This window comes from Rattus norvegicus, chromosome 1 (assembly GCF_021556685.1).
Source record: "Rattus norvegicus strain SHRSP/BbbUtx chromosome 1, alternate assembly SHRSP_T2T, whole genome shotgun sequence".
NCBI lineage: Eukaryota > Metazoa > Chordata > Mammalia > Rodentia > Muridae > Rattus > Rattus norvegicus.
In genome coordinates, this window is record NC_141534.1 from 123,952,366 (window position 1) to 124,024,454 (window position 72,089).

General features: G+C 36.8%; 1 long non-coding RNA gene across 1 annotated transcript; it reads right to left on the minus strand.

Moving 5' to 3' along the window:
* Positions 1 to 3,801: 3,801 nt before the first annotated feature.
* On the minus strand, positions 3,802 to 53,600 carry LOC148007682 (uncharacterized). The gene is made up of 3 exons (XR_015646561.1): positions 53,529 to 53,600; positions 4,971 to 5,194; positions 3,802 to 4,652 (listed from the first exon to the last, which is right to left on the minus strand). It is a non-coding gene; the product is annotated as an uncharacterized LOC148007682 (long non-coding RNA).
* Between the last annotated feature and the right edge of the window lie 18,489 nt (positions 53,601 to 72,089).

Genomic DNA, 72,089 nt, shown 5'->3' on the forward strand with positions numbered 1-72,089 from the left:
TCTCAGATGATATAAAGGGTGATGGTGAGAAGGATTGTGGGAGGAGTGAGCAGGAGGAGAGCAGTGAGAGGCATGTAAACTGAACAAGTAAAAAACAAAACCAAACAAAACTCCAAGATATGTCCTTTTGTCCCAGTGCATATTTCCAATCGTGTTGTATTTTTATGAAGAATCAAGAGAATAAAAGTTAAGGGATTGGAGAGAGAGTTTGATAGTTGAATACTGCTACTTTTACAGGGTTCCAAGGTATTCACAATTAACTGTAATGATTCAGAAATCAATTCTGTTATTTCTTATTATATTACTATTAATGGCAAAAAGTAATGGGATTGCATGACCTCATTACATTATTTTTTTCCTTAATCTTTTTTATTGGATATTTTCTGTATATACATTTCAAATTTTATCCCCTTTCCTTATTATCCCTCCAGACCCCTTAACCCATTCCTAACCCCCTGACTACACGAGGGTGCTTCCTCACCCACCTACTCACTCTCTCCTGCCCTGTCATTCTCCTACAGTGTGGCATCAAGCCTTCACAGGAATAAGGTCCTCAATTCCCATTGGTTCCCAACAAGCCCCATCTTCTGGTATATATGAGGCTGTAGACATAGTTTGCTCCATTTAGTTGGAGGTTTAGTCCCTGGGAGTCCCTCACCTACTTCAGTCCCTTTTCTGGCTTTTCTATTCTGGACCCTGTGCTCAATCCAATGTGAAGATCCACCTCTTAGTACTTAAAATTTCTTATAATTTTGTCACCTGAAGTTAAGTTTAAAATACATGTACTGCCAAAATTGAATTTTTTTAGGGTAAGATTCAAAATGAGTATCTTCTTATTAAGAAAATTAATTTTTCAATTTCTTCTTTGTAAGAAGTCCTTTTTTGATGGCAGTGAGTTCATTTGAATCATAAAATACATCAATAGATTACCTCAGCAAACCAGGAGTTCTTCTAGTTTTGTTTTTCTAGTTGTGTTATGTGTATGCAGTTGTTATGGTATTTGTGACCCCTGGGAAATGAATATAGATTCAGTCAAATTATCATAAAATATTTATTGATTAGTTCATAATAGTACGAATAATCCCCGAGTCGATTTGAGATTGTTTTAAAGGGAGGGTTTGGGAAAGGACATTTAAAGGAGAAATTCATACAAACACATTGAATACCTATGCAAGGAAGACAAATTTTCTGTTCTGTCAAGTGACTAAGGCAATCCAAAACATCTTTGGCTATCTGCATAAGAAAGTTGCCAAAGCAAAAAAATATCCAGTTAGTCACATCATACAACTAGGTGATTATGTGTGTACATTTTGGCGTGAGGCTCACTGAATCAAGGTTATTGGGAACTTTTCTTACAGGGAGTGACATGAGATAAAATTGGCTGGTGGAACCCCAGAGAGTTGCTTAACATAAAATGTGCCTTGCCATAACACTGTCACAATACAAACATGTTCAATGAAAGTTTATAATATCTCTTTTTCTAGATGTAAAGTCATGTGTCACCATGGTTAGCTAGATTTTAATAATTTTAGTCATGTGTGCATATTTTTCTCCGTCTCCATCTCTGCATCTATCAGTCTCTGTTCTCTCCTCTCTCTCTCTCTCTCTCTCTCTCTCTCTCTCTCTCTCTCTCTCTCGCTCTCGCTCTCGCTCTCGCTCTCGCTCTCGCTCTCGCTCTCGCTCTCGCTCTCGCTCTTGCTCTCGCTCTCTCTCATGCTCTCTCTCTGTTTCTGTCTCTTTCTCTCTCTCCCACATCTTCTTTGTGTGTGTGGGGGATTTGTGCTGGGCGGGAAATGCATAGAAGTATGTACGTGTCAAAGGCTGTCTATGGCTCCAGATCTGCAGTCCCATGTAGTTTTTAGAATCCTGACATGAGTTCTGGGATATCCTCTTACAGGGTAATACTTGATTTTACAAGTAGAAACATCACACAGTATCTTCTATGCACCTTTAAGCCTTGGTGATTTAGATGCATGCTTATTTTTCAAATGAAAGTACAAACCAAAAATATAGAAAGATTCTTGAATTTAAATGTTCATACACTGAATTATTTTCCAGTAAATGTAAATATGATATGGACTTAGCAATATCTTTTCCCGTGAATCAGAGTCCACACTGGAAAGAGAAATGCATTAGGAAATAGTAAATATGCTTTGAATTCACACAATGTGCAAAAATCTTCAAAAATAATAAGGTGGCTTTGAATGCATATGGAATTACTCTGCTTTCTATCCTATGGCAGAACCTTCGGAATCTATTCTTGTGTGGCTCAAGTTGCTTCAATGTAGGACTGAGCAGATAACTATTGTAATATATTAATTCAAGCCAAAATGAGAGATGGAGGTTACCACCCTGAAACAGGCTGTGCTATGACAGATCAGTCCCTAAGAATCTTCTACCAATGTTAGAGAAGTTTAAAGCTGGCTGAAAACATACTTCTGTCAATTTGAATTTTAAGGATTCCTTTCAAATATTGATTTTTATTAGGAACAATGTCACTGAAACGTCAGTGTTGTTTTGTTGTATTTGTTAATATTGTCATAGGATGACTGGCAGCGAGTATTCAGTAAAAAAGTTTGATTTATTATTTCAACATCTATATTTGTATCAGTAGCTTTCTCAGGCCAAGAAGTTGCATAGAATTGGTTGGCTTAATCATACAGATTTCCATGTATATCTGCCACCTAGGACTTTAAGGTTATGGTATCATATTGTAGTTCTCTCATCTTCCATATTTTATACAATAGCCACAAAAGGTAAGAATTATACAGGGTTACCCAAACAAGAAAACAAATATTTAATTCTTTAGATCTATCCATATACTGTGCAGCAAAGTAAGATTAGGTCACTGGAAATACCTAAAGAAATCCGTGTGTTTTAAAATATATTGTATTATTAATCATACAAGTAATGAATAATTGTGAATATGTACAATTATCAATTCCTTAATTTGAGTTTCATAGTCCTTTCTGGGACATAGAGAGCCAAATTTTTACTGAAGAGGCCAGTGCTAAGTCTCTTGAACCAGGTACTACCCAGGGGGACAGTTTTTCCTACCTGCATTAGCTAATTAAATTAAATGTGCACAAGGATGACAGAGAGTTTGCCTCTCGGGTGACTCTCGATCACATCAAATTTAAAGAGGGAATAACCATCTCAGTAGTATCTAAAAATAAAGGAATGTATGAGATGTGTGCAATAATCTATGCTATGATGTTCTACAGATGAAAACTATGCCTTCATAATCTCTGATTTGAGTATAATTTCTAGCATTGATATTGTTATTTGGGCAAATTACAAAAAGTTCTGTGTACTGATTACAAAATCTGTGTAACAAAGAGGAATTATACAGGCATAGTTAAATGGGCATTTAACATGGGCAGCTAGGAAAGTTGTAGTAGTGTGGTGGAATTAATAGATTTCTTAAATTAACCCAAAAGATACAGGGTTCACTATCTAGGAATATAAAGAATTGTGTAGGTAATGTTTTTGTAATTTTTCTGGACAAAAGTTTCATTTGTACATGCTAGATTTTTCCAAAACCCCTCCTTTCCATAGCATTGAATTCTAGTTTACATACGATGAACATTTTACTCATGTTTCTTGAGCTTTTCTTTACCTCTGCTTATTACAGTCCTCTCCTCTTCCTCCTTCTTCCACATCACTTAATTTCTTCATTTGTTTATTACTTTTTTTATATTTGAAAGTTGTGAGATAATGTCTCATGCCTGGGCTGTCTTTAAACTTTAATAATCCTTTTGCTTCCATCTCTAGGTTGACATGATGAAAGATGTGAGACAATTTACCAGGAATGTTTTTTATTTCATTTTAAAATGTATGTTTAATTTTTATTATTATTTACTTTTAAAAATAAATTTTTTGTGCAGAAAGTCCAGTCTATTTGGTATATGCCTTTAGATGTAATACCTGAGAGGCATAGACAGAGAGTCAGTATTGTGTTTAACTATAGCCAGGATTATGTTTTGGAATCCTTTAATAACAACAACAAAATATATTAATAATATTAAAATTGTAATAGGAAAGATTTTTTCTCAACTTTCTGTATCTTGGATGGCAAGCAGTAGGTTGCTGAAGTAGTAGTTCATATTTCAAAGAAGAAGAAAAGAGGGCTATTTGAAACATCATGGGATATTTGAATGATAGAATGCTATCTCCAGGGATATTTTTTGCACAGCAATGTTGTATCTCCTAATCTTCCCCAAACAGCCATAGACATGGACTCAGGTATTTGAAAATTTGAAAGTAATATTGTGCATCTCACTCAAACCACTGTGTTCTGAATCTTGTCATCACAGTCTTACCACCAAATCACAATACTATCATATATTGTACAATTTTAAAAGACCCTATCATCTTTCATAGAATGGAAATTGTTTAAAAGTTGAAAGTATTTTCTGGACCTCAACTCAATACATTTAATGTAACTGCTATAAAATGAAAAGCAATTAAATTCTTACAGCATACAACAGCACAGAACATATATCACCTTTCCTCTGATATGGATTCAGACTGTCCAGAGAAATCCATAGGATGGTCTTGAGATTCATATTTTTCTGCCTCTTTCTCCTGGGTGGTGTTGTTCCTTGTGTGTATAATCCAACCTGCATTTGTGATGAAGTTCAATCTTAAATCTGTTTAGTTAGGCAAGTACTTAACCAAATATTGAATATCAAACATGTCTGTCCTGGCACTTGCAGAGTCCCACAGCCTTGCCGTTTCAAACAGTTTACGTATGCAGTACCTTAAAGAATCCAGTAACTTTTTACAATCCACATTTTCTGTAAGAGTCCGAAGTCTCATTTGGAAAATATGGTCTTGTAAAATCAAAATAAAAGTTTTAAACTACTTTATTACTTCAAGAGAATAATCAAGCAACAATGTGAACAAAGCAAAAATGAAACTTCAATCACATTAATAACTCAATATCTTAATAATTGTGATCCACTTACTTTTTTCTGGCATCTGTTAAAGATCTCCATAACTTCTCTAGCTCTTCCTCTGTAGCACATATACAGTTGGACATTCGGGCTAGAGCTGTCTCCAATCCATTGGTGCTGCTGATCTTGTCTATTATCCTATGCTATTTGCACATGCCCCATACTGGGGAACCTTGCAGCCAATGAGTTGCACTTGAACCATTAGTCTCTTCTGTCATGTTTTCAGAAACCAATCCCTGCAACAAAGTGACAAGCCAGAGCTGTTGTCAATGACATCTCCATGCCTGCATAACTAGCGATATGGGTAGGTGATAGACTTATGACCTCATCATTTTGGAGCACAGTTTATGCACCTTCACCTTGAGGCATCACTTCTCAGAGACTTCACATCTGATTGAACGTTTAGACCAAAATGGTCAGCATTTATTATCCAGACACAAAAGCGTTTCCTTCTCTTTAGTAACTCTGGTATTGAAATTACTGAATGGTAATTTCTTCCAGTACATTTTGGAAGCAAGTTTTAGTTCATGAGGGAATAAAAATCCAAGGACACTAGATAAAATACTGAATGAAAAATAAATTGTAATTTTCTTGATCTTGGATTATATATTTAGTATAATAAAAAAATAAAGAGAGAAAGACAGAGAAAAAGAAGGTGGAGATAGTAGAGACAGATAGGTAGATAGATAGATAGATAGATAGATAGATAGATAGATAGATAGATAGATAGATAGATGATAGATAGATAGATGATAGATAGATAGATAGATAGATAGATAGATAGATAGATAGATAGATAGATTAAGCAAGATAAATCTGAAGAATCAGTGCATACCAAAAATGGTAGCCAATAGTGGAAATTGAGAAAATAGACTAACGGAGAAGACATTACTCAAAATGTCTACAAATATCTGGTGATTTGCCCTGCAGGTCACCAGTTTTCCCTTCTAGGTCCCAGTTTCCCAACTCCTACAAACCAGTAGTCTGCTCAGAGGAAGAATCCCTTATTTGTACAGATTTTGACAAGTACAAACTTTTGAAAAAGACCTCGAGTGTCTGAAGAAAAGAGAATATTGCAGAGGACAGTGAACATTATTGTTTCAAAACTAATGGTAAGGATGGATTGAGGAAATATTCTTGTAACAAAGGTACAGCAAAAGTAAGTTTTGCTCAAGAACTCTGGAAGGAAAATGGGATTCAAACTAAAAGTCCCAAAGCAAGAGGTATTACAAACATGGTTTCAGAGCAAAGTGCAGGGTACACAACAGCTTAAGCTGGGGCCTTGTCTGAGAAGTGTTCTTGTCGATTTAGGCAGATTTAATGTTCAAGATATCTAGTCACTAATGTAGTCTTGGCAAACTCAGTATGAAGGAAGGAGAGAAAGGAGGTGGTAAGATTGGTATAGAGAACAGAAATTAAATGAACAATGTGTATCTGATAATTAAATAGAAATATACTTTTGATAAAGTTCTTTCCTTGGGGAGAAAGGAATGGGAAAATGCTACAGTGGTACTAGACAGAACAATTTAAATCAGCTCCTAAGCCTATTCCTCAAATTTCAAAGCCTACCTTTATAACTGTTCCTTAGCCCTCTCTTAACAAGAATTAGGAAACACCAGTCATTTTTATAGAGAATAGTAAAAGTTTCTCATGAGTGAAAACTGAATACCTCTTACACACGAGGTTACAGGAAATTGCATCTTTTTTAGTATATAAACAAGGACTGTTTGTCAGGAAATATCACTTGGATCTTCTTCATTGCATTTTCTAGCATCTTAAGTGAACATCATTGGTTTTTTTCAAAGACCAACCAGGCTTAATTTCCTGAGACAAAATTAGAAAGACTGCTATACCAAGAGGTCATGGATAGTCATTAATTCTTTTGTTACATAATCTTAGTTTTAAAATCCTAGATAGATATATTTGTGATATTACCTAATGTCGGAATTTATGGTATAACAAGATGTCCGACTAGTCGTCAGATTTGCTGGCCAGAATTTTTCAAGTAGACCTGATTTCTTTTTAATTGTGCCAATTGCAAAGATAGATATTTAAATAGACTATTTTATTGGTTGGGACTTTGTATTAGTGTTTGAATATATGTCTAAGGAGCAAATGTCTGCAGGGATTGAAGAAGGAAGAAGAGTGAATCTTCAGCACCAGTGTGAGTGGCTTCACAGATCATAACAAGCAGACATATAGGAGATGGTAATTGAATAATTTCTCTGGAAGATTAGAGCATAGTTAAATTTTTTGTGAGATTTGTCTAAATTATTCAAAACATCAAAATACATTTTAAACTTTTACACCTTAATTAATTAATTAATTAATGGCCTCCTGTCAGCTGCTGTATGCTGTCTGGTGTTCTGGTATTTGAGAGATTTCAGGGGTCCAGGTTAAATGAGACTACTAGAACCTCTACAGGGTGGTCCTCCTCCTCCTCAGCTTTTTCCAGCTTTTCCCAAATTAAATGACAGGATTCATTAGCTTCTGTCCATTGGTTGGGTATAAGTACCTGCATCTGACTTTCTCAGCTGCTTGATGGGCCTTACAGAGGGCAGTCATGCTAGGCTCCTGTTTGTAAGCACACCCCAGCATCAGTACTAGTGTCAAGCCTTTAGGCTTCCCCTTGAACCGGATCCCACTTTGGGCCTCTTTCTCGATCTTTTTTTCCCTCAGGTTCCTCTCCATTTCCATCCCTGCAGTTCTTTTAGAATAAAATAATTATGGGTCAGAGTTTTGGCAGTGGGATAGGAACCCCATCCATCACTTGATGCCTTGTCTTTTTGCGTGAGGTGGTCTCTACCAGTTCCTATGTGCATTGTAGGGCATTTTGTTTAAGGTCCTTCCTTTTGAGTCTTGAGGGTTTCTTACATTTGAGGTCCTTGGTATATTCTGGATGATATCCCCAAACTTCGACCCCTTGTAATTGCCTGTTTCCTTTCTTTCTGTTGGACTTAGGGTTTCAGTCCTTTCTCCCACACAATACCAGATCATCTTCTCCTTTTCCTCGCCTGCCCCATGTCCCCTTTCCCTCCACGATCAATCTAACCTCCACCTTGTTATTGTTGTCTTCCCACTCCCAGATGGGAGTGATGTGTGCTCACTTGGGCCCTTTGGTTTGCTGAACTGTCTGAATTCTCTTAACTGGATCTTGATTATTACATATTTTTTTCTTTAACTAATATCAACCAATAAAGGAGAACATACCATGCATGTACTTTTGGGTCTGAGTTACCTCACTCAGGGATATATTTTTTTAGTTCCATCCTTTTGCCTGCAAAAATCAGGATGTCCTCATTCTTAATAGCTGAGTGGTATTCCATTGTGTAAAGGAACCACATTTACTGGACTCATTCTTCTTTCATGGGACACCTGTTCTGTTTTCCAGCTTCTAACTATCAAAACATGGCTCCTGTGAAAAATGTGGAACATGTGCCCCTGTAGCATGGTGCGGCCTCTTTTGGGTATATTCCAAAGAGTGGTATTGTTGCTTCTTCAGGTAGACCTATTTCCAATTTTTTTTGAGGAACGTCTGATTGATTACCAGTGTGGTTGTACCAGGTTCCAATACCAGCAGTTGGGAGTGTTCCTCCTTCTCCACATACTTGACAACATGCACTTTCTCCTGAGGCTTTTATCTTAGTCATTCTCATTGATGTAAAGTGGAAACTCATGGTCATTTTCATTGCATTTCTCAGATCACTAAGGACTTTGTACATTTCTTTAGGTGCTTCTCAATCATTCAAGATCCCTCTGTGGTGAATTCTCTTTTTACTTCTATAACCCACTCTTTGTTTGGATATTTTTCTTTATTTATTTTTTGGTTAGTTTCTTGAGATTTTTAATATATGTTTGATATGAGCCCTCTATCATATGTGGAGGTAGTGAAGATTCTGTCCTAATCTATAGGTTATTTCCCTAATTTCTTTCTCAGTCAATTTATCATTTGTATAAAGGAAGGCTACTGATTTATTTGAGTTAATTTTATATTTGTCACCTTTGCTGAACTTGTTTATCTGTTGGAGTAATTCTCTGGAAGAATGTTTGTGATTGAATAAATATACTATCATATCATATGCATATAATGATACCTTTATTTCTTCTTTGCAATTTTATATCTGCTTGATCTCTTTTTGTAGCCTTATTTTTCTAGCTAGCACTTTGAGTACTATATTTATTATATATCGGGAGAGTGAGCATCATTCTCTTGTCTCCCATTATAGTGTGATTACTTCAGGTGTCTCTCCATTTACTTGGTGTTGGCTGTTTGTTTGTAGTAAATTTTTTTTGTTTAGGTATGGCCTTGGATTCCTGATTTATCCAATACTTTAAACATGAGAGAGTGTTATATTTTGCCAAATGCTATTTCTGCATCTAAGGAGATGATCGTGTAATTTTCTTCTTTGAGTTTGTTTATATGGATTTATATGAGTTTTTAAAGTAAATTACTTAAACAGATTTTTATACATTGCACATTTCGAATATCCTCTCCCTTCCTTGGTTCTCCTAAAAGGCCCCTGCCTCTCAACCTCACGAGTCCTGTTTCCATGAACATGATTTTCCCATGCCCTCAACTCCAGACTCACTGCCCTAGCACTGAGCCTTCACAGGACCAAGGGCCTCCCCTCCCATTGATGCCGGATAATGCCATCCTATGCTACATAGGCAGCCTGAGCCAGGGGTCCCTCCATGTATATTCTTTGGTTGGTGGTTTAGTCCTTGAGAGCTCTGCTGTGTTTGGTCAATGATATTGTGGTTTTTCCGATGGGGTTTCAAAACCCTTTAGCTTCTTCAGGTCCTCCCCAACACTTCATTTGGGTCCCAGTGCTCAGTATGATGTTTGGCTGCAATTATCCACATCTGTATTGGTAAGGCTCTGACAGAGACTCTCAGCAGATAGTTATATCATGCTCCTCTCAGGAAGCACTTCTATGCCTCAGCAACAGTATCTGCATTTGGTATATGCCTACAGGGTAGCTCTCTAGGTGGGGCAATCAGTGGGTGACCTTTCCTTCAGTCTCTGCTCCACTTTTTATCTCTGCCTTTCCTTTAGACAGGTGTAATTTTAGGTTAATATTGGTGAGATCGGTTAGTGGCCCTATGCCTCAATTGCAGACTGTGCCTAATCTCCAGATATGGTCTCTACTGATTCTCTCTACTGTTTTTTAGGTATTTCAGCTAATGTCATCCCCACCGGGTCCTTGCTTTCCTGGTATCTGGGACTTTCTCGTGGCTATAACAGTTCACCATGCTACATTCCTAGAAACTTCTGCTCAATTTCCTGACCATCTGTACATCTATCCAGTCTCCTCCCATACCTGGATTCTGCCTCCCCCTTTTCCCTCCCACTCCTCTTTTTCTGCCAATTCCCTCTCACCCTCTACCTTTTATTATTATTTTATTTCCCCTTCTTAGAGGATGCGAAGCATCTACAAATTGGTCTTCCATCTTCTTGACTTTCTTATGGTCTTTCAGTTGTATTGTGGGTGTTCTGAAATTTTTTTGCTAATATCCATTTACTGGTGAGCACACACCATTTATGTTTATTTCTGACTGGGTTAGCTTACTCAGGATGATATTTACTAGTTCCATTCATTTGCCTAAGTATTTCATGAGGTTATTGTTTTTAAAGGCTGAATAGTATTCTTTGTATAAATGTACCACATTTTCTGCATACATTCCTCTCTTGAAGGACATCTGGGTTTCAGCTTCTGGCTATTATAAATAAGGCTGTTATGAACATAGTGGAGCATGTGTCCTTGTTATATGTTGGAGCATCATTTTAGTACGTGTCATGAATTGGTATAGCTGACTCCTCAGGTAATACTATGTCCAATTTTCTGAGTGATTTCTCTGAGTGACACACATCCTCACCAGCTTCTTCTGTCACCTGAGTTTCTGATCTAAGGCATTCTGACTTGTGTGAGGTGGAATCTCAGTGTCATTTTGATTCCTTTTCCCTGAATACTGAGAAATCCCTTGGGACAAAGGGAGGTTTTAATGATAATACAAAATATTAATATAAAACTTGGCTTCCTTAATATGTTAAACAAAATATTTTTTAAAGCTGCTGCCATCTTCAGAGGATATTTGAGACTAAGCAGTTGTGTCCACAGGTTGAGGATTGAATACAAGAGCTCACAGATATTTAACATTTCTACTTATGTAAGAGAAAGTCCTTGAATTCTCAGACATTATAGTCTAATTGTTGTAATATATTTATTCTCAGGTAATAGCTACAACTGCGTACAATAAATAGTTGGCTGCTGGAGGAAATTACAAAAAGCAAAAAGATTGACATAATGTTTAGACAGAAATGTTAGAGTAAATTACAGGCCATTTTCACACAATTTGCAGCACACCATGTTATGAAGACTGGGACATAATTCTTTCCTATGGTATCAAAATTTCCCTGGCTCTTAAGACTGGGTACAGATATCAGCAAACCTCCACATCTCTATCAGAAATTCCATGGAAAGTGAATTTTCAAGGAATTTGACTTTCAATTTTATTTTGTTATGATGATGTTGAGAATTAGAGTAAACATTAATTTAGGCAAGGTCCATATTTGATGGTAGAATTCTCCAAAACTATTACGGTTTTTTATTGGAAAGGAGAAATTTGATTAAAAAGGGAAGATCTTTTTGAAAAAAAAACTTTAATTATTGGAATGACACTGTTAAACACAGGTAGAGCATTGGACAAACACAAAGCTCTAGAGACAGATACCTGAACCTATAAGGGAAAACAGTTATAGCAGAAACGAGAAAAACAGCAACAACAAAATATTTAAATGTCCTAAAAATGACATTGTTTCCTTCCTCAATCAAATTTCATCCAGAATACAGAATCTTTTATTTAGGATATATGTATATTTCACATATAATTCTATTTTAATAAGAACCATGTTTGGATCCTGTAATAGTCTATCTGTTGTAATATATTTATTCTCAGATAATATTGAAACTGTCTCAGTTTCCTCACTTGATGTGGGCACATCTCATTGGTCTTTTGCTATTGGACTCAATGATAGACCACATCAACCCTTTTTATAAAAGATGGTTTTGTGACATAGTTTGCAAAGTACTACAGAGAGCTGCTTTAACCTTTGTTTTGCAAGAACCATATTTTTCTATAATCAAGAATCTACTTGTCTTCCTATCTGAGTATGTTTCTCATTCCTCCTGTTTTCAAGATGGTTTCTTATCACTCTGATCCTTTTTGAGCCAGCCTTCCTCAGTAGTTAGACATTTTTCATCCACTGGCCCTCTACTTGTTCTTTGGCTGTAAATTATTTGCTAAGATCCAATGCTAAACTCTGATATAACCAAAATGAGTTCACAAAAAGACTACATTGAAGTTTGTTTTGCTTTCTTAACAAACTGCTTTTCTGACAATATAAAAAGAGTAATAAATATTTTTTTAAAAAAGGACAAGTATTTGTTTAAAGTCACTGAGACGACTATCCATACACTGTAATTGGCATAATTCTTGAGGACAAATTATGTGGCACTGAAACAAGCATCTCTTATAAAATTTGTCTCTGCCTTCTGTGTTTAGATACATTTTGGCGGATATATTAAAGAACTGCAGAATTCAAAGTACGTCCTGTATTAGATATCCACATTCCATTTAAAGAATCACATCTAAATTTACGTTTAAAACAATAAAAACAGCTTACGAATCTGCTAAAAATTCCAAGAAAAAAATTTCATTTTAAAATTATGCGAAGTGGTTCGTGATTTCTGTGATCCCTCAATTAAAGCTGAACTCTTCACTTCCTTATTTAGAAAGCAAAACATAGTTTTCGGCGCATTTGTAAATTTACATTTGAAAAAAAACAAGACTACCGAAAAACAGGAGGACTTGTACTACTCGTATAATTACGAATTCATTCAAACGAAAATATCCTAAACATGAAAAGTGGAAAAGCAAACGACGGTTTTGTGTTCCTGCAAGCATATTAAGTTAATGTAAGCGGGTGTCACTTCTAAGCTTGGCTCCAGAGGAAGTTGAAAACCGAAAGGAATTTTGGTCCTTGTAGTTTCCTCAGGTTAATAGTCTTTCCCGAAGCCTGGAAGCTGGGGATGGTGGGGTGAGGGAGGGGTGAGACATTGCAGCCTGCAGCGCTTTTATGACTTACTTCGTGTAGCGGGTCTACTGATTGGAGCAGCACTCTGCAATTGGATCTTATTCATTGTTGATGGTAGTGAAAAGAAAAGGATTCCTCGGTATTTTCTAGAAAGCATCTTATTTTCTAATTAATGTAATACTAAAGGATTTTGTGTGTGTGTGTGTGATAGCTACTCTTGGCTGACACCTTATATAAAATCAGGAATTAGGCAAAAGTCCAGATTTGAGGACACTTTTGAATACGTTTTACTAGTTTTAAATTGGAATGACTACTTTCAATCTGGATCTTTGAGATGTGAAGATGCAACATTTAATTTATTATTTAAAATCTGACGTTAATATGGGTTGCATCTTCTACTGTAATCCTATGAAAGGGCAGGGTAGAGGGAATGTTTTTCTGTTTCCCTTCCTTGATTTTACCTCACTACCATATCCATTACTTAATTGTTCTTAAAGACTGCTTTCATCATAATCCTGTTGTATACCACAGAGCAGCTAAGACATGTAGCATGAACAACTACAAGGTTCTTGGATCATCTATTCATAGACAGCTATTATTCAGCTAGATTGACTTCGGCCTGTAAATCATTTGAAAGCATCTCAGGTAGGAAATTATATATTTATTTCATAATTTCTGTTACTCTAGAAATCCATGACTAATAAAAAGAGTGAACAGGAAATTATACTATTTTTACTGATATCAACATGTATAAGGTAGATGGGCGATTCCAGTTTCACTGGGCAAAATTGGGAAAAGAATGATTTAAAATGAAGAATCATGTTTCTATACAAAAACTGTTTTAATAACAAAGGAATCATCCAATTTTAATTAAAGGGGATCTCTATAACATAAAAGAGGTCTCTGTGAGTCTTAATAAGATGCAATGTTGCCATTAAATATCCTCTCCTCCTTAATCAACATGAAATATATTCTTACTTGAACTCTCAGTGGCAGTTAGCAATGTCACTGGGTGCATATCTTTTTTTGCAGGCTTGTAGTGATTCAGAGATTGGTTCTGAGGATTTTTCAGCAAGTGTCTCCATTCCTTTGAGAATAACTTCTCTTTATGCAATAAGGGGCTTTTGTTTAAAAACTGAGATTAGTATAGAAAAAATTGGAAAAATACAACACCTCATCATGTTAAAATTCTTGGAAAGATCAAAAATTTACAGAACGTACCTAAACATAATAAAAAATATACAGAAAACTAACAGCCACCATCAAATTTAATGGAGAGAAACTTGAAACAGTCCAATAGTAAATCAGTAACAAGACAAGGCTGATCATTGTTTCTCTTTTTATCCAATACGTTACTTGATGTTCTAGCCAGAACAATTAGAAAATCAAAAATGTCAAAGGGAAACAAATAGGAAAGGAAGAAGTTAAAATATCACTATTGGCAGATTAAATGACAGTATACTTAAGTGACCCCATAGTTCGACCAGAGAATAATTAAGCCTGATAAAAAAACTTGACCAAAGTGGCTGAATATAAAATTAGCTCAAATCAATAGCCTTCTTCTATGGAAAATGCAAAGGTACCAAGAAAGATAATAGGAAAACAACACCCTTTATAATAGCCACAAATAATATAAAATATATTGCTGTGACCCTAACTAGCAAGTGAAAGGTCTGTATGACAAGAATTTTAAATCTTTGAAGAAAGAAATAAAAAAAGACCACAGAAAATTGTAAGACTTCCCATGATCGTGGAGGAGTAGGATTAACATAGTAAATATGTTCATTTCTCAAAAGCAATCACACTTTCCATGAAATCCCGATCAAAATTCCAACTCAATTTTTCACAAATATAGGAAGACTAATTCTCAACCTTTCCTGGAATAATAAAAAACCCAGTATAGTGACAATTATATCCAACAATTAAGGAACTTCTGCGTGAATCACTATCCCTGAACTCAAGCTTTGCTACAAAGCAATAGTGATAAAAACTGAATGGTATTGGTACAGAGACAGCCAGGTAGATGAACACAATAGAACTGAAGACCCAGAAATGAAACCACACACGTATGTTCACCTGATCATTGACAAAGAAGTGAAAACAGTACAGTAAAAAGAAAGCATTTTCAACAAATGGTGCTGGTCTCACTGGAGATCTGCAAATAGAAAAATGGATATTGAACGGTTTTTATCTTCTTTTACAATTCTCAACTCCAAGTGGAACAAGGACCTGCACATGAAACCAGATACACTGAATCTGATAGAAGACAAAATGGGAAAGAGCCTTGATCATATTGTCACAGGGGAAAACATCCAAACAGAACTCCAATGGCTCAGGCTTTGAGATCAACAATTGATAAATGGGACCCCATTAAACTGAACATTTCTGTAAGGCAAAGGACACTGTTTAAAGGAAAAACAACAACAACAACGTAACAATCCTATATCTGATAGAGATGTAATATCCAAAATATACAAAGACGCAATAATTTAGAGTCCAGAGAATCAAGTAATCCAATTAAAAATGGCATATAGAGCTAAACAGAAAATTCTCAACTGAGGAATCTAGAATGACCATGAAGTACCTAAAAAATTGTTCAACATACTTCGTCTTCAGGCAAATTGTATCAAAACAACACTTGTACTCCAGTTCATACCCAACAGAAAGGGTAAGATCAAAACCTCAGTTGACAGTAGATGGTGTCAAGGATGTGGAGAAAGAGGAACACCCATCCATTGTTGATGGGATTGTAAGCTGGTACAACCACTCTGGAAGCAGACTAGAAGTTCCTCAGAAAATTGGAAATATATTTACCTGAAGACCACTATCATTCAAAAGATTCTCCAACATATAACAAGAACATGTGTTTGGTTATGTTCATGGCAGCCTTATTATAAGAGCCAGAAGCTGGGATCGACCCAGATGTCTCTCAACGGAAGAAGGGATACAGAAAACATGGTATGTTTACACAATAGAATACTACTTAGCTAGTAAAAATGAAGACTTCGCCAATATTGAAGGCAAATGGGTGGAACTTGAAAATATCATCATGAATATGATAACTCTGATCCAAAAGGACACTCCTAGTTTTGCCTCACTGATAACTAGATATTAGCCTCAAATCTCAGAACTCCCATGACTCACAGACCCTATGAAGCTTACCAAGTATGGATGCTTCCATCCCATTTAGAGGTGGGAAAAAATAATCATGGGAGGCAGAGGCAAAGAAGGACTTGGAATACGGGAGTCTGTTGTGGGGGGAAAAAGGGAGGAGAGGGTCAGTTGTGGGATGAGACTGGAGAGAAGTGCAGAATGACTGGATAATGAATACAAATATGATGCAGGCTTGAGGTATGGAGGGGGACTAGAAAGTCCTAGATGCCAGGGATGGAAGAGGCCCTCAGGACATAAGAGGGATTATGTTAGCTAAGATACACAAAAGAGTGGAGATACTACTTGAAGAAACCAACTTTCATAGATAGACATGGTCTCCAATTGAGGGATAGAGCCATCCACCCACCTCAAATTCTTTAACACAGAGATGTTCATGTGTAAAGAAAATGCAAAAAAAAATGAATCAGAGACTGAAGGAGAGACTATCTAGTATCAGCCCCACTTTGGCAACCATCCATTTGCAGAGGCAAAAAATACTATTGCTGCCAAGAAGTGTTTTCAGATAGGAATCTGTTATAACTATCCTTTTAGAGGCTCTAGCCCCTAAAATAGATGCAACTCCTGACAGGCAGCAAGTAGACTGATCCCAGGGACCCCAGTGGAAGAGTTATGGGAAGGAATGCAGCCAATATATGGTTTGCAATCTCTGGAAGAGCAGCTTTATCAACTATCTGGATTCTTCAAAGCCCCCAGGAACAATTACCAAACAATCAGTATGATACTTGAGTCCATGGCTCCAGCTACATGTGTAGCAGAGGACTGCCTTATTTAGCATCATGGTAAGACTGTGTTATTACAGAGACTTTACATTCTATTTGCTTCACGATGAGAAATCAAACATAAGCTATACAGGAATCTTTCCTTGCTGGCTAGTTTTAATAATGCTAGAAGATGACTCTGTATTTTCTAAGTACAGGGAAAACTTCATAATTTTATTATCCATTGATAAACCTTAAATGCTAAATTATTGGCCTGCCTGGTCAAATGCACTCGTAGTGTAATTTTGGCAATACTACTTATCCAAGTAACCAACCTCATTCTTGATTAGAATCAATGCCTTTTCTGCAGCAGAGAATTCCGGAATGGTACTGCAAACATTGGCAGCAAACATACCTAAGAAATTTGTAGATCCTAGCAGAGAATATAATAATATTATTTTCCTAAATGGTCGTTTTGTCAAATACCCTTTTAACTATTCTGTTTATTTCCATAGTTACATTCTCATGATTCTTTGAGTAGATAAGACTCTTATTATAGTGGGTGTTGATTAGCAATAGAATGAATAACTGCTGAAAATACTGAGAATAAGGACTATTATTATTCAGCCACAGTTGGGACATCTCAAACAACCTGCTTTGGCATCAAAATATATTAAAGAAAAAGTTGCAGGAATTAATAAAGCTAGAGGATAAGAGAAATGCTGTGAAATGTTGTCTCTATAAATGTCATGGCTGTTGTAAATATGAACTCCAATGGTTACAGTTAAAGGTACACCATCACAAGACCAAGGACAAATTCAAGGAAGGAGGATGAAGTTTTTCTCAAAACTCCAACCATGCATGCAGACATTGCTATTGGAGTAAATGTCTAGTAGGGAAGCAAGTGTCCTGTTTCCTTAGAAATGTGGTCACTGGTAAGGATAAAGTGAACCCATTCCAGCATTAAGGCAAGAAAGGACTAACTCAGACCTAGCGTCCTAGTAAATGAAGAAACTCAAAGTATTTTCATTAAAATCAGAAACAAGACTAGGAAGGTCACATTCCATGTCTTATTCTGTACAATATTAGGAATCTTAGGGAAGCAACAAGTGTGTAAGTTATAAAGGCAGTAGGAGTAAGAATAGCAGAAGTCAATTCATGATCATTTAAATATGATAGGATTCTATAAGTAAAGGTACTAAATATATAACCAGAAACTGCATAGTGCTAGTAATTACATTCAGTAAAGTTCAAGGATTAAAAGATAGTGAAACGGTAGAGAGAGACCTGACTACTGAAGCTTGTACCTGTGTGTGCTGTGCCCTGTACAGGTGTGTACACATACATAAGCACAACAAGAATAATAAATAAAGTAGTAAGTAAAAAAAGTTAGTAAAAAAATAACGTTTCTGTAATGAATATTTTGAGAAGGAAATAATAGACACAATATCCTTTACTATATATATATATATTATAAATTTATGTGCAACATTGTTAAATGTATTATAAATATATATTAACACCATGTTATGAAAAGTATCATCTATGTATATATATATATATATATACAAATATATATATATATGTGTGTGTGTCTGTACATACAATATATATTATATATGATAACTGTAGAAAATTCAAAATTTTACAATGAAAATGTAAGTTATAAGAATAGCAAATTTAAGAAAATTAAAACAGAAAACAGCTCGACATGCTTTTTATGGTCATGGATTATCAGGGCTATTCTTATGAAAATTGCCATTCTAACAAAAGTAATTCACTTATTCAATGTAGTAATCAGTAATACCAATGCCAACCAAAACAATATAGCTGTAACATTATACGGAAACAAAAAACACAATTATTGTATAAAGAAAACATGAATAATAAAAGAGTTGTAGAAGACATTATGTCAGGTGTTGGGGATTTAGCTCAGTGGTAGAGTGCTTGCCTAGCAAGCACAAGGCCCTGGGTTCAGTAACCAGCCCCGGAAAAAAAAAAAGAAGACATTATGTCAGATGTAAATTTATATGACATAGCTAAAATAACAAAAGTGTGTGGTATGGTATTACTATGCTATATCTATATTAATCAACACAGAAGCAAAAACCTTCAAGATGCCTCAAAGTGCTGTTGGCATTAGTCACAACAGGCCTTCACTTTGGAAATACATTAAAAATTTTAAATCCAAACAACATTTTGAAATAGAAAACAAAATACAATGACATAAAGGATATGACATGTCTCTGTGGAACACTGCGTTCAAGAGTTTATAATTGCCTACACTGGGTCTTCTGTTCATATCTTATAAAATTCAGTTTAGTGTTTTTATGGGATTCCTACATATGTTAGGAAGTGGGTTTCTGATTCTTCTGCCTATTTCTTTTGCAATTTTTCTCCTGTTGGGTTGCATGGTCAACACTCAGTATCATGGTTTTTGTTTATCTTATTATATTTCATTTCATTGTGCTTGGTTGTTATAATTTGGGATGCGTGGTTCTAAAGAAAAAAGGAATTAGAAATAGAAGGGAATGGAGGTGCGGAGGAACTGTGAGGAGTAGAAAAAAAGAAACTGCAATTATGGTTGATTGTATTAAAATAAATTTTCAATGAAAATATAAAATATGATACATTTTAATGAAAAAATACAGTTACAAAACAACTGCAAACAAACAAACAAACAAAAGAAAAAGACAGTACACATCCGTGTTGATTTTTCTGATGAAGAATGGCCAATAAACAGAAATTAGCATACTATTTTCCTATCACATAAATTTCAATCAATCAGGGGTAGAGCCAAAATAAAAAAGATAACATATCCAAAGAATGCTATACCTAATTCGCCAGTTTACTGTGGAATCTGTTCAACATTACAAAATTTAAAGAATACTAATAAACAAAAAAAATCAAAGGATAATAAAGGACTGTAAACATTCAAACTAGGTTACCTTATTAGATCTCATAAAATAAGTTTATTATTCTGTAACGCTCCTACTGCTGTGGCTTCCCTCTGACGATAACCTGTATATTAATCCTCTAGTGATTTTTCTCCTTCATATCCTTCAGGGCGTGGCAAAACCTAATTTAAATACCTGTAGAAATACTATATTTATGCAGCACCTGTATACCAACACAAATGTTCTTTTTTTATCTGACTGCCATTATTCCCACACACCAATAACCCAAAATACTGTCAGCTCTTTGAAATATTAATGTTCACTTTGTAAGAGAACTGAGATAAAGTGACAGGGCAGATTGAAGGTTCAAGGGGAGGGCCCCTGCAGCTAACACAACACAGGACAGGAAAAAATGAAGTCAGGTATGTGTATGTAAGAGGTTTTTTTTGTTGTTGTTGTTTTGTTTTTTTGTATTTTATTACCTTGAGTATTTCTCATATACATTTCGAGTGTTGTTCCCTTTCCTGGTTTCCGGGCAAACATCCCCCTCCCCCTCCCCTTCTTTATGGGTGTTCCCCTCCCCAACCTCCCCTCCTTGCCACCCTCCTCCCAACAATCTAGTTCACTGGGGGTTCAGTCTTAGCAGGACCCAGGGCTTCCCCTTCCAATGGTGCTATGTAAGAGTTTTCTGATCTGATCCTTCAAAGACGTGAGATATATAGAATGATTTTCTAATTGCAACATATTTGAAACACTTAATGTGCAAAAATCATGTCTACCTAAAAAACACAGGATCAAAGGTGGGAGCTGATCTTGGTTGCTGCCCTGCCTTGCTGATCATTCCTAGGGTGGAGGTAACAGGCACCTTTGTCTGCTTTTCTCAGAACTGAACCTGCTGCACTGACTTGATTAATCACAGTCCCAACCCCCAGTCTGTTCCTGTGAGCCAGCACAACCATGCAGTCACACATGTGTGCATGTTTACAGGCTCCAGGGATTCAAAATCTGTTCTAAAGCTAACGACATAAGCAGGAAGTGACGAGCTTTAGGCTTTAGTATTGCTAGTATGGAAGAGGGGGTCTTCACAAGCTCTTTAGAAATCAGTTAGGAGTAAAATTAATGTATTTCCGGGGCAACGGGGATACATAATGGAGATTTATAGTCATCTTTAGATTTCTAAAGGAAAGAAAGAGTGCTTAGGAAAAACATAACCGAAACTAGGGAATATACAAAAGCTCTCTATACTTGTAGTACTATCATGAGAAATCACTATGGAATAACAGATAATGCCTTAACAACATTCTGCACTGTTCAGGTTTTACTTGATTAGGTGGATTTTTAAAATTTCCTATGTGTTCATGTAAGTGAAAACCTTACCATGTACAAAATATTGTTGTTTAATAAAATAATTGGTTTATCTTTCAGTAATGAAGTTTATTTCCCTCGTGTTTTAAAAAGCATTGCTATGATATAATTTTTTATTTACTTTTATCTGTTTATTTTTAAAACAGAGTATTACTCATTAGAATTTTCTGGACTTGTACCTCACATTTTAGAACAGACATGCTTTGAACTCTGAGATCAACAGCTTCGGATTCTTAAATGCTAGAAGGAAAGTCAGGTGCCACCATGGATACCTAGATTCATTGTTATGGTTTCAATCACTACATTTATTTTAGCAACATGGATAATGTATATGGTGAATTTGATGGTTAAGGAGTCTTTTTCCAACATCAGGTTCCCTTCGAGCATCTGAAAATTATCATTTTTCCCTTCAGCTCTGCAGATTCAGTTACCTGAATGATGTTGGCAAAGACTCTCTCCAGGTCTCTGGATATTGGCTCAGTTGTAATAAATGAGACAAACGCAGTTTTGTTAGTGGCATTTTCGAAGGTAACAGAGAACTTCAAGGCCAAATAGACACGTGGACCCTGGTAAAACAGTACACCCACAGTGCCATCGAGGCTGCAGTTCTTCACCAAAGAGACATCTGATAGCAGAGTTTGGAGATAGCACTGTTAGTGGGCCCACTGATACATTACAACTCTGCAAGTGCAAGGGATTCTTAATCCTATTTTATGTTGTTGAATACCTTGATCTCTACAATCCAAGACCTTTAGGCATCCTGTATCGCGTCTCTCAAGTAGGGCTCTTTGTGCACTCTTGGTAAATTCCCAGGTTTCCCAGTCACTTTATTTTGAATCATTTAGGTATATTTCTCTCTGTTTCTGTCGTTCTCTCTTTCGGTCTCTCAGCCTCTGTCTGTCTGTCTGTATATTCTTCTCTGATGATTCTATGATTACTGCCTTAAATATGTGTTTAGCCAATGTTTTGATGCTGTTATTACTGCCATTATGTCATAATCTCTTTGCTTCCTTGATACTGGTCAGAACCAATAATTAAAAACAGACATAGATTGTCTAATTCATATATATTTAACAGATCCTCTCGATCATGTCAGAAATCTGCTTTTTATAACATGAAATGTTTAAGTTTACTAGGACAGATAGAGACCTCCAAATCCTCACAGATACCTGGCACAAGATCTCCAAGATGATGTCAGAACGACACGTGTCTCTACCTGGATTACGGTACAATGGCCACTATGAGAGATGAGGTCATTTTCTTGCCTGCTGCCAGGGCTCACCCTAATCTGTCGACAAACAGAGGACACCCAGAGAATTAAATGTCTCATATTGCCTAGGACAAGGTGAGTCATTGCTCCAAAATTCCTTCTATACAGGAGAGCCTCTCATCTCTAGGCCTGATGGGCAGACTACCTTTGCATGAGTTGTGATGGGAACACAGGAACTTGGAAAAACTGTTTAGGTAATGATCTACAGACTAACCTATGTCATTTTAATTAATATATTACATCTAGATTATAATTTATTTTTCCCAGTTTTCTGATTACATTGAAGCTAAACTAATGAAAGTGTGACAGCTGAAAACAGACAACTAGTCCCTTACCCCAAGGTAATCCACTAATATATTTGGTCATTAGTCTATTCACTAACTAATTAAGAATATCAGATCTGTTATTAAAATACAAAGGTTTGCCTTGCTCATAGACTTCATGGTAAAGGATATACAAGTTCAGATGAACTTACACAGATGAAATCTTCTGCTAATTCCTTACCTAACCTCAGTTTTCAGTTACTAAATATTTCATATTTCTTCCCCTTACTATGTCATTGTTGTATTAGGACTTTAACAGTTTAACATTCTAATTCTTTTCAAGGGAGTTTTGATAAATTAGCCTAACCATAGTAAAACATTCCACTATATGACCCAACTTTAATAATCACAAGCTAAAATTCTGTTTCCTTTGATTGTCTTCTAAATATATACTTAAACAATATGTCATGCTATATTTAAACTATCATCTATCAAAGATACAAATTTAAGTTTCTTTTCGCTGTCTTCTATCTACAGACTTGAAGTGTTTCATACACTAAATTCATGTGATCAACAATCAAATTCACAAGAACATCAAATTTTGATAGACTTTTTAATGCACAACTAAATGATTTTCATTATACTAAATTTATACCTATTCATTCTCCTAGAGAGAAGCCCTTCTTTCTCCTTCTGCTTCCCAAAAGACATTTGTCTTCCCTAATCTCAGTTTAAACACTGTTCATGGTATTAACAAGCATCTCTTTTGCAAATTCATACACTCCGGGAAACACACTCAGATCTACATCTCATGGACCAAACAGGCTCCATCTTCCAATCAATAGCCAAGTTTCTACCTGTTCCCTATTCCTCTCCTGTTCCCTGGATTTGAAACTCTCATCTCAACCACCAAGGCTTAAGGGTTTCAAATATACACTTATGAAAACTTATTTTCCCCAAACTTATTTAACTTAATTTTCTACCTCGTGTGTGTGTGTGTGTGTGTGTTTGTGTGTGTGTGCGCGCGCGTGTGTGTGCATGCATGTTAAGTGTGTGTGTTTCTATGTTTGTGTGTCGTTGGGACTGGTGGCATACATGAGGGCACGTGTTTCAGCATTTTGACGAATCCGGGCATTTACTAAAACTCTATATCCAGGACAGCTCCAGGAGAGCAACCCACAGAAGCTCCAGCCTATTCTCATAGAAACAAGCACTTTTCTGGGCCTTCACCTTCCATACTACAAATGGACAGACCCCAAACAGCAAGGAAACTTAGAAATCTCCTAAGACTTGACCAACATCTCTATCCCCATTTTCTTAGGTTTCCTAGAGACATATCACTCCAAAGTCAGCAAGAAGCAGATAAAGGTCACATTGAATCTATTGCTGATATACCATCACGTCTTTCTAGTTTCTCCTATTTTTTATTAGACAAAAATGGAGGAATTTTAGCACCTTAACGTGTTTTCTTTTAGGCTCCACCAAACAGATATTAGCAACAGCCAGGTAGGCTTGGCTTGCAATAAATTGGACTTTTGGCCTCTCTTCACTTTCTCTGACTCCCTTCTACCTCTCTCCGTTCTCCACATGTGGTTGGCTGGCCTCATCTCTCTGTCTCTCTTTCTCTCTCTGCCTCTCTTTCTCTCTCTGTTTCTCTCTTTCTCTCTCTTTTTCTCTGTGTGTGTGTCTCTGTGTCTGTCTCTCTCTATGTCTGTCTCTGTATCTCTCTGTCTCTGTGTCTCTGTCTTTCTCTGTCTCTCTCTCTGTCTCTCTCTGTCTCTGTCTCTCTCTGTCTCTCTCTCTCCTTCTACTTCTACCTACCTCCCCTTCTTATACCCAAATAAATTCTATCCTAGAGTAGACCTGTCCTATGTCTGTTCCCTCTGAGGAAGGAATTAATCTGTATGGGCTTGCTGAGGCAAGTCCTCCAACCAAACCATACCACAATCCACAAAATATATCCTTGGCTTTACAACCACACCAAACTCTGATTTATATTTGAAAAGCATGTACTGTGCATCATAAAATCGTGGAAAGAAAACTATTCAAAAATAAAAAAGTTGTCTCTGACTATATATGGAAATAACTTGCTTCATACCCATGACAGAACTTTCAGAAACTATACCTGTGTGGCTAAATTTGATTCAATGTAACAATGAGCAGATACATATGGTAACATATCAATTCATGCCATGCTGAGAGGAGGGGATGACCACCCATAAACAGACTGTGCTACTGCAGGTCACTCCCTCTGAAGGTTCTGCCAAAGCTGGAGAAGTTTAAATCTTCTTGAAAACATATGCCTATTGCCTATCATCCTGTACTTTAAAGATACCTATCAAATACTGATTAGTTGGAGGAAAAAGTCAGTAAAACTACAATGCAGCAGTGTTGTATTTGTCAAAGTTGTCAGAGGATGCCTGGGAGGGAGTATTTAATAAGACAAAGCTGATTTGATATTTTTAAAGGCAAAATTTATATCAATAGCACTTTCCAGATGTGGAGTTTCCTGTGTAGAATACACTGGCTTTGAATGCAATCCTTCCTACTTCATGTACCTCTGAGCAGATTAAGATTAAGGCAGTTTTATCATGGATTAGTATACATTACAAATGTTATACAATACTGACAAAAGTTAAAAATTACATAAGGTTAGAAAATAAGAAAATGCATGTAAGATTTTTTTTCAGCTTTCAAGATCCTGTGTCAAGGTGGAATTCAGATGCTGAAAACTTAAAGAAATACCTGTGTTTTTAAACAATTTTCAATTTTTATTATAAAAGTAAGAAGTGATTGTTGCTATTATTAAAAACATCCTTCTGTGAGCTTTGGGTTTTAGAATTATTGCTTTGGACACATAAAGCCAACTTGTTAGTGAAAAAACCAGTGCTAAGGATCCACAACTTTGTACTGACCACAAGACAGGTTCTGCTTCCTAAATTAAATTAAGATAATCCTGCTCAGTAATGATGGAAGCTTGTCTCTTAGGTGATTCTAAATCTCATCAGGTTGAAAAAGAAAATAACCATCTCAATATTATTTAAGAATAAAAACCTGTATAAGATGTATGCAGTGATCTTTATTATGATATTATGTGGATAGATATCATGGCTTTGTAATTTCTGCATTTGATTTCAGTTAGAGAATTGGAAATATTATTTTTGAAACTTATAAAAAATTTCTATGTCCTACTTACGATATCTGTATAACGAAGGGAATAAGAGACGAATTCAATGGTTACTTAACATGGGCAGTTTGAAGAATTGTTGCAATATTGAATTAATAGATCATAAAATTGACCCAAATGATACATGGAACACTATCAGGGAATAAAAAAAAATGTGTACCTATTGTTTTTGTTTTTCTTGGGAGAACTCTAATTATGCTCAGTTTTCCATGTTCCCTTTTTTTCATAGCAGAGAATTCTAGTGTACATGGGATAATCTTTTAACTCATGTCTCTTGAGCTCTTCATTGTATCTGAATATTGGAGTCCTCTCTTCTCCCTCCTCGCCTTTACATACTTTCTTCTTTTGATCATCCTTTCTTTATTTCTGGAACTTTGAGAAAGAGTCTCATTCTGTAGCCTAGGCTGTCCAAACAATTGTAGTGATCAGTTGGCTTATATCTCCTGAAGGATATGATTACAGATGTGAGGAAATAAACCATGAGAGCTACTTTTAATTCTTTTCTATTTACACGTTACTTATATTCTTTGTTTTTTTATTGGATAGTTTATGTATTTATATTTCAAATATTATTCACTTTCTGGTTCCTTCTCTTCCATCGCCCATCCCAATGCTTCTATGGGGATGCTCACCCTCTCCCCAGCCCTCTCACACCTCAAAACCCTGGCATTCCACTACACTAGGGAAAAGTGCCCTCAGAGGACCAAGGAATCCTTGCTGTCATTGCAAGATAATTCTATCCTCTGTTACATGGGCAGCTAAAATCATGGGTCCCCAAGTTGGTGGTTTAGTCTGAGGAAACTCTGGGTTGTCTGGTTGGTTGTTGTTCTTCCTACGTGGTTTCAAACCCTATCATCTCCTTCAGTCCTTTCTCTAATCCTTCAGTGGGGTCCCTGCTTAGTCTGATGGTTAGCCACAAGAATATTAATTTGTATAGGCAAGGCTCTGGCAGAACCTCTCAGGAGACTTTCATATCAGGCTCCTGTCCACAAGCTTCTCTTGGCCACAGCAGTAGTGACTGGGTTCCGTGGATGCATATGGGATGGATCCACAGGCTGGGCAGTATCTGCATGGCCTTTCCCTCATTTCCTGCTCCCTTAATTTCATTGTATACCCTACCATGAGTATTGGATCCCCCCTTCTAAGACGGACTGATGCATCCAAATTTTTGTCTTCCTTCATCTTGAGTTTCATATGGTATATTAACTGTATCTTGGATATTCTGGAACTTGGGTAAATATCCACTTACCAGTGAGTGCATATCATTTATGTTCTTTTGTGAGTAGGTTACCATACTCCAGATAACATTTTCTCATTCCATTCATTTGCTTATGAATTTCATGAAGTTATTATTTTTAATATCTGAGCAGTACACCATTGTGCAAATGTAACATGGTTTCTGTATCCATTCCTCTGTTGAGCAACATTGGGTTCTTTCCAGCTAATGGTATTATAAATAAAGCTGCTAGGAGCATAGTAGAGCATATGTCTTTATTATATATTGGCTCACCTTTGGGTATTAGCTCTGGAGTGTTATCATTGGAACCACATTTTGAACTGTGTCCAATTTTCTAAGTAATTGCCATATTGATTTCCAATGTCGTTTTAACATCTTACAGTCACACCATCAATGGATGAGTTTTTCTCCTTCTCCACATCCTTGCTTGCATTTGCTGTCACCTGAGTTATTGATCTCAGTCATTATGATTGGTATAATGTGGAATCTCAGCATCATTTTGATTACCATTTCCCTGATGACTAAGGATGTTGAACATTTATGTTGGAGCTTCTAAACCACATGAGATTTCCAAGTTAAGTACTCTTTGTTTATCTCTCTACCTCATTATTATATTAAATGAATAATTATTATTTTAAATAGGATTATTGAGTCTAATGTCTTGGTTAATGTATATTTTCAATATTAACCTTGTATTAGATGTCCAGTTGCTGAAGAACTTTTCCCAATATATGGGTTGCAGTTTTGTCCAGTTTACAATTCCCTTTGCTTTCTCTCAAGGTCCTATTTATATAAATTCTTTATCTTAGAACCTGAGCCATTGTTGTTCCTTTGTTCGAAGTACTTCCTTTTTTTCAAAAGAGAAGAATCAAGCAAAAATATGAAGCAATAAAATGAAACATCACCATCGTTTATACTTCAATCTATTAATATTTGTGATTCACTTACTATTTTGTGATATATTTTAAGGCAATCAGTAAAGTTTTCTATCTCGGACTACTACAGAACCTGTACAGCTAGTATTTTAATATAGATAGATATGGCTATTTCCTCACCATGGTGGCTGCTGATTGTTCTGGTTATCCTATTATTCTTGCATCCCCCAAATACTGGGGTACATTGCAGCAACTGGGTTTTAACATTTAACAATAACCTCTTCTTGCATGTCTTCAGGAAATCTATCCATACCACCCCCGCACCTCCCCAGTGACAAGCCTCAGTGGCTTTCCATGAAGTCTCCATGCCTTCATAAAATGTTACTACCTAAATACTTACTACCTCATCATTTTTTGAACAGTTTCATGCTGACCTCCAAAGCATCACTTCCCAGAGACATTACCTCTTTGATTTTGGACTTTTCTGTATTACAACTGATTCATTATTAAGAGCAAAATGGCCAGCATTCACTGCCAACAAAGCAAGGGATTGAAATTAGTGGCTTCAGTATAGAAATATGTGAATTGAAAATTTCTCTAGTACATCCAGGAAACAAAGTTTATCTCATGTGGAAAGGGAATTCTGGAGGATTCAGGCTAAGAGACTGAGTAAGAACTACAATGCATTCCTATTTATCTCTGCATTTATATTTAATGCAGGGAAAAAGAAATTAGAGATATAAATAGACATAGAGAGATACAGAGAAAGAAGGTGAGAGAGACAGAGATAAAGGAGAGACAGGAGAAAGGTTCTAGACAAGATGAGACTGAAGAAACAGTAAATTCTGAAGCTGTTAGCCACTAGAGTAATTAGATCAGCTGAGAAGATATTACTAAAAAATCAGCCCAAAATAGGCACTGTGAATCAATACTCCAGGTTACCACTCTTCTCTTCCTAGTTTCCAGGTGCCCCTCTGATATAAAGCACAAAATTACTCTGAGGAAACAAGGCTGATTAATAGAGATTATGACAGTCCACAGAGGTGATCAAGAGCTAGAGGGTACAAATATAAAGCACAGGTCAGTGAACCTTATGGTTTCAAATATGCTGGTGAGGATGTACTGAGAAATGTATTCTGATAACAATAAAAACGGCAAACATATTTTTGTTCAAGGCAAATGAAATTAACATAATGCCCAAATACAAATCCAATAGCAGGAATTGTTTTTTGCTTGATTGCAAGGAAATTGAATGACATACAAGGGATTGAATCAGGGCCATGGCTGAGAAATATTCCCCTGGAATTAGGGAATGTCTATTGTTCAGGATATCTAGTACCTAATATGGCCACAATAAATTCAGTATGAAGGAAGGAGAGGCTGAATTAGTTCATCCAAAGGAATTAAATCACTGGTGTTTGAATCACTCACTCTTGATGAAAAGATTTGTTCCTAGTTCTATCGTAACATGGTAGGCCATATTTAGTTGATATGTCTCAAGGAAACTCGCCTTTTTTTGAAGGTTATTTTGGAGAAGTATAGTTGGATGACAGTAAAGATATGGGAAACGACTTGATGAAGAGGAAAGAGGATAGACTCTACAGGGTATTTAATGAATGAGAAAATAATTTTAAAATAAATAATAGAAAATCCTGAATGTAGAACAACAGAAATTTAATACTGCTAACACTCAAAGTCAAGATTTCAAAATTTTGCTTTAAGCCCATATATTTTATAAGTATATATGCAATGAAAAAGACACCTTAGAAACCGAGTCATGTTTATCCTAGAAAACATAATTATCTTACCAGCTACTAGAAGGAAAAGAGGAGAGGAAAGGACAAATTGGGACTGGATCAGGTGTAGGAGGAGACCAGGATGATTTGCAGAATGTCAGGAAATTGAACAGATGTGTAGAGCAATGGAGGATGGGGATCTGTAGGTAGCCACCAGAAAATGGTTTATCATTCTGTATTACTCTATGCATTGTATTTCATGTGAGTATGTTTGTAAGTGTATATATATATATATATATATATATATATATATATATATATATAATATATATGTTTCCACATGCCTGAAGTTCACACACCCAAATTCACTCTGCCCACTACTCTTTCTTACAGCCATTTTGAAACACTTATCCTTTATTGTAACTAACATTACATCAAAACTCATTCTTACCTGATACCCCTAACTATTCAGAAAATGGAGGTGCAAACCACGTGATCTATTGTGTGCTTTCCCTCTGATGATAATCTGTATGTTAACTTTCAAGTGTTTTTTTTTTTTTTTTTTTTTTTTTTTATTAACTTGAGTATTTCTTATATACATTTCGAGTGTTATTCCCTTTCCCGGTTTCCGGGCAAACATCCCCCTCCCCCCTCCCCTTCCTTATGGGTGTTCCCCTCCCAACCCTCCCCCCATTGCCGCCCTCCCCCCATAGACTAGTTCACTGTGGGTTCAGTCTTAGCAGGACCCAGGGCTTCCCCTTCCACTGGTGCTCTTACTAGGATATTCATTGCTACCTATGGGGTCAGAGTCCAGGGTCAGTCCATGTATAGTCTTTAGGTAGTGGCTTAGTCCCTGGAAGCTCTGGTTGCTTGGCATTGTTGTACTTTTGGGGTCTCGAGCCCCTTCAAGCTCTTCCAGTTCTTTCTCTGATTCCTTCAATAGGGGACCTATTCTCAGTTCAGTGGTTTGCTGCTGGCATTCGCCTCTATATTTGCTGTATTCTGGCTGTGTCTCTCAGGAGCGATCTACATCCGGCTCCTGTAGGTCTGCACTTCTTTGCTTCATCCATCTTGTCTAATTGGGTGGCTGTATATGTATGGGCCACATGTGGGGCAGGCTCTGAATGGGTGTTCCTTCAGTCTCTGTTTTAATCTTTGCCTCTCCCTTCCCTGCCAAGGGTATTCTTTTTCCTCATTTAAAGAAGGAGTGAAGCATTCACCTTTTGATCATCCGTCTTGAGTTTCGTTTGTTCTAGGGATCTAGGGTAATTCAAGCATTTGGGCTAATAGCCACTTATCAATGAGTGCATACCATGTATGTCTTTCTGTGATTGGGTTAGCTCACTCAGGATGATATTTTCCAGTTCCAACCATTTGCCTACGAATTTCATAAACTCGTTGTTTTTGATAGCTGAGTAATATTCCATTGTGTAGATGTACCACATTTTCTGTATCCATTCCTCTGTTGAAGGGCATCTGGGTTCTTTCCAGCTTCTGGGTATTATAAATAAGGCTGCGATGAACATAGTGGAGCACGTGTCTCTTTTATATGTTGAGGCATCTTTTGGGTATATGCCCAAGAGAGGTATAGCTGGATCCTCAGGCAGTTCAATGTCCAATTTTCTGAGGAACCTCCAGACTGATTTCCAGAATGGTTTTACCAGTCTGCAATCCCACCAACAATGGAGGAGTGTTCCTCTTTCTCCACATCCTCGCCAGCATCTGCTGTCACCTGAGTTTTTGATCTTAGCCAATCGCACTGGTGTGAGGTGAAATCTCAGGGTTGTTTTGATTTGCATTTCCCTTATGACTAAAGATGTTGAACATTTCTTTAGGTGTTTCTCAGCCATTCGGCATTCCTCAGCTGTGAATTCTTTGTTTAGCTCTGAACCCCATTTTTTAATAGGGTTATTTGTTTCCCTGCGGTCTAACTTCTTGAGTTCTTTGTATATTTTGGAAATAAGGCCTCTATCTGTTGTAGGATTGGTAAAGATCTTTTCCCAATCTGTTGGTTGCCGTTTTGTCCTAACCACAGTGTCCTTTGCCTTACAGAAGCTTTGTAGTTTTATGAGATCCCATTTGTCGATTCTTGATCTTAGAGCATAAGCCATTGGTGTTTTGTTCAGGAAATTTTTTCCAGTGCCCATGTGTTCCAGATGCTTCCCTAGTTTTTCTTCTATTAGTTTGAGTGTGTCTGGTTTGATGTGGAGGTCCTTGATCCACTTGGACTTAAGCTTTGTACAGGGTGATAAGGATGGATCGATCTGCATTCTTCTACATGTTGCCCTCCAGTTGAACCAGCACCATTTGCTGAAAATACTATCTTTTTTCCATTGGATGGTTTTGGCTCCTTTGTCAAAAATCAAGTGACCATAGGTGTGTGGGTTCATTTCTGGGTCTTCAATTCTATTCCATTGGTCTATCTGTCTGTCTCTGTACCAATACCATGCAGTTTTTATCACTATTGCTCTGTAGTACTGCTTGAGTTCAGGGATAGTGATTCCCCCTGAAGTCCTTTTATTGTTGAGGATAGCTTTAGCTATCCTGGGTTTTTTGTTATTCCAGATGAATTTGCAAATTGTTCTGTCTAACTCTTTGAAGAATTGGATTGGTATTTTGATGGGGATTGCATTGAATCTGTAGATTGCTTTTGGTAAAATGGCCATTTTTACCATATTAATCCTGCCAATCCATGAGCATGGGAGATCTTTCCATCTTCTGAGGTCTTCTTCAATTTCTTTCCTCAGTGTCTTGAAGTTCTTATTGTACAGATCTTTTACTTGCTTGGTTAAAGTCACACCGAGGTACTTTATATTATTTGGGTCTATTATGAAGGGTGTCGTTTCCCTAATTTCTTTCTCGGCTTGTTTCTCTTTTGTATAGAGGAAGGCAACTGATTTATTTGAGTTAATTTTATACCCAGCCACTTTGCTGAAGTTGTTTATCAGCTTTAGTAGTTCTCTGGTGGAACTTTTGGGATCACTTAAATATACTATCATGTCATCTGCAAATAGTGATATTTTGACCTCTTCTTTTCCGATCTGTATCCCTTTGATCTCCTTTTGTTGTCTGATTGCTCTGGCTAGAACTTCAAGAACTATATTGAATAAGTAGGGAGAGAGTGGGCAGCCTTGTCTAGTCCCTGATTTTAGTGGGATTGCTTCAAGTTTCTCTCCATTTAGTTTAATGTTAGCAACTGGTTTGCTGTATATGGCTTTTACTATGTTTAGGTATGGGCCTTGAATTCCTATTCTTTCCAGGACTTTTATCATGAAGGGGTGTTGAATTTTGTCAAATGCTTTCTCAGCATCTAATGAAATGATCATGTGGTTCTGTTCTTTCACTTTGTTTATATAATGGATCACGTTGATGGTTTTCCGTATATTAAACCATCCCTGCATGCCTGGGATGAAGCCTACTTGATCATGGTGGATGATTGTTTTGATGTGCTCTTGAATTCGGTTTGCCAGAATTTTATTGAGTATTTTTGCGTCGATATTCATAAGGGAAATTGGTCTGAAGTTCTCTTTCTTTGTTGTGTCTTTGTGTGGTTTAGGTATAAGAGTAATTGTGGCTTCGTAGAAGGAATTTGGTAGGGCTCCATCTGTTTCAATTTTGTGGAATAGTTTGGATAATATTGGTATGAGGTCTTCTATGAAGGTTTGATAGAATTCTGCACTAAACCCGTCTGGACCTGGGCTCTTTTTGGTTGGGAGACCTTTAATGACTGCTTCTATTTCCTTAGGAGTTATGGGGTTGTTTAACTGGTTTATCTGTTCCTGATTTAACTTCGATACCTGGTATCTGTCTAGGAAATTGTCCATTTCCTGAAGATTTTCAAATTTTGTTGAATATAGGTTTTTATAGTAAGATCTGATGATTTTTTGAATTTCCTCCGAATCTGTAGTTATGTCTCCCTTTTCATTTCTGATTTTGTTAATTTGGACACACTCTCTGTGTCCTCTCGTTAGTCTGGCTAAGGGTTTATCTATCTTGTTGATTTTCTCAAAGAACCAACTTTTGGTTCTGTTGATTCTTTCTATGGTCCTTTTTGTTTCTACTTGGTTGATTTCAGCTCTGAGTTTGATTATTTCCTGCCTTCTACTCCTCCTGGGTGTATTTGCTTCTTTTTGTTCTAGAGCTTTTAGGTGTGCTGTCAAGCTGCTGACATATGCTCTTTCCTGTTTCTTTCTGCAGGCACTCAGCGCTATGAGTTTTCCTCTTAGCACAGCTTTCATTGTGTCCCATAAGTTTGAGTATGTTGTATCTTCATTTTCATTAAGTTCTAAAAAGTTTTTAATTTCTTTCTTTATTTCTTCCTTGACCAGGTTATCATTGAGTAGAGCATTGTTCAATTTCCACGTATATGTGGGCATTCTTCCCTTATTGTTATTGAAGACCAGTTTTAGGCCGTGGTGGTCCGATAGCACGCATGGGATTATTTTTATCTTTCTGTACCTGTTGAGGCCCGTTTTTTGACCAATTATATGGTCAATTTTGGAGAAAGTACCATGAGGAGCTGAGAAGAAGGTATATCCTTTTGCTTTAGGATAGAATGTTCTATAAATATCCGTTAAGTCCATTTGGCTCATGACTTCTCTTAGTCTGTCTACATCACTGTTTAATTTCTGTTTCCATGATCTGTCCATTGATGAGAGTGGGGTGTTGAAATCTCCCACTATTATTGTGTGAGGTGCAATGTGTGTTTTGAGCTTTAGTAAGGTTTCTTTTACATATGTAGGTGCCCTTGTATTTGGGGCATAGATATTTAGGATTGAGAGTTCATCTTGGTTGATTTTTCCTTTGATGAATATGAAGTGTCCTTCCTTATCTTTTTTGATGACTTTTAGTTGGAAATTGATTTTATTTGATATTAGAATGGCTACTCCAGCTTGCTTCTTCTGACCATTTGCTTGGAAAGTTGTTTTCCAGCCTTTCACTCTGAGGTAGTGTCTGTCTTTGTCTCTGAGGTGTGTTTCCTGTAGGCAGCAGAATGCAGGGTCCTCGTTGCGTATCCAGTTTGTTAATCTATGTCTTTTTATTGGGGAGTTGAGGCCATTGATATTGAGAGATATTAAGGAATAGTGATTATTGCTTCCCGTTATATTCATATTTGATGTGAGGTTATGATTGTGTGCTTTCATTCTCTTTGTTTTGTTGCCAAGACGATTAGTTTCTTGCTTCTTCTAGGGTATAGCTTGCCTCCTTATGTTGGGCTTTACCATTTATTATCCTTTGTAGTGCTGGATTTGTAGAAAGATATTGTGTAAATTTGGTTTTGTCATGGAATACCTTGGTTTCTCCATCAATGTTAATTGAGAGTTTTGCTGGATACAGTAATCTGGGCTGGCATTTGTGTTCTCTTAGGGTCTGTATAACATCAGTCCAGGATCTTCTGGCCTTCATAGTTTCTGGCGAGAAGTCTGGTGTGATTCTGATAGGTCTCCCTTTATATGTTACTTGACATTTTTCCCTTACTGCTTTTAATATTTTTTCTTTATTTTGTGCGTTTGGTGTTTTGAAAATTATGTGACGGGAGGTGTTTCTTTTCTGGTCCAATCTATTTGGAGTTCTGTAGGCTTCCTGTATGTCTATGGGTATCTCTTTTTTTAGGTTAGGGAAGTTTTCTTCTATGATTTTGTTGAAGATATTTACTGGTCCTTTGAGCTGGGAGTCTTCACTCTCTTCTATACCTATTATCCTTAGGTTTGATCTTCTCATTGAGTCCTGGATTTCCTGTATGTTTTGGACCAGTAGCTTTTTCCGCTTTACATTATCTTTGACAGTTGAGTCAATGATTTCTATGGAATCTTCTGCTCCTGAGATTCTCTCTTCCATCTCTTGTATTCTGTTGGTGAAGCTTGTATCTACAGCTCCTTGTCTCTTCTTTTGGTTTTCTATATCCAGGGTTGTTTCCATGTGTTCTTTCTTGATTGCTTCTATTTCCATTTTTAATTCCTTCAACTGTTTGATTGTGTTTTCCTGGAATTCTTTCAGGGATTTTTGCGATTCCTCTCTGTAGGCTTTTACTTGTTTATTAATGTTTTCCTGTGCTTCCCTAAGTGTGTTCAGGTCTTTCCTGAAGTCCTCCAGCATCATGATCAAATATGATTTTGAAACTAGATCTTGCTTTTCTGGTGTGTTTGGATATTCCATGTTTGTTTTAGTGGGAGAATTGGGCTCCGATGATGGCATGTAGTCTTGGTTTCTGTTGCTTGGGTTCCTGCGCTTGCCTCTCGCCATCAGATTATCTCTAGTGTTACTTTGTTCTGCTATTTCTGACAGTGGCTAGACTGTCCTATAAGCCTGTGTGTCAGGAGTGCTGTATACCTGTTTTCCTCTCTTTCAGTCAGTTATGGGGACAGAGTGTTCTGCTTTCGGGCGTGTAGTTTTTCCTCTCTACAGGTCTTCAGCTGTTCCTGTGGGCCTGTGTCTTGAGTTCACCAGGCAGCTTTCTTGCAGCAGAAAATTTGGTCTTACCTGTGGTCCCGAGGCTCAGGTTTGCTCGTGGGGTGCTGTTCAGGGGCTCTCTGCAGCGGCAGCAACCAGGAAGACCTGTGCCGCCCCTTCCGGGAGCTTCAGTGCACCAGGGTTCCAGATGGTCTTTGGCTTTTTCCTCTGGCGTCCGAGATGTGTGTGCAGGGAGCAGTCTCTTCTGGTTTCCCAGGCCTGTCTGCCTCTCTGAAGGTTTAGCTCTCCCTCCCACGGGATTTGGGTGCAGAGAACTGTTTATCCGGTCTGTTTCCTTCAGGGTCCGGTGGTGTCTCCGGCAGGGGTCCTGCCGCTCCTGGGCCCTCCCCCACGGGAGCCCAGAGGTCTTATACAGTTTCCTCTTGGGCCAGGGATGTGGGCAGGGGTGAGCAGTGTTGGTGGTCTCTTCCGCTCTGCAGCCTCAGGAGTGCCCACCTGACCAGGCGGTTGGGTCTCTCTCTCACTGGGTCTGGGAGCAGAGAGCTGCTGCGGGCCGGGATCCGCGGGATGTTAACTTTCAAGTGTTTTTAATTCCTTCAAATCTTTCAGTCTACAGCAGATGCCCAGATACCACTGTAACTTCATTTATGGATGTAATTTTTATGCAAAATCCATTTATGAACTTAAATTCCTTTTTATTTTTCTGACTGCCATTACTCCCACACACCAATAATCCACAATACTGTCAGCTCTTTCAAATGCTAATATTCACCCTGTAAGAGAACTGAGCTGAAGTGACAGGGAAGACTGACTGCTCAAGGGGAGGGGCACTGGGGCAAACACAACACAGGACAGGACAAAGGAAGCCAGGTCCTGATCTGATAGGTTTCTGATCTGACTATTCAGAGTCAAAGGCTTGAGATGTATAGAATAATCTACTATTCCAACCAATTTGCCATATTTAGTGTGAAAAAATCACGTCTATGAAATAAATTATGGGGATATGAGGGAGCTGACCTTGTTTGCTGCATTGCCTTGCTGACCAGTCCTAGGGTGCTTTGACAGGCATCTTTGTGTGCCTCTTCTCTGAACTGGACCTGCTGCATGACTTAAGTAATCACACTGGCCTCTGCCCCCATTCTGTGCTAGTGAGCTAGCATTACCCTCCAATCACGCATGCTTGTATGGTTGCCAGGCTGCAGAGATTCAAAATCTTTTCGAAAGCTAATGACACAAGGCAGGTTGCAATGAGCTTTAAGTTGTCCTATTGCTAGTATGAAAGTGGGGGGTCTTCATAAACCCCTGTATAAATTGGTCAGGGATAAATTCAAGGTGCTTTTTGAGCAATGATGCCTACAGGATATCGAATTATTTTCACATTTAGATCTCTATACAAAGGAAAGAAAGAGTGCTTAGGAAAAATGTAACAAAATTAGAGAATGTACGAAACCACTAGATACTTGTAATATCAGGAGAAATCACTAAAGAATAAAAGATACTACTTCAATGATATTCTGCATTAGTCAGATTTTTAGAGGATCTGATGTGCTCATGTAAATGAAGCACTTGCCATTAACATAATGTTTGTTATTTACTAAAAGCATTGGTTTGTGATTGAATGATGATTTTTTTCTTCTGTTTTAAAAATTGTTACTTTGATATATTTACTTTTTTGTTTGAATGCCTTTTAAATAGGTGCTTACTTGTTCAATTTAGCTGGAATGGAAATTCACTTGATGAGAGGGCTGTCTTTTAACTCAGAGATTTATTGACTTCTGACTTGTAAGTGCTACATGTAAACTCACATGTCACCACAGTTAGCTATATTTTAATGTTAATTATGTGTACATGTATACATCCTCTCTGTCTCTATCACTGAGACTCTGTCTCTCTATTTTTAAGCCCGAACTTGTGTCTGTGTGCGTGTGTCTTTCTCTGTCTGTCTTTCTGTCTGTCTCTGCTCTGACTCTCTCCCTCTCTCTCTCTCTCTCTCTCTCTCTCTCTCTCTCTCTCTCTCTCTCTCTCTGTGTGTGTGTGTGTGTGTGTGTGTGTATGCATATGTGTAGAGGTATTAGGTGCTAAAAGCTGTATATGTATCAAGATATGCAGTTACATGTAATTTGACATTCCTGACATGAGTTCTTAGAAACAATTTTGCAGTGCAGTATTACTTTTTATAAGAAGAATCATCACTCAACATCAGTATGCAACTTTAAACCTTGGTGATTCTGTGGCCAGTGAATATGAACATGTAGTACAAACAAAAATGTAGAGTAGCTCCTGAATGTTAATGATTCTACAATTATTTATGTTTCAATAAATGTAAATTATATTGACTTAATAATATCCTTTTCTGCAAGACAAAGTGTACCTGGGAAAGAGAAATGCATCAGGAATTACAGAATGTGCTTCGATTTGGACAATCAGCCCTGTGTCCTACAATCAAGGAAGGAAAACATTTGCAAAACAACACGGTGACTTTGAATGCATACGGGAATACTCAGCTTCCTATTCTATAGTATTACTTTCAGAAGCTATCCCTGTGTGGATAACTTTACTTCAATATAGGACTGAGCAGATAAGGATGGCAATATATTAATACATATCATATTGAGAGAAGGAATGACCACTCTTAAACAGGCTGGGCTACTGCAGATCAGACGCTCTGAATCTTCTGTCAATGCTGGAGATGTTTAAAACTTGCTGCAAAGATTATTCTGCCATCTTGATTTTAAAGATACCTTTCAAAGATTGATTCCTAATATTAAAAATCCTGTGAAATTACAATGCCGTAGTATTGTATTTATCAAAATTGTCAGAGGGTACTTGGTAACAAGTACACAAGTTACAGTAAAGTATTATATAGAGAGGCAATGTTTGCATCAATAGCTTTTTTTCGGGACAGGAAGATGCTGTGCAGAATACACTGGATTTAAATGTACAGTGTTCCGTCTTAATCTGCCAGCTATTGGGTTAAAAATAATGGTTTTTATGAAAGGGATAATGGCAACGATAATGTATGGTTTTCTAAACAAGAAAAGGAATCCTAAATGTTTTTACATTTTATACATGTACTGTGTGTCAATGTGAGATCAGGACACTGAAAACACTGAAAGAAATCCCTGTGTTTCATCATACTGTTGTGTGTTTGTTTGTTTGTTTGTTTTTACTGGAATTTTTTATTTATATTTCAAATGTTATTCACTTTCCCGGTTTCCTAGACATAAGCCCGCTATCCCAACTTCCTTCCTTCCTTCTCTAAGGGTGTTCTCATCTCCATCAAGCCCCTCCTGCCTTCCCCCCAACATTCCCCTACAGTGAGAGTCCAACATTGGCAGGACCAAAGGCTTCCCCTTCCGCTGGTGCCAAAACAAGTCTATTCTCTGCTACCTATGCAGTTGCAGCCCTGGGTCAGTCCATGTATAGTCTTTAAGTAGTGGTTTAGTCCCTGGGAGCTCTGGTTTTTTGCCATGGTTGTTCATATGGCGTTCCAATCCTCTTAAGTTCTTTCAGTCCTTTATTTCCTCCAATGGGGGTCCTTTATTTGCTGCTCCAAACTCTGCCTCCATATCCCCACCTATGAATATTCTTGTTTCCCCTTTTATGAAGGAGTGAAGAAGAACCTCACATTTTATGAGCTTTTCATTTTCTCTGATTAGTGGAGTCCTCCTTTTATCCTCTTCCTCCTTTTTCTCCTCTAATTCCTCCTCCTTTTCTCCTTTATTTTATTTCTAATTTGTTCATATTCTGTTTAATTTTTGGAATTTGTTAGATAGTGTCACATTCTGTAGAGTAAGTTGGGCAAAAATATGAAGTAAATATTTTGCTTCTATTTCTTGAATGATATGATTAATATGTAAGTCAATATATCTTGAATGCTTTAATTTGATTTGTAAATGTGAATTTGACTTTGATCATCAATTAATTTTAGAATTTTCTGTTTTGTGAAAAAGTCCAATCATGTTGGCACATGCCCTTATATCTAACAATTTAGAGTCATAGGAAGAGAGTCTACTATGAGTATACTTACAGCCAGAATTACATTTTAGAATTTGTAACAAAAACAAAAATATATTAATAAAATTCAAATTGTAGTATAGTAGCAAAAAATTATTTCTTCTCTCTCTGTATTTCTAGTGGTATGCAGCAGGTTGCTGAATTAGCAGCTTATATCTCAAACCACAGAGAAGAAGCAGAGAGACTTCTCTCAAAACCTTCCACAAACAATCATCAACTAGGAGTCAACTGTTTAAAAATTAGAAACTGATCATTGACATCTCATTGAAACCACTGCATTCTACTCCTTGTCACCACAGTCTTACAACCAATTTATAATAAAAGTATACTATACAAATTTAAAAGACTCCATTATTTTTCATAGAATGAACCATGTTTAAAACCTTAAAGTGTCATTGAGCTTCAAGTCAATACTTTCAATGTTACTCCTGTAAAATCAAAATATAGTTACATATTTTAGCATAACAGCACATAAATCATATATAATTTTTCTCTAAAATGATTTCAGGCTGTTCTGATTAATGGTTAGGATGACCTTCAGCATGATATTATTCTGTCCCTACCTCCTGGCTGCTGTTGTTCCTTGTGTGTATAGTATATCTGCATTTGTAATGAAGGTCATTCAAATCTGTTTATGTTAGGCAAATATTTTACCAAAGGTTGAATATCAAACATATCTGTCCTTGGAATTAAAAACCCAATAGCATTTCCATTTTCAAGTCTTTCACAATCCAAATTCTCTATAAAACTCTAACATCTCATTTTGAAAAGGGGGCTCCTTTAAAAATGTACTTTCTAACCTCCAGAGAGAAGAAGCAATCAACGATGTGAACAGAGAAAAATCAAACCACAATCGTGTTAATACCTCTACATCTTATTACCTGTGATCCACTTATATTTTCTGGGATATTTGAAAGGGTCTGAGCAACATCACCATCATCATCATCATCATCATCATCATCATCATCATCATCATCATCAACAACCACAGCAACAACAACAACAACAACAACAACAACAACAATAACAACAACCTCATTGTGAGTTATCCAGAACGTTAAAGACAAATACAGGATGTATCTGCTTATATTTTGATATTTTAAGCCCTGACAATGGCAGACAAGAATTAGGCAGGAAGAAAGGATTTTATGAGTGTAGAGAAACTATATAAAAATGATGGGGCATATTTGGGGGATACATTGGAATGTAGCAAATAAATGGAGATGGGGGAATGGAAAGGATAGAGTGTAATACTAAGGAGGACAGCTATATGTAGGAGTCAGATCAGTTCTTAATATATAACATAAATAACAAATAAAGGATATTAAAAAATGGGAGAGAATGATAGAACTAGACATCTCTTCCCACCAAATGAAATCTCCGACCCCATGTATTGGCTCTATCTACTATATTTTTGGCCAATGTGTCCTCATTGTAATACTCCAATCACTTCAAGCTATTGCCTAAGCTACTGATTGCTGCATAAGGCTGATGATGGCTCTATTGTTGAAGACAACACCTACATTTCTTTTGAACATAGAGAAGACAAACAGGTGCCTCACTTAAACATTTACTTTTTGAATACTGTTGCTGGTACAGAAATGTGTTTGGCAGGGTTATTGAGGGAAAACTTTACTATTTGACCTACCACACTCAGCTGCCTACAGGATACAATGCTGCAATCTTGGCACCTTCAAGGAAGTAAGCAACCACTTTATGACTGGATTTGAGACATACAGAGTGAGATAGAACACATTTCTTCCATTGTTCTCATGACAATATACTGGGGTTTAAGGTTTAAAGCAGGTATTATTGTCTGCTGTGCAAATGTAGATGCAAAATGATTCCTAATAATATTCTGTTATGCCCATATATCATTATATTGCTCTATTGTTATCACAAAAGCTAGCATATATAATAGATGGGGCCAATTACAGAGAACTATATCTGCACAATATACAAAGTGAAAGACCTTGGATCATACTTTCATAAATGAGTCATTACCAGCTAATCTCTTTCTTCATGGCTCAGGAAAGATTTTTAGAAGTCATGGTAGGAATATTGTAAGGCACAGTGGTACTGGGATGAATGCAAGCAAGTGATCAATAATGTCCAGAAACAACAGGACTGATATACATATATACTTATATAAATCAGGAAGCCATGCAAAGGATCTGCAGAGGTTTTGCAGGTCAAATTATTTGGTGTCCAACCACTAATATCTGTATCTGAATATGATCTACCTCACTAAGAAGTTCTCTCATTGTGACATAATTTCTAATATCAAAAGTGCTTTGGTCCAGTACAGTTTCATGGGAATAGAACCTACAATCAAGCACGTACTTCATCCTAACTTACATAAATCAATGGTAATTTTGAATTTTTTTATTCATAATATATTATATTTTTGATCATGCTGGTAATTTCCCATATATTTTGACTCCCAATTTAATATTTTCTTCGACTTTCTCTGTAAGTATGTATCTCTGTGTGTCTATGTGCTTCTTATGTTTTATAATTTTTGATTCCATTGGTTGTTTGTTCTGTTTTAGTCAGGTTAGCTTTTTCTTTTCATGTTTTCCAAGGGGTGGGGTGAGAACATGAGGAAATAGGTCATTTTCCAGATGGAAAGAATCAGGGAGGATGAAATAATGAGGCGGAATATATTGTCTGAAAAAAATCAATTTTCAAAAATTATTAATTCAAAAACTGATACAGATTGATATTATTTCACCTTCATGTATTAACATTTAACTAAGCAAGTCTTCAGAGGATAAATTTCTATTGGTCAGAGGAAAACTTGTGCAGGACAATCCTCTATTTCTACTCTGATGCCTTCCTGGATAGAACTCTGTTTTAATTGGAGTTCATTTTACATACTCTTTCAACTCACTGGTGAATCAAATTATTTCATTCACTGGAACAGTGAAGTTTCAACCCAGGAACTGCCATAGCCTGGGGATACTTCCTAGACTGAGCAACGCCCCTATGTCTCAATGGTTTAGAAAAGAATGAATATCATTTGATTTGATTTGTACTGTCCTTTTTTTCGAGCATGAAATATAAAGTTACTGAAAAATATTTTACTCTAATTATGTCTCAGATAAAGTAGTTATTTGTTTATTTATGTCATTTAAACTCACTTCTTTTGGTGATTTTTGATGCATCCTCCCAAACTGCAGCCTAGGGTTCCTTCTCACTAGTTTAATCCAAAGTGTACTCAGACGGGTAGTCCCAGTTCATCTCGCTCAGTGTGGAATTACAGGTTACAGCATGGTACCTTCCGTCTACATTTTCATATTTGAAAAATTCAGTCCCTAAAAGAATTGAAATTCAAAGGTAAATGAATGGAACTAGAAAACATCATACTGAATGAAATTTTTCAGACCACCAAGACAAATATATTATCTATTTGCTTTTATGAGGACATTAGCTGTTAAATCAATGAACCAATGTACAACCTACAGAAGCAGAGAAATTGTGTTTAGAATTTGGGACTAGGAGTAATAGATAGGTCTCCTTAGGAAAAGGAACTAGAATAGATCAATATGCATGGTATGGGTCTTGAAAAGTGAGGGAACAAGTAGTGATAATTAGTGAAGACGTGAGTAGAGGAAGGAATATGAAGATAAATAAAATTAAGAGGCATCCTATGGTTACTGTGTTAACAAACAGCAAATCCTTTATGAATGTATACATATGAATGCAGTTTAAAAGATTTCTTTTAACATTATGTTTCTGGAATCAGAAGTTTTGATTATTTACTATAGGTTAGGTAGAAATGCTATGACTTTGTGCATATCCTATTTAGTGAGATGATAATTCTGAACCTGCATATAACTGTATTCCTGAAGGCATAACATTATAAAGTCACATGCACCCAACTGTTACTGTATGTGGGACAGGGAAAAGGGTAAAGGATAATGAACAAATGTGGAGTGGCACTTTGAAATATTGATCTTCATTAATTAACTGAATATTGTTGATAGATTCCAATTCACCAAGATCTGTCTGTCTTTCTATCTATCTATCTATCTATCTATCTATCTATCTATCTATCTATCTGTCATCATTCTACCTACCTACTTACCTACATATCTACCTACTTATCTATAATTTATTATTATGGATATAATAAATTTGGCATCAGCAAAACTTCATGCATGAATTTCCGCATTATATTTGTGTGTGTATGTGTGTCTGTGAATTTCTTAGCGTGGCTTGATCATATTCAGCTTTTCCTTCCATTTCTTCCAGATGAAATCCTTCCCTGCCCATCTAGTTTTGTATCTTTTTCAGAAACAATTTAAACTGGAGTACATATAGCTGTGAATCCACCAACTTGTTACATTAACAGGCCTGGAAAAGTTAGCTACTGATGCAATAGTGGTATGAGTGACATGAAAATAACCTGCCTACCTTCTTGTTGGATTCAAAGCTTTTTCCCCAAATTGAAATGTATAAATTGTCCTGTTATTTGAATCAAAAACCTGTAGCCAAACATAATATAGGCCTGAAGGGAAAGCAAATGTTATAACTCTGATAAAAGAACATAGTATTAATCTAAGTCTTAATGACTTATCCTTAGACCCATACCTTACTGTATTTTTCAACCGTCTTGAGAGAAGATTCTTCTGCTAGAACATCATGCCTAACATAAAGATCAATAACTGTTCAAGATGTATGGAGTAAGAGAATGGTCAATTCCAGTCACTAAGTAAAATGTCTATATCCTGTTTATCTCCCAGGGTTCATGATTCATTGTGGAAGAAAGGCTTGTAGAGTTATAAGTATTATAGACAGTATAGAACTAAAGTCAGCTTTCTTAAATGTTGTGACTACTGCTGACTACTACACACTGACTTCAGTGTAAGATACACAGAGATATATTCTCTTTTTCGCTGTCTCTCTGTCTCTCTGTCTCTCTGTCTCTCTGTCTGTCTCTCTCTCTTTCTCTCTCCTTCTCTCTCTCTCTGTGTGTGTGTGTGTGTGTGTGTGTGTGTGTGTGCCATGACCACATATAAAGGTCACAGAAAAATTTGGAGAGTCAGTTCACTACACGTGTTTGTATATGTATTCTAGAAAGAAAACTGAAATTGCCAGGCTTAAACAGCAATCACCTTTATGTAAATTGCCAGGGTCATAGGATGCCTAGACAGGCCTCACCTGCCTAGAAGAGGAGGGGGTGAATATTTGAAAGGTAGTGGGAGCGGTGGTGACATGGGAGGGGGACAGCAAGCAGAAAGTAAAGGGAAGAAATAAAATATAAAATTAAATTTTAAAAAGTTAAAAATGATTTTCACATACATATGTTCTAGTGGTAATAAATATATAAGTCAGGAAACTCACAATATCATAGGTCTGTATTTCATTGTAGGGGAGTTTTTACAAAACAATGGTATAAATATGAAGGGAAACTGGTGACAGACTAAGTGTCTTACTAAGGTTTTTACTTCTGTGAACTGAAACCAAGAACAAGACAGCACTAATAAAGATCATATTGAATTGGGGCTGGGTTATAGGTTCAGCGGTTCAGTATATTATCTTTAAGGTAGAAGCATGGCAGTGTCGAAGCAGACATGGGCCTTCAAGGGTTGAGAGTTACACCTATGTTATAATGGCATCAAGCAGAAGATTGAATCCCAGATAGCTAAGATGTGGGTATTGAAGGCCACACACACAGTGACACCCTTACTCCAAAAAGGTACATTTCGTAACAGTGCCACTCCCTGGGCCAAGCATAAACAAACCACTGAATAAATGGTGATGGTAGTAGCAGCTGAGATTTGAGGAATGAATGTGAGGAACGGTAAATATCCCTAAAGTGGTTTTGAAAAAGGCATATGGAAGCAAACTTCTGTAAGAGGGGCTTCACTACACAAATATACATAGAAACATTTTACAAATAAGATTAACTAGTAATAAGACAATGGTTTCAAGACAGGACACTATAGCCAGACTAGTACATGGTCCAGTGCCAGATTGGGTTGTCTACTTTTAATTCACTTTTCAGAGAATTCCCATACAGTCCATTCCATTAAAAACCTTCTTGGTTACTATACAGGATTTTAAAGTAAGACCCTATTGCTGAAGTCAGCACACGGTTAAGTCAGTGAACAGAGATAAGTTTATCTAGCATTGCCCAATCAGCTTGATTCTACTGTGTATCTTAGTGGATAGTTTTCACAGTACCAGAATATATGGAGCAAGCTACTGAAGGTAAATGAAATCACTACTTTGTCAAGCTTGGAAATACTCCCTGCCAATGAATACTTCCAATACAGTGATGAATTGCCTATCATGAGAATAACCAACATTTTTAGTTGGATTTGAGTCCCACAATGAATTCCAAAATTGGCACAGTTTTCCGTAGTAGGATCCTGCACCTAAACAGTGCATTCATACTACTTGCACATCTACTACTATTACCGTGCTAAGTCTTACTGATTTAAATCAACCCATAAATCCTAACCATACTAATAAATAAGTGTTCCCATGAAAAATATTCAGAGACTAGAAAAACACACATACACATGTATAAATGAGTAGGCATAATTTATTTCTTAAATAAGAAGGCAGTGATTCTTGTTTATATTGTATAAGTTAATATATGCAATTTTCAGAGTTAGCACATGTAGAAATTTCTGAGTAAAAATATGTGGCATAATAATAATGATATATGCAAAATAGTTGATAGATTCCATAAACCCATGTGGATGGTGCTTTCCATGTATTCGTGATCATTAAATAATTAAAACAGTGAATTCAGACGAAGGTACCATCATGATAGACATTATTGCTTTTGTGAGTTGAAATGGGGACAGGATAACAGTAAAGGCAATGTTAGTAATGCACCATGATTCCAAATTGCCTACACAAATATACTATGTAAATGTTATGATTTTTTCCCTTCACCATTTGTGGATGTTCTTTGAAAAGAAGGAGGTCAAAATGTTGAAATGCATAAAATAGTAGAGAAAAAAGGTAATATTGGAATTGATAAATTTGTTGTGCTGCAGTTTCTTTTTAAAAAGTCTGAAATACGAAGATTATGACCTTAGGTTTTATATAAATTCCAGTTTAATCTATGAGTTACTTTCTTACTACAGACCAGTCTTAGGAACTAAGTGCTCCAAATGTGAATTTTATAAACAATGCTTTATCATCCACTTGTGGTATATGGGTGATTTTGGAAGCAGATTTATAGTATGGAGAATCATTTCTCTGAGGAAAATGAAACTGTGAGAGAACTAAGGTTGAAAAAGTAAGAGGACTACTTCAAAAAGCAGTCCTGTAGCTAAATAAAAATTAAATTTCAAAGAATATCTATGAGCTTGTGAGATTCAGAAAAACTCATGAGTATATTTGTAATACTTATTTCATCCTCATGGGTTTTCTAAAAATTTAAAAACTATTACTTTAAAGTTTGCTATTGAGACCCTTTGAATTATGGAAGTTGATTGTGCTCTAAGTCTTGCCAAAAATAAGTTCAAGAATTCTTGGTGAAAATTTGTTGAATGCAAAGGATAATTTGTTAGAACTTCAGGCATGGGCAGAAGTTGGAAGACTTCTGATCACAAACCTATTAGCTATTATTAGTGGACAATATTTATTTCCTTAAATACCCTCTCTGATTTTGCAACCAAAATATTTTAAAGGAATTCTAAAACAAGAATTTCTTAGTTCAGTTCATATATGAAGTCAATGAAAAAGTTCCACACTGGGACGTGGTGATTTGCCAGGCAATGGGAAACCTATAATTACCTATGTCTTTACATATATATGGTGTCTAGTTCCATTTCTTTGGGGAGAAATTGATGCTTTTATCTCAGAAAATAATGATTGTGTAGTAAGTATGCAATCCAAGGCCAGAAAGTAACTAAAGCATTAGTAAAATTAAACAAAAAATATATTACGAAGCCTGAAATTAACATACAAGAAGTGAAAATCATTAGTACTAGGCAGAAAAATTCAGAAATGTGGTTTAAGTTATATACGTTTGTAAGGGAGGAAGTAAATACCTTAGGAACAGGATTACTTTTATTTTAGAAAAAAAATACCTATCAAATTTAAGAGAAAATTGCAGAACAAAATATCTTTACCGTGGAGAGGCAAGTTGGACAGATAATTTTTTTAATCTTTTCCCCATCTTTATTAAATTGGTTAATTCTTATTTACATATCAAATTTTAATCCCTTTCCTGGTTTCCAGTCCAACATCACCCTAACACCTCCCACTCCCTGTCTAGTTGAGTGTTCCCCTCCCAAACCTTCCCCCATTACTGCCCTCCAACTAGACACCCATTCACTGAGGTCCAGCTTTGGCAGGACCAAGGGCTTCCCCTTCCACTGGTGCATTACTAGGCTACCTATGCAGTTGGAGCCCAGGGTCAGTCCATATATCGTCTTTGTGTAATGGCTTAGTCCCTGGAAGTTCTGATTTGTTGACATTGTTGTTCTTATGGGAACTCAAGCCCATTCAAGCTCTTTCAGCCCTTTTCCTGATTCCTTCAATGGTGGTCCTGTTCTCATAATATGGACAGTACTTTTTTAATAGTTTAATACTGTGTTAGATATTGAAGACTTTTTAGTGTGATCATCCTATAAAGAGGCTTCAATGGTTGCTTTGATAAGGGACTTATTTGTCCAGTATGCCAATGGAAAAAAATACTTGGGAGAATAAACTATCCTCCTGGGTAATTCTGAGGCATACATACATTCATTCAGAGGCAAACAGGACTCACCATTTGGGCTGAAAGTTCTTATATCATACAATACATTTCCACATAGTACAGACTCAGTTTTCTGGCCTTACTGAAAACAAGTATATTTCTTGGTAATGATGTGAGAGTACTGAAGGATATAACTGTGGGAAGAATCTGAATCTAGGGTTGTCAAGAGCACTGCTACCTACTTGGATTCTGAGGAAAATAACATGGCTATTCTTACATTGAAAGAATTTTTAAAGAAACTTATCACTCTTTTTAATTAGGCATTTTATTCATTTACACTTCAAATGATATGCCATTTATCTCTTATCCCTCCACAACGCCCAATCCCCTTCCTCCTCTCCCCATCCACTTTGCCTGTTTGAGCGTGCCTGGATACAATGCCTAGACTGTGAGACACAATCTTGACATAGCTCATATGCCCAAGAAGAGGGAAATAAGTAGACAGTGGACCAAGGGACATACCAAACACCTTTTTTTCCTGCGAAAGCAATGTAGCAATTTGAAAATCCTAATAATATTTTGTTATTCCCTTTAATTAATATATTGTTCAGCCATGATCACAGAAACTACTATCTCTTATTGATGGCCACAAAGGCAGACATATACATGAAGAATGTGTAGAGAATAAGAGAGATTTGGTAACTCAGTAATAAATGCAAGTTCTCTATCAAAACTTTCCCTTCATCTCTCATGATTCTCTGTGTTGGGTGAAAACTAACAGCAAGTGGGAATAGAAAGAATGCAACCAAGGAACCAATTTTTTCAGATATAACAGACCTAACTCACATGTCATCTCATATAGATCATTAGAGCAGGCATATGGTTTCCATAGAGTAAAGTGAATTGGCTCCCATTACTGAGAGAAAGAACTAAACACAATCTACAATGTCTAACCATGAAGCTATTTCCAAAATACAAATGTTCCTAAAGGAGAAATTAATTTAATATGGTGGAGTCTAACTGATTATAGAAATCACATTCCTGGAAGGTTTTATTCAAAGCAGTAGACATCCAAATCATATGAACTCAATGGTATTTTAACAAAATATTTTGAATCCTAATTCAAAATTTGAATTTCAAATTCAATTAATGTCTTTCAAAATAAAAACCAATAAAATTGAACAAAAGAGAAAGTGGAAAAGAACATCAGTTTGTTCCAGCAGATTTCAAGATAAGATCATGAGGTATACACACAATAAAATTTCTTTGCTGGACATAGAGAATTCAACCTTGTGCTATCCAGCAAAGTTTCCCTGGTGGTTATCTTTCATAATGCTAGAAAACACTATCGAGGCTCCATTAAGAAAAAATAATGGTTTTCTTATCCATTAATAATCCTTATATGCTACAGTAATGACTGGCCTAGTAAAATGCATTAACATTTTAACTGTGTAAAGGGAATTTTGTGCTTAATTAACCAAATTATTAATATGAGGGAGGCCAGTACTACAGGAGAGAATTCAGGAATGATACTACAAACATGATCAATAAACTTGGCTAGGGATTTTAAAGATCCTACCAGAAAACACACTAACAGTGCTTTACTAAATATCGATTTTGTCAAATTCCCTTTTAAATATTTCTGTTACGTCCTTTGGCATGCATTGCTGATTATTTCTGTAGATAACAATTCTATTACTAATTTTTTGTTGGCATAATGATACATATCCACATAAAGGACAGTGAATAAGCAACAGTCAGTACTCAGACACAGTTGGGGATTCTAAATGTCCCTATACTGGGTAAAAACTAGAGGACAGGAACTAATGCCTTGGAATGTCTCTAGAAAGGGCCTGGCTCTTGTCAACATGGCCTCCTACAGTTAGAGTTACATGTGTGCCCCTCACAAGTTTGAGCAAAAATTCAAGAAAGGAAGAGGAGGGCTTCTCAATATTCCAACTCAATCTGCACACATTCTTACTGACATAGATGGCTAAAGGGGTAGCAAGTGTCCTGTATCCTTAGAAATGTGGTCACTGCTAAGGATAAACAGAACATATTTAAGAAAAATAAAACAACAGACAACAAAACAGAGGGAGCATCCTGTTAAATAGTGAGAAATTCAATTTTTTTTATTAAAATCAGGAACAGGACAAGAAGGTTCATTCTTCCTGTCTTATTCAGCAAAGTATTAGGAGATTCCTTTGACTAAGATATTATTTTATGCATAAAAGTTTCTAAATGTGGCAGCAGAAACCTGATAATGATTAAAATTACTTTCAGCAAAGTAACAGAGTGAAAAAATTAATGAAAAGCCATGTCCAGAAATAACAAATATTTTGAAGAACAAACTATGTAAACAATGTCATTTATAAAATGTTATGTATAGGTTTGCGGATTTAGCTCAGTGGTAGAGTGCTTGCCTAGCACGTGCAAGGCCCTGGGTTCGGTCCCCAGCTCCGAAAAAAAGAAAAGAAAAGAAAAAAAAACATTATACATAATACTGTTATATAATATATATTATATAACAACATTTTATATAAAATGTTACATATGTATTACCTATGCATATATTTGATGATGACCAATAATATCCTTCACAGAAATTAAAAAATAATGTTGTAAAATTATATGGAGACAAAAAAGATACCCTGTAATATAAACCTGAACAGTAAACAAATTTGAGGAGATATCATCATGCAAGATTTCAAATTGTATTGTGTAATAGCTGAAGTAACAAAAACTATAATGAATGGTGCTTCTCTGTTATTTCTGTATTAATTAACACCTCTTTAGGAGCAACAGCCTCAGGAAACCCTCAGAATGATGTTGGCTTGGATCAAAATAGGCAAGTATTTTATAAATTATTTTTTAAATCTGAAACCCAAACAGCATTTTGAAATACAAAACAAAATACAATAGGTAAAAGTATAGGGCGTGCCTGTGCGTAAATCTGTGTCTCAAAGTCTATTATCAGTCTGCATTCTTTCCTCTTACACATCATAGAGCATTCAATTTAGTATATTTTTTTTCTTTTCTTTTTTTCGGAGCTGGGGACCGAACCTAGGGCCTAGCGCTTGCTAGGCAAGCGCTCTACCACTGAGCTAAATCCCCAACCCTCAATTTAGTATATTTATGGCATACCTGAGTGTGTTAAAAATTGGGTCTCTGATTTTTGTGTCTGCTCGTTTTACTTTGTTGGATTGCCTTGCCCACCCTCAATATGTTCTTTAAATATTTTACTGTATTCCATTTGGTTAATGTTTGTTAATCCCTTGGGTGTAATTTTCCTCATAAGAGCCAGAAAGGGAAGAAATCTGGAAGGGACAGGAGGTGGGGAGAAACTGGGAAGAGTTTAAAAAAAGGAAAAATATAACCGTCATATAAATAAAAAATTAAAATGGAAATGAAAAAATGGGACAAAAATCAATTTTCACGAAAACTAAACACCATTTTATAATGAAAAACAAAATACAATTTCAAAAAGCACAGAAGGAATACAAAGAAACAGAAATAAAAGAAAGACACACCCTTGTGGATTTATCTGATGGAGGATAGCCAAGCCACCCCCCCAAAAAAACATAACCGCACAAAAAAACCAAAAACAAATCTGCCTTATAATTTGCATATCTTATAAAATTCATCCAAATCAATGGATCAAAGCAAAGTATAGATTACATATCCAAAGAAAGTTATTTCCATTCCACCAGTTTATTATTGAATCTGGGCAAGATTTAAAAGTAAAAACATATTAACAAATAACATATACCGAAAGACACTAAAGTATTGTCTTAACATTCAAACTAGATCACCTTATCTGATCACAGAAGAAAACGGTTTATTATTCTGTACTACTCTATGCAGTGTATGTGATGTGAGTATATGAGTATGTGTGTGTTTTTGTGCATATATATGTACACACACATATGTATATATATATATACATATATATATATATATATATATATATATATATATATATATATACACACACACATGTGGAAACGTGCTGGAAGGTGCAGCACGTTTCCACATGCTTGCAGTTCACAAAACCAAATACACTCTGCCCACTACTCCTTTTTACACCCATTTTGGAAACCCCTTTCCTTTATTATAGCTATCAGAACATCAAAACCCATTCTTACCTAATGACCCAACTATTCAGAAACTGGGAGGTGCAAACTACATCATCTATTGTTTTCTTTCCCTCTGATGATAATCTGTATGTTAACTCTCAAAATGATTTTAATCCCTTCATATCATTCAGTCTATGGCAGATACTGAGATACCACTGTAACTTCCTTTATGGGTGTAATTTTTACGCTAAATCCGTACACAAACTTAAATGTCCTTTTTATTTTCCTGACTGCCATTACTCCCACACACCAATAATCCACAATTTGGTCAGCTCTTTGAAATGCTAATGTTCACCCTGGAAGAGAAGGGACCTGAAGTGACAGGTCAGATTGACAGCTCAAGGGGTGGGGCACAGCAGCAAACACAAGACAGGACAAAGGAAGCAAGGACCAGATCTGATAGCTTTCTGATCCGACTTTTCAGAGTCAAATGCTTGAGATCTAGAGAATAATCTTTTATCCCAACAAATCTGAAATATTTAGTATGAAAAAAATCTTATCTACCTATGAAAATATTTGGGGGTTTGAAAGAGCTGACCTTGTTTGCTGCATTGCCTTGCTGACCAGTCCTAGGGTGCTTGTGACAGGCATCTATGTCTGCCTCTTCTCTGAGCAGGACTTGCTGCATGACTTAAGTAATCACACTGTAACCCGCCCCCAGTCTGTACTAGTGAGCTAGCATAACCCTCCAATCACGCATGTGTGCATGGTTGCTAGGCTGCAGAGATTCAAAATCTTTTCGAAAGCTAATGACACAAGGCAGGCAGATGTGATCTTTAAGCTGTACTATTGCTAGAATGAAAGCGCTGGGTCTTCAAAACCCCTGTATAAATTGGTCAGGGATAAATTCAAGGTGCTTTCTGGGCAATGATGACTACAGGGTATTGAATTATATTCACATTTAGATCTCTATACACAAGAAAGAAAGAGTGCTTAGGAAAAATATAACAAAATTACAGAATGTACGAAAGTACTAGATACTTGTAATATCAGGAGAAATCACTAACGAATAAAAGATGCTACTTTATTAATATTATGCCTTAGATTTTACTTAATCGGGTGGATTTTTAAAGTTTCCATGTGTTCATGTAAATGAAGCACTTACCATTAACATAACGTTTGCTATATACTAAAAGCATTGGTTTGTCATTCAATGATGATTTTTTCTTCTATTTTAAAAATTGTTGCTTTGAGACATTTACTTTTTGTTTGATTGCCTTTTACATAAAGTTTTACTCATTGGATTTAGCTGAAATGGAAATTACCTTCTTGACCGGGCTGTCTTTTAACTCAGAGATTTATTAACTTCTGACTTGTAAGTGCTAAGTGTAAACTCACATGCCACCACAGTTAGCTAGATTTCATTAATGCTAATTATGTGTGTGTGTGTGTGTGTGTGTGTGTGTGTGTGTGTGTGTGTGTGTGTATAAATTCTCTCTCTCTCTATCACTGAAACACTGTCTCTCTGTTCTGAAGTCCCAACTTATGTCTGTGTGGGTGTGTCTGTGTGTGTGTGTGTGTGTGAGTGTGTATGTGTAGAGGAATGTAGGTAATAAAGGCTGTATATTTCTCAAGATCTGCAGTTACATGTAATTCCTGACATGATTTCTGAGAAATAATTTTGCAGAGCAGTATTAGTTTTTACAAGCAGAAGCATCACTCAACATCACTATGCAACTTTAAAAATTGGTGATTCTGATGTGCAATGAATATACAAATGAGGCATAAACAAAAATGTAGATAGCTCCTGAATGTTAATATTTGTACATTCATTTAGTTTTCAATAAATGTAAATATGATATTGACTTAGTAATATCCTTTTCTGCAAGACCTGGGATAGGGAAATGCATAAGGAATTACTCATTGTGCTTTGAATTTGGACAATCTACCCTGTGTAATATGATTGAGGAAGGAAAATTTTGCATAAATAAAAGGTGACTTTGAATGCATATGTGAATATTCAGCTTCCTATTCCATAGCAGTATTTTCAGAAGCTATCCCTGTGGAGCTAACTTTGGTTCAATATATGACTGAGCAGATAATTATGGCAATATATTAATTCATGTCATATTGAAAGAAAGGGATGACCACTCTTAAACAGGCTGGGCTACTGCAGATCAGACCCTCTGAATCTTCTGCCAATGCTGGAGATGTTTAAAGGTTGATGAAAAGATACTTCTGCAATCTTGGTTTCAAAGATAACTTTTAATTATTGATTCCTATTAGTAAAAAAGCCTGTGAAATTACAATGCTGTAGTATTGTATTTATCAAAATTGTCAGAGGATACTTGGTAACAAGTATGCCATAAGTTATACAAATTTATTACCTATACTGGCAATGTTTGCTTCAATGGCTTTTTTTTCTGGCCAGGAAGATGCTGTGCAGAGTAAACTGGATTTAAATATACTGTGTTTCATCTTAATCTGCCAACTATCTGGTCAAAAGTAATGGTTTTTAAATAAGGGATATTCTGTCTTCCAGATTTTATACAAGAACACAATTGACAAGGATAATATATGGTTATATAAACAAGAAAATGAATCCTAAATTTTTGCATTTTATACATTTACTGTGTATCAAAGTGTGATTAGGACACTGAAAACACCGAAAGAAATTCCTGTTTTATCATATTATTGTGTGTTTGTTTGTTTTTATTGGATTTTTCTATTTATATTTCAAATGTTATTCTGTTTCCTGGTTTCCTGGACATAAGCCCGCTATCTCATCCCCCTTCCCTCTTCTCTAAGGGTGTTCTCCTCCCCATCCACCCACTCCTGCCTTCCCCCTAACATTCCCCTACAGTGAGAGTCCACCCTTGGCAGTACCAAGGGCTTCTCCTTCCATTGGTGCCCAACAAAGCCTTCTTCTGCTACTTATGAAGTTGGAGCCATGTGTCAGTCCATGTCTCTCAGTAGTTTTAGTCCCTGGGAGCTCTGGTTTTTTGCCATGGTAGTTCTTATGGGGTTGCAAGTCCCTTATGATCTTTCAGTCCTTTATTTCCTCCAACAGGGATCCCTCAGGTGCTGCTCCAAACTCTGCCTCCATATCCCCTCCTATGAATAATTTTGTTCCCCATTTTGTGAAGCAGTGAAGAAGAAACTCACATTTTATGAGCTTTCAATTGTCTCCGATTAATGGAGTCCTCCTTTTCTCCTCCTCCCCTTTTTTCTCCTCTGTCTCCTCTTGGTTTTCTCCTTTATTTAATTTCTGTTTTTATTCATATCCCTTTTAATTTTTGGAACTTGTGAGACAGTGTCTCATTACGTAGAGTAGGTTGAGCTCAATTATGAAGATAACATTTTGTTTCTATTTCTTGAATGATATGATTAATATGTAAGTCAATATATCTTGAGTACTTTTAACTTGATTTGTAGATGTGAAAATGACGTTGCTTATTAATTACTTTTAAAAATTTTCTTTTTTTGTGAAAAAGATCAGTCACATTGGCAAGTGCCCACATATCTAGCAACTGAGAGGCATAGTCAGAGAGTCTACTATGAGTTTACTTACAGCCAGAATTACATTTTAGTATTTGTTTGCAACAACAACATAAATATATTAATAAAATTGAAATTGTAGTGGCAGAATAGTATTTCTTCTCTTTCTGTATATCTAGTGGTAAGCAGCAGGTTGCTGAATTAGCAGCTTATATCTCAAACCACAGAGAGGAAGCAGAGAGACTTCTCTCAAAACCTTCCACAAACAATCATCAACCACAAGTCAAATGGTTAAAAATTAGAAGCTAATCATTGACATCTCATTGAAACCACTGCATTCCACGCCTTGTCACCACAGTCTCACAACCAAATTATAATAAAAATATATACTATACAAATTTAAAAGACCCCATTATTTTTTCAAAGAATGAACCCTGTTTAAAACTTTAAAGTGTCGTTTGAGCCTAAAGTCAATAATTTCAATGTTATCCCGTAAAATCAAAATATAGTTACATATTATTAAGGTACAAAGAAATAAGCATATATTACTTTTTCTCTAAAATGAACTCAGGCCATCATGAGAAATACCTTACCTCCTGGGTTCTGTTGTTCCTTGTGTGTATAGCATATCGGCATTTATGATGAAAGCATCCTCTTCCTTTTGGCATCAAAGTTCAACGGGATTTAGCACATTCTTTCCCAAGGACTACATACAAGGCCGATCTCTGGGACTCATGTACCTGAGACCACAAATGAGCCCATGAGGGCTCCTTGTTTTTTGGCGTAGTCTCTGGGAACTCTGGGGAGTCTGGTGAGTTGACACTGCTTTTCTTCCTATGAGGTTCTCTTTAAATAAAATTCAGCTCAGCATTATAATGTTTCATGATATTTGTACTTTTTCATATTTAACAAAATAATTTTTCAGTTAAAAGGCAACATACAAATAAACATATATTCTAACTATGATATTCATTCTTTTAAATTAGTGTTTAATTATCACCCACCAGCTTCTACAACTGAGTATGTGTTTCATTCTTTTCTTTTATTGGATATCATTTTTATAATATTTTAAATGTCATCCTCTTCATCCATCCCTGCTTCTATGAGGGTGCTCCCTCACTCACCCACCCACTCCCTCCCAACTCCCAGCCCAGACTTTCCCCTACACTGGGGCATCTAGGACTGAGTTCCTCTTTTCCCATTGGTGCCCTACAAGGCCTTCTGAGTATGTTTCTTATCCCGAAGCCATTTTCAATAGCCAAAGACTCCATAGTACTTATCAATTTTCCATGCACTATTCTTTTACTTGTTTTCCAGCCATAAATATACTCCCAATAATTTATGAAGTACTCAGATAAAACTTTTACATCAAATTAAAAAACATTTTGTGATTATTTGTAAACTGTAAACCCATTAAATTTTAAACAAACACCATTTACCTAGGGATCCTTCCCATATGCTGCCACCAAGCCCACACTATCACTGATGCCAATAAGTGCTTGCTGACAAGCCTGATATAGCTGTCTCTGGAGAGCCTCTGCCAGAGTTTGACCAATACAGATGTGGACGCTTTCAACCAACAGTTAGACTGAGCACTGGGACCCAATGAGGATTTAGGGGAAGGACTGAAGGATCTGAAGTGGTTTGAAACACGATAGGAAAAACCACGATAGCAGCTAGCCAGACCTCCTAGAGCTCCCAGGGACTAAACACCTAAGCAAACAGTACACAGTGAAGGACCCAGAGCTCCAAGCTGCAAATGTATCAGAGGATGGCCTTAGGTAGCATCCGTGGGAGGGGAGGCCCTTAGTTTAGTGAAGGATCAATGCCCTAGCCTAGGGGAATGCTAGGGTGGTGAGGCAGGATTGGTCTGGTGGATGTTCAAGCATGCTCACAGAAGCAGGGAGGAGAGGGGATGTCATAGGTGGCTTGTGGCGGGGAAACTGGGAAAAATAAAGAAAAATATCAAAACATTACAATAATGCAACCTTGTCAAATCTAATTTTTAAATATAAAATCCAAGATGCTTTTAAAGAGAGAGAGAGAGAAAGAGAGAGAGAGAGAGAGAGAGAGAGAGAGAGAGAGAGAGAGAGAGAGAGAGAGAGAGCCTTTATATATTGATATGACTAGAACAGCTCACAGCTCAATGGTCAGTCACTTCCTAATCTTTATGGGGCTAATTCACCTCCTTCAGATATTCTCAAATTATTAAGTACTCAAATCTATATTTCACCATTGATACTTTGGACCCAGTCTGGCAGCCCTCTTGGGGTGTCTTTTTTCTGGCTCTAACATGGCAGCTATGCTCTCTAGTCCTGTATCTTTTCAGGCATGGAGTCTGTCTTCCTCCTTGCATGGGAAAACTCCCTCTATCTCCTCATTCCTCTCTTTCACTGTGACTCCTGCATTCTATAAATCAGACTTCTGTATGCCTTTCCCAGTCATCGGTTCCCTGCAATTTATTTACCAATCAGAACCAACTGGGAGCAGAGACCTTCTGTTAAGTTAAGATGTGGGGTTCTCATGCAAACAATTTTGGGGACCCAAATTAACATAATATGAGCAGCAATATGCCAAACCCACTACATAAATTAATGTATGAAACAATAAATATAGAAATAAGCAAGGTGAAAATTACTTTCAGAGTGTTTGCAATTTTACAAATCACTAGAATGATACATGTAGGACTACTATTTGTATTCTGAGATAAATTATCCTTTGTTTAAAGATTAATTTCATATATAATTCACAGCTACTTCTGTTTCATATATCATTTAATAAGTTGCATGTTACTTTATAATTACCTTTGCTAATCTTATACTACAATAGTAAGAAGATCAGAGAGAATATTTTTGTTGTTGATGCTATGCATTCATGTATGCTTGTGTGTGTGTGTGTTGTGTGTTTGTGTGTGTGTTGAAGAATTCTTCACATATTACATATCATTATGATTCATACAGTATTTTTGATATTTGAAGGCACTTTTAATTGGTAAAACTAAAATATATTTAGATATGATCGAACACATTAGTAATTTTAGAACTCAAGAGGATAAAGCAGAAGGATCATAAATTCAATGTTAGTACAGGCTATATAAGAGCAAGAGCAGGCAGCCTAGTAAGGTCTTGAATGAATGTTAATAATGTTTCTCTATTTGACATTAATTGCCTAGAGGCTTATTGAACCACTTCCCCTAGCTCCCATAACTATATCTAGGTTCTACTATGGTGTTCATAATCCCTCCTCTGCTTCCCATGACTGGAGGATAACAGGTCCAAACCTGCACAGGTTTTGTGCCAGTAATGACATGTTTTGTGAGACCAATGGTATAATGGAGATGTTATGTTTGAAAGATGTTCAAACCTATCACACTTACTTTTTGGGACGTATTATTTACCAAATATTACCTCCTTCATGATATTCTTGGAGGAGTGATATAGTATTCTCCTGTTCATATGAGCTTTCAATAGTTCTGATGCTCAGCACTTGGACTAGTTATAAACTATGCTCTTACCTCTGATCGCTGAACAAGAAATTTCTCCAGAAAATCAGTTTCAAATTATTACATGTATACTTAAAATAATAAAGTAAAAGAACTAATGAGAGAATGATGGATGAAGAAAATAATAAAGAGAAAAGGAGGGGGAAGAAGTTAGGAGAAAGGAAGACAAAAGAAGGGATAGAGTAAGGGAAGCAGGAAGGAGAAAAAGGAAAAAAGGGGACAGAAGCATATGTAGGTCATAAAAAGGAATAATAGGATTACTAAGATAAAATACATTATATATCAAAGGTACACAAAGAAATCAATTATGTTATATAATAAAAAAACTTCTAATACATTTTAATTTGTTTTTTAACGTATTTGCATCGGGCTCAATTCTCACATCCTTGTCAATGCCTCTTACAATCTTTCCTCGAAATCCCTCTTCCTCTGAGTGAGTGGGGGATGCTCTGAGTATTCTCCCACCCTGGCAGTTCTTAAAAAAAGACATTATGAATTATAAGTGCAAATGGATGGAACTTGAGAATATCACCATGAGTGATGTAACCGAGTCTCAAATGGACATGCGGGTTATATGCTATATTATAAGGAGATACTAGACCTAAAAGTGAGGTTATCCATGCTACCCTCCACAGACTCAAAGAAGTTAAAAAGAAAGAAGATCCAAACAAGATTGCTTGAATCTCACTTATAAGGGGTGAAATAGTCTTATGAGGCATATGGATGGAGAGATATAGTAGGGAGAGGTGATAATGAGTAGAATGGGGAACTGCAGGGGTGGTCATGAGATGCTACATGGTCATGAGATATTGCTACATGGTCATGAAAATGAATGAAAATATGCAAAGGAATGTGTAGGGGAAGTGGGGGTGGGGTATCTCCATAAAGAGACAGAGACTTGGGAGAAAATAGTATCTGAAGAATCAATAGAGGTTACCATAGCTACTACTCTCAGAACTGGGGATATGGAATCTTTAGAGGCCACCTCCTGTAGCCAGACAGTAACCCCAGAAAATTTATAGAGACACCAAACAATTCTCAAAATGTTCAAGCCAATATTTATCCTGTGTACAAAAAACGTAGGCACAGGGAATGGGGCAGAGTCAGAGGGACTGACCAACAAATAACCTGACCACCTTGAGCCCCATCTGATGGTGGAAGTACAGATCCCTAACAATATTGATACTCTGTAATATTTGCAGACGGGAGGATGTTTTCTTCTGAGCATCTCTACTGACTCAGAGAGATACAGACACCCACCAAATAGTGAATGGAGCTTGAGAACTATTATGGAAGAACAGGAGAAATGATTGTGGACCCCAAAGGGGATGAGAATTCCCCAAGAAGACCAACAGAGTTAAGACCCCTGTGGGCACTCCTTCTTTAAAAGGGGAACAAGAATACCCTTGGCAGAGAAGAGAGAGGCAAAGATTAAAACAGAGACTGAAGGAACACCCATTCAGAGTCTGCCCCACATGTGGCCCATGCATATACAGCCCCCCAATTAGACAAGATGGATGAAGCAAAGAAGTGCAGACCGACAGGAGCCGGATGTAGATCGCTCCTGAGAGACACAGCCAGAATACAGCAAATACAGAGGCGAATACCAGCAGCAAACCACTGAACTGAGAATAGGACCCCCGTTGAAGGAATCAGAGAAAGAACTGGAAGAGCTTGAAGGGGCTCGAGACCCCGTATGTACAACAATGCCAAGCAACCAGAGCTTCCAGGGACTAAGCCACTACCTAAAGACTATACATGGACTGACCCTGGACTCTGACCTCATAGGTAGCAATGAATATCCTAGTAAGAGCACCAGTGGAAGGGGAAGCCCTGGGTCCTGCTAAGACTGAACCCCCAGTGAACTAGACTGTTGGGGGGAGGGGGACAATGGGGGGAGGGTGGGGAGGGGAACACCGATAAGAAAGGGGAGGGGGGACGGGGATGTTTGCCCGGAAACTGGGAAAGGGAATAACACTAGAAATGTATATAAGAAATACTCAAGTTAATAAAAAAAAAAAAAAAAGAGCCCTGTGGGCTCTCAGACACTGAATTACCAACCAAAAAGCGTATGCCTGCTGAACCTAGAACTCTCTTAACTTTTATAGCAAATGTGAAGCTTGGTTTTTATATTGGTACTGAACGAGTATAAAGGGGTCTATCCCAAATGCTGTTGTTTTCATTTGAGATGCGTTCTTGAAGCTTGGGTGCTTTGTTGGGCCCCAATGGAGTGGACGGCCCTAGCCTCACAGAGACTTAACATGCCATGATGGAGGATACCCATTGGACCCCACCCTCTCAGATGATATAAAGGGTGATTGTGCGAAGGATTGTGAGAGGAGTGAGCAGGAGGCGAGCATTGAGAGGCAAGTAAACTGAACAAGTAAAAAACAAAACAAAACAAAACAAAACAAAACAAAACTCCAAGATATATCCTTTTGTCCCAAATGCATATTTCCAATCATGTTGTATTTTTACGAAGAATCAAGAGAATAAAAGTTAAGGGATTGGAGAGAGAGTTTGATAGTTGAATACTGCTACTTTTACAGAGTTCCAAGGTATTCACAATTAACTGTAAGGATTCAGAAATCAATTCTGTTATTTCTTAATATATTACTATTAATGGCAAAAAGTAATGGGATTGCATGACCTCATTTCATTACATTTTTTTCTTAATCTTTTTTATTGGAAATTTTCTTTATTGACATTTCAAATTTTATCCCCTTTCCTTGTTATCCCTCCAGACCCCTTAACCCATTCCCCACCCCCTGACTCCAAGAGGGAGCTTCCTCACCTGCCCACTCACTCTCTCCTGCCTGTCATTCCCCTATAGTGTGGCATCAATCCTTCACAGGAACAAGGTCCTCACTTCCCATTGGTTCCCAACAAGCCCCATCTTCTGGTATATATGAGGCTGTATACATAGTTTGCTCCATTTAGTGGGAGGTTTAGTCCCTGGGAGTGTGGGGTGTCTGCCTTGTTGATACTGTTGTTATTCATATGGGGTTGCAAACCCCCTCAAATACCTCAGTTCCTTTTCTGGCTTCTCTATTCTGGACCCTGTGCTCAGTCCAATGTGAACATCCACCTCTTAGTACTTAAATTTTCTTATAATTTTGTCACCTGAAGTTAAGTTTAAAATGCATGTACTGCCAAAATTGAATTTTTTAGGGTATTATTCAAAATGAGCATCTTCTTATTAAGAAAATTAATTTTTCAATTTCTTCTTTATAAGAAGTACTTTTTTGATGGCAGTGAGTTCATTTGAATCATAAAATACATGAATAGATTACCTCAGTAAACCAGGAGTTCTTCTAGTTTTGTTTTTCTAGTTGTGTTATGTGTATGCAGCTGTTATGGTATTTGTGACCCCTGGGAAATGAATATAGATTCAGTACAATTATCAAAAAATATTTATTGAGTAGTTCCTAATAGTATGAATAAACCCCGAGTCGATTTGAGATTGTTTTAAAGGGAGGGTTTGGGAAAGGACATTTAAAGGAGAAATTCATACAAACACATTGAATACCTATGCAAGGAAGACAAATTTTCTGTTCTGTCAAGTGACTAAGGCAATCAAAAAATATTTGGCTATCTGCATAAGAAAGTTGCCAAAGTAAAAAAAAATATCCAGTTAGTCATATCATACAACTAGATGATTATGACTATACATTTTTGCGTGAGGCTCACTGAATCAAGGTTATTGGGAACTTTTCTTACAGGGAGTGATATGAGATAAAATTGGCTGGTGGAACCCAGAGAGTTGCTTAACATAAAATCTGCCTTGCCATAGCACTGTCACAATACAAACATGTTCACTGAAAGTTTATCATTTCTCTGTTTCTAGATGTAAAATCATGTGTCACCATGGTTACCTAGATTTTATTAATTTTAGTCATGTGTGCATATTTTTCTCTGTCTCCATCTCTGCCTCTATCAGTCTCTGTTCTCTCTCTCTCTCTCTCTCTCTCTCTCTCTCTCTCTCTCTCTCTCTCTCCCTCATGCTCTCTCTCTGTTTCTGTCTCTTTCACTCTGTCCCACTTCTCTCTTTGTGTGTGTGTGTCAGGGTTTGTGTTGGGGGGGGAATGCATAGAAGTATGTACGTATCAAACGCTGTCTATTGCTCCAGATCTGCAGTCCCATGTAGTTTTTAGAATCCTGACATGAGTTCTGGGATATCCTCTTACAGGATAATACTTGATTTTACAAGTAGAAACATCACAGAGTATCTTCTATGCACCTTTAAGCCTTGGTGATTTAGATGCATGCTTATTTTGCAAATGAAAGTACAAACCAAAAATATACAAAGGTTCTTGATTTTAAATGTTCATACACTGAATTATTTTCCAGTAAATGTAAATATGATATGGACTTAGCAATATCTTTTCCTGTGAATCAGAGCCTACACTAGAAAAAGAAATACATTAGGAAATAGTAAATGTGCTTTGAATTTGCACAATGTGCAAAAATCTTCAAAAATAATAAGGTGGCTTTGAATGCATACGGAATTACTCTGCTTTCTATCCTATGGCAGAACCTTCATAATCAATTCTTGTGTGGCTCAAGTTGCTTCAATGTAGGGCTGAGCAGATACCTATTGTAATATATTAATTCAAGCCAAAATGAGAGATGGAGGTGACCACCCTGAAACAGGCTTTGCTATGACAGATCCGTCCCTAAGAATCTGCTACCAATCCTGGAGTAGTTTAAAGATGGCTGAAAACATACTTCTGTCTTTTTGAATTTTAAGGATTCCTTTCAAATATTGATTTTTATTAGGAACAAAGTCGGTGAAATGTCAGTGTTGTTTTGTTGTATTTGGTAATATTGTCATAGTATGACTGGCAGCGACTATTCAGTAAGAAAGATTGATTTATTATTTTAACATCTATATTTGTATCAGCAACTTTCTCAGGCCAAGAAGTTTTTGCATAGAATGGGTTGGCTTAATCATACAGATTTCCATGTATATCTGCCACCTAGGACTTTATGGTTAAGGTATCATATCATAGTTTTCTCTTCTTCCATATTTTATACAATAGCTACAAAAGGCAAGAATTATATAGGGTTACCCAAACAAGAAAACAAATATTTAATTCTTTAGATCTATCCATATACTGTGCAGCAAAGTAAGATTAGTTCACTGCAAATACCTAAAGAAATCCGTGTGTTTTAAAATGTATTGAATTATTAATCATACAAGTAATGAATAATTGTGGATATGTACAATTATCAATTCCTTAATTTAAGTTGCAGAGTCCTTTCTGGGACATAGAGAGTCAAATTTTTACTGAAGAGGCCAGTGCTAAGTCTCTTGAACCAGGTCCTACCCAGGGGGACAAGTTCTCCTACCTGCATTAGCTAATTAAATTAAATGAGCAGAAGGATGACAGAGAGTTTGCCTCTCGGGTGATTCTCGATCACATCAAATTTAAAGAGAGAATAACCATCTCAGTAGTATCTAAGAATAAAGGAATGTATGAGATGTGTGCAATAATCTATGCTATGATGTTCTACAGATGAAAACCATGACTGCATAATCTCTGATTAGATTATAATTTCTAGCATTGATATTGTTACTTGGGCAACTTACAAAAAGTTCTCTGTACTGCTTACAAAATCTGTGTAATAAAGAGGAATTATACAGGCATAGTTAAATGGGCATTTAACATGGGCAGCTAGAAAAGATGTAGTAGTGTGGTGGAATTAATAGATTTTTAAATTAACCCAAAAGATACAGGGTTCACTATCTAGGAATATAAAGAATTGTGTAGGTAATGTTTTTAAATTTTTCTGGACAAAAGTTTCATTTGTACGTGCTCGATTTTCCCAAAAACCCCCATTTCCATAGCATACATAGCATAAATCTGAAGAATCAGTGCATACCACAAACGGTAGCCAACAGTGGAAATTGAGAAAATAGACTAACTGAAAGACATTACTCACAATGTCGACAAATATCTGGTGATTTGCAGTGCAGGTCACCAGTTTTCCCTTCTAGGTCCCAGTTTCCCAACTCCTACAAACCAGTAGTCTGTTCAGAGGAAGAATCCCTTATTTGTACAGATTTTGACAAGTACAAACTTTTGAAAAAGACCTCGAGTGTCTGAAGAAAAGGGATATAGAAGAGGACAGTGAACCTTATTGTTTCAAAACTAATGGTAAGGATGGATTGAGGAAATATACTTGTAACAAAGGTACAGCAAAAGTAAGTTTTGCGCAAGAACTCTGGAAGGAAAATGGGATTCAAACTAAAAGTCCCAAAGCAAGAGGTATTCCAAACATGGTTTCAGGGCAAGTGCAGGGTACACAACTGCTTAAGCTGGGGCCTTGTCTGAGAAGTGTTCATGTGGATTTAGGCAAATTTAATGTTCAAGATATCTAGTCTCTAATACTGTCTTGGCAAACTCAGTATGAAGGAAGGAGAGATAGGAGGTGGTAAGATTGGGTTAGAGGACAGAAATTAAATGAACAATGTGCATCTGATAATTAAGTAGAAAGATACTTTTGATAAAGTTCTTTCCTTGGGGAGAAAGGAATAGGAAAATTCTACAGTGGTACTAGACAGAGCAATTTATTTTTTTTATTTATTTATTTTTATTAACTTGAATATTTCTTATATACATTTCGAGTGTTATTCCCTTTCCCGGTTTCCGGGCAAACATCCCCCTCCCTCCTCCCCTTCCTTATGGGTGTTCTCTTCCCAACCCTCCCCCCATTGCCGCCCTCCCCCCATAGACTAGTTCCCTGGGGGTTCAGTCTTAGCAGGACCCTGGGCTTCCCCTTCCACTGGTGCTCTTACTAGGATATTCATTGCTCATAAGCCTATTCCTCAAATTTCAAAGCCTAGCGTTATAAATGTTCCCTAGCCTTCTCTTAACAATAATTAGGAAACACCAGTCATTTTTATAGAGAATAGTAAAAATTTCTCATGACTGAAAACTGAATACCTCTTACACATGAGGTTACAGGAAATTGCATCTTTTTAAGTATATAAACAAGGATTGTTTGTCAGGAAATATCACTTGGATCTTCTTCATTGCATTTTCTAGCATCTTAAGTGAACATCATTGGTGTTTTCAAAGACCAACCAGGCTTAATTTCCTGAGACAAAATTAGAAAGACTGCTATACCAAGAGATCATGGATAGTCATTAATTCTTTTGTTACATAATCTTAGTTTTAAAATCCTAGATAGATATATTTGTGATATTACCCAATGTCTGAATTTATGGTATAACAAGATGTCCGACTAGTCGTCAGATTTGCTGGCCAGAATTTTTCAAGTAGACCTGATTTCTTTTTAATTATGCTGATTGCAAATATAGATATTTAAATAGACTATTTTAGTGGTTGGGACTTTGTATTAGTGTTTGAATATATGTCTAAGGAGCAAATGTCTGCAGGGATTGAAGAAGGATGAAGAGTGAATCTTCAGCACCAGTGTGAGTGGCTTCACAGATCATAACAAGCAGACATATAGGAGATGTTAATTGAATAATTTCTCTGGAAGATTAGAGCATAGTTAATTTTTTGTGAGATTTGTCTAAATTATTCAAAACATCAAAATAAATTTTAAACTTTTACACCTAAATTAATTAATTAATTAATGGCCTCCTGTCAGCTGTTGTATGCTGTCGGGTGTTCTGGTGTTTGAGAGATCTCGGGGGTCCAGGTTAATTGAGACTACTAGACCCTCTACAGGGTGGTCCTCCTCCTCCTCAGCTTTTTCCAGCTTTTCCCAAATTAAACGACAGGAATCATTAGCTTCTGTCCATTGGCTGGGTATAAGTACCTGCATGTGACTTTCTCAGCTGCTTGATGGGCCTTTCAGAGGGCAGTCATGCTAGGCTCCTGTTTGTAAGCACACCCCAGCATCAGTACTAGTGTCAGGCCTTTGGGCTTCCCCTTGAACCGGATCCCACTTTGGGCCTGCTTCTGGATCTTTTTTTTTCCTCAGGTTCCTCTCCATTTCCATCCCTGAAGTTCTTTTAGAATAAAATAATTATGGGTCAGAGTTTGACAATGGGATAGGAACCCCATCCATCACTGGATGCCTTGTCTTTTTGCTGGAGGTGGTCTCTACCAGTTCCTCTGCACATTGTAGGGCATTTTTTTTAAGGTCCTTCCTTTGGAGTCTTGAGAGTTTCTTACATTTGAGGTCTTTGGTATATTCTGCATGATATCCCCAAACTTCGACCCCTTGAAATTGCCTGTTTCCTTTCTTTCTGTTGGACTTAGAGTTTCAGTCCTTTCTTCCACACAATACCAGATCATCTTCTCCTTTTCCTCGCCTGCCCCATGTCCCTTTTCCCTCCCCGATCAATCAAACCTCCACCTTGTTATTGTTGTCTTCCCATTCCCAGATGGGAGTGATGTGTCCTCACTTGGGCCCTTTGCTTTGCTGAACTTTCTGAATTCTGTTAACTGGATCTTGATTATTACATATTTTTTCTTTAACTAATATCAACCTATAAGTGAGAACATACCATGCATGTACTTTTGGGTCTGAGTTACCTCACTCAGGGATATATTTTTTTAGTTCCATCCTTTTGCCTGTAAAAATCAGGATGTCCTCGTTCTTAATAGCTGAGTGGTATTCCACTGTGTAAAGGAACCACATTTACTGGACTCATTCTTCTTTCATGGGACACCTGTTCTGTTTTCCAGCTTCTAACTATCAAAACATGGCTCCTGTAAAAAATGTGGAACATGAGCCCCTGTAGCATGGTGCGGCCTCTTTTGGGTATATTCCAAAGAGTGGTATTGTTGCTTCTTCAGGTAGACCTATTACCAATTTTTTGAGGAACGTCTGATTGATTACCAGTGTGGTTGTACCAGGTTCCAATACCAGCAGTTGGGAGTGTTCCTCCTTCTCCACATACTTGACAACATGCACTTTCTCCTGAGGCTTTTATCTTAGTCATTCTCATTGATGTAAAGTGGAAACTCATGGTCATTGTCATTGCATTTCTCAGATCACTAAGGACTTTGTACATTTCTTTAGGTGCTTCTCAATCATTCAAGATCCCTCTGTTGTGAATTCTCTTTTTACTTCTATAACCCACTCTTTGTTTGGATATTTTTCTTTTTTCTTTTTTTGGTTAGTTTCTTGAGTTTTTTAATATATGTTTGATATGAGCCCTCTATCATATGTGGAGGTAGTGAAGATTTTGTCCTATCTATAGGTTATTTCCCTAATTTCTTTCTCAGTCAATTTATCATTTGTATACAGTAAGGCTACTGATTTATTTGAGTTAATTTTATATTTGTCAACTTTGCTGAACTTGTTTATCTGTTGGAGTAATTCTCTGGAAGAATGTTTGTGATTGATTATATATATATATATATATATATATATATATATAATATCATATCATATGCATATAATGATACCTTTATTTCTTCTTTGCAATTTTATATCCCCTTTATCTCTTTTTGTTGCCTTATTTTTCTAGCTAGCACTTTGAATACTATATTTATTATATATCGGGAGAGTGAGCATCCTTCTCTTGTCTCCCATTATAGTGTGATTCCTTCAGGTGTCTCTCCATTTATGTGGTGTTGGCTGTTTGTTTGTAGTAAATTGTTTTTATTTTGTTTAGGTATGGCCTTGGATTCCTGATTTATCCAATACTTTAAACATGAGAGAGTGTTATATTTTGCCAAATGCTATATCTGCATCTAAGGAGATGATCCTGTAATTTTCTTCTTTGAGTTTGTTTATATGGATTTATATGAGTTTCTTAAGTAAATTACTTAAACAGATTTTTATACATTGAACATTTCAAATGTCCTCTCCCTTCCTGGGTTCTCCAAAACGGCCCCTGCCTCTCAACCTCCCGAGTCCTGTTTCCATGAACATGATTTTCCCATGCCCTCAACTCCAGACTCACTGCCCTAGCACTGAGCCTTCACAGGACCAAGGGCCTCCCCTCCCATTGATGCCGGATAAGGCCATCCTATGCTACATAGGCAGCCTGAGCTAGGGGTCCCTCCATGTATATTCTTTGGTTGGTGGTTTAGTCCTTGAGAGCTCTGCTGTGTTTGGTCAATGTTATTGTGGTTTTTCCGATGGGGTTTCAAAACCCTTTAGCTTCTTCAGATCCTCCCCAACACTTCATTTGGGTCCCAGTGCTCAGTATGATGTTTGGCTGCAATTATCCGTATCTGTATTGGTAAGGCTCTGACAGAGACTCTCAGCAGATAGCTATATCATGCTCCTCTCAGGAAGCACTTCTATGCCTCAGCAATAGTATCTGCATTTGGTATATGCCTACAGGGTAGATCTCTAGGTGGGGCAATCAGTGGGTGACCTTTCCTTCAGTCTCTGCTCCACTTTTTATCTCTGCCTTTCCTTTGGACAGGTGTAATTGTAGGTCAATATTGGTGAGATCAGTGGGTGGCCCTATGCCTCAATTGCAGACTGTGCCTAATCTCCAGATATGGTCTCTACTGATTCTCTCTAGAGTTTTTTAGGTATTTCAGCTAATGTCATCCCCACCGGGTCCTTGCTTTCCTGGTATCTGGGACTTTCTGTTGGCTACAACAGTTCACCATGCTACATTCCTAGAAACTTCTGCTCAATTTCCTGACCATCTGTACATCTATCCAGTCTCCTCCCATATCTGGATTCTGCCTCCCCCTTTTCCCTCCCACTCCTTTTTTCCTGCCAATTCCCTCTCACCCTCTACCTTTTATTATTATTTTATTTCCCCTTCTTAGAGGAAGCGAAGCATCTACAAATTGGTCTTCCATCTTCTTGACTTTCATATGGTCTTTCAGTTGTATTGTGGGTATTCTGAGATTTTTTTTTGCTAATATCCATTTACTGGTGAGCACACACCATTTATGTTTATTTCTGACTGGGTTAGCTTACTCAGGATGATATTTACTAGTTCCATTATTTTGCCTAAGTATTTCATGAGGTTATTGTTTTTAAAGGCTGAATAGTATTCTTTGTATAAATGTACCACACTTTCTGCATACATTTCTCTCTTGGAGGGCATCTGGGTTCCAGCTTCTGGCTATTATAAATAAGGCTGTTATGAACATAGTGGAGCATGTGTCCTTGTTATATGTTGGAGCATCTTTTTAGTATGTGTCATGAATTGGTATAGCTGACTCCTCAGGTAATACTATCTCCAATTTTCTGAGTGATTTCTCTGAGTGACACACATCCTCACCAGCTTCTTCTGTCACCTGAATTTCTGGTCTAAGGCATTCTGACTTGTGTGAGGTGGAATCTCAGTGTCATTTTGATTCCATTTCCGTGAAGACTGAGAAATCCCTTGGGACAAAGGGAGGTTTTAATGATAATACAACATTTAATATAAAACTTGGCTTCCTTAAAATGTTAAACAAAATATTTTTTAAAGCTGCTGCCATCTTCAGAGGATATTTGAGACTAAGCAGTTGTGTCCACAGGTTGAGGGTTGACTACAAGAGCTCACAGATATTTAACATTTCTACTTATGTAAGAGAAAGTCCTTGAATTCTCAGACATTATAGTCTAATTGTTGTAATATATTTATTGTCAGGTAATAGCTACAACTGCCTACAATAAATAGTTGGCTGCTTGAGGAAATTACAAAAAGCAAAAAGAATGACATAATGTTTAGACAGAAATGTTAGAGTAAATTACAGGTCATTTTCACACAATTTGCAGTACACCATGTTATGAAGACTGGGGCATAATTCTTTCCTATGGTATCAAAATTTCCCTGGCTCTTAAGACTGGGTTCAGATATCAGCAAACCTCCACAACACTATCAGAAATTCCATGGAAAGTGAATTTTCAAGGAATTTCACTTTCAATTTTATTTGGTTATGATGATGTTGAGAATTAGAGTAAACATTAATTTAGGCAAGGTCCATATTTGATGGTAGAATTCTCCAAAACTATTACGGTTTTTTTTATTGGAAAGGAGAAATTTGATTAAAAAGGGAAGATCTTTTTGAAAAAAAACTTTAATTATTGGAATGACACTGTTAAACACAAGTAGAGCATTGGACAAACACAAAGCTCTAGAGACAGATACCTGAACCCATAAGGGAAAACCGTTATAGCAGAAACGAGAAAAACAGCAACAACAAAATATTGAAATGTCCTAAAAATGACAGTTTCCTTCCTCAATCAAATTTCATCCAGAATACAGAA